Below are 72,089 nucleotides of genomic sequence, written 5' to 3' on the forward strand. Positions count from 1 at the left end.
TCTTTTTTTATTTTATATATATATATATATATATATATATATTAAGGTTATGGTGGGTAAAAAAAGTGACAAAAACCCTCCTCAGTAAAGCATAAAGCAACTGTAAATATTACTGTATGTTCATTTGCATGTCTTAGACAGGTCTGCAACCCTGTCTTTCCCCATTATCGCCCAGCATACAGCGCTTCCACTGCAGCAAAGGATTCTAGTAATTTATATATATATATATATATATATATATATATATGCAAATATAGCTGTATGCTCATCTGCATGTCTTAGGCAGGTCTGCAACCCCGCCTTTCCCCATCATCACCCAGCATACAGCACTTCCACTGCAGCAAGGGATTCTGGGAAATGACATGCAAATGAGCACACAGTGTCACTTTTTGCCTCAATAACCATTTTTAACATGGTTCCCTATAGGCTTAAGCTTGCTGCATGGTCACAGCTTTGAGCACAGCCAGGGTTAAGGTGCATACCCAGAAAACCACCCACAGACAGCTGTTTCGACCTTGATGGGTCTCATCAGTGTGGGGTTGATTTTACTGGGAATGCAAGAGAGGCTATGGGATAGGCTAAACCATAATACTGAGTTAAGTTATGGTGAGTAAAAAAAGTGACAAAAACCCTCCAGGAGGATTTTTGTCACTTTTTTTACTCACCATAACTTAACTCAGTATTATGGTTTAGCCTATCCCATAGCCTCTCTTGCATTCCCAGTAAAATCAACCCCACACTGATGAGACCCATCAAGGTCGAAACAGCTGTCTGTGTTTGGTTTTCTGGGTATGCACCTTAACCCTGGCTGTGCTCAAAGCTGTGACCATGCAGCAAGCTTAAGCCTATAGGGAACCATGTTAAAAATGGTTATTGAGGCAAAAAGTGACACTGTGTGCTCATTTGCATGTCATTTCCCAGAATCCCTTGCTGCAGTGGAAGTGCTGTATGCTGGGTGATGATGGGGAAAGGCGGGGTTGCAGACCTGCCTAAGACATGCAGATGAGCATACAGCTATATTTGCATATTTGCTTTCCTGTGGAGGGTTTTTGTCACTTTTTTTACTCACCATAACATTTTTTTATATATCTTATACTATATTAGTGAAAGCACTGTATGTTTGCCTGCCTGCCTGCATGCATGCCTGCCTGCTGGATGTCCGGTGTCCCTAGCGGCAATCTCATTGGTCCCTTGGCCCGCCCGCCCCCGCACACCTCTCATTGGCCTCACACACTCACACCACCCCCTTGGCCCGCCCCCCACACCTCTCATTGGCCTGAGGCGGAGTGACGGGCCAAAGGTCCAAAAAAATAAATAAAACACACACACACACACACACACACACACACACACACACACCTCTCTCCCCTCTCCAAATCACCTTTTCCCCCTCCCCAGCGGCATCACCTCTTCCCCCTCCCCAGCGGCATCACCTCTTCCCCCTCCCCAGCGGCATCACCTCTTCCCCCTCCCCAGCGGCATCACCTCTTCCCCCTCCCCAGCGGCATCACCTCTTCCCCCTCCCCAGCGGCATCACCTCTTCCCCCTCCCCAGCGGCATCACCTCTTCCCCCTCCCCAGCGGCATCACCTCTTCCCCCTCCCCAGCGGCATCACCTCTTCCCCCTCCCCAGCGGCATCACCTCTTCCCCCTCCCCAGCGGCATCACCTCTTCCCCCTCCCCAGCGGCATCACCTCTTCCCCCTCCCCAGCGGCATCACCTCTTCCCCCTCCCCAGCGGCATCACCTCTTCCCCCTCCCCAGCGGCATCACCTCTTCCCCCTCCCCAGCGGCATCACCTCTTCCCCCTCCCCAGCAGCATCACCTCTCCCCCTCCCCAGCGGCATCACCTCTCCCCCCTCACCGCTCCAAATCACCTCTCCCCGCTCCAAATCACCTCTCCCCGCTCCAAATCACCTCTCCCCGCTCCAAATCACCTCTCCCCCCTCCCCGCTCCAAATCACCTCGCTTCCCGCAGCTGCCACGCGGCGCGTAAGATGGCGGACCCCCTTCCTCCCTCGCGGCGCCGAGTCAGACGGTGGCGGCGCCCGGAAGTACAGGTAGGTGTCGCTCCCCACCTCCGGCGCCAAACGGAACTGAGAAAGGGCGCATCAACTGAGGTGTGTGTGTGTGTGTGTGTGTGTGTGTGTGTGTCACTGTCCACTGCCCCCCCCCTCCTATCCACTGCCCCCCCCTCCTGTCCACTGCCCCCCCCTCCTGTCCACTGCCCCCCCCTCCTGTCCACTGCGTCCCCCCTCCTGTCCACTGCGTCCCCCCTCCTGTCCCCCCTCCTGTCCACTGCCCCCCCCCCTCCTGTCCACTGCCCCCCCCCCTCCTGTCCACTGCCCCCCCCTCCTGTCCACTGCCCCCCCCCTCCTGTCCACTGCCCCCCCTCCTGTCCACTGCCCCCCCTCCTGTCCACTGCCCCCCCCTCCTGTCCACTGCCCCCCCTCCTGTCCACTGCCCCCTCCCTCCTGTCCACTGCCCCCCCCTCCTGTCCACTGCCCCCCCCCTCCTGTCCACTGCCCCCCCCTCCTGTCCACTGCCCCCCCTCCTGTCCACTTCCCCCCCTCCTGTCCACTGCCCCCCCCCCTCCTGTCCACTGCCCCCCCTCCTGTCCACTGCCCCCCCCTCCTGTCCACTGCCCCCCCCCCTCCTGTCCACTGCCCCCCCCCCTCCTGTCCACTGCCCCCCCCCCTCCTGTCCACTGCCCCCCCCCTCCTGTCCACTGCCCCCCCCCTCCTGTCCACTGCCCCCCCCCTCCTGTCCACTGCCCCCCCCCCTCCTGTCCACTGCCCCCCCTCCTGTCCACTGCCCCCTCCCTCCTGTCCACTGCCCCCCCCTCCTGTCCACTGCCCCCCCCCCTCCTGTCCACTGCCCCCCCCCCTCCTGTCCACTGCCCCCCCCCTCCTGTCCACTGCAGGAAATGCAGGGGGAGGAATCCATGCCTTTGAGGCCCCCCCCCTCCCTTTGACGCCCCCCCCCTCCCTTTGACGCCCCCCCCCTCCCTTTGACGCCCCCCCCCTCCCTTTGACGCCCCCCCCTCCCTTTGACGCCCCCCCCTCCCTTTGACGCCCCCCCCCTCCCTTTGACGCCCCCCCCCTCCCTTTGACGCCCCCCCCCTCCCTTTGATGCCCCCCCCTCCCTTTGACGCCCCCCCCCTCCCTTTGACGCCCCCCCCCTCCCTTTGACGCCCCCCCCCTCCCTTTGACGCCCCCCCCTGCCTTTGACGCCCCCCCTGCCTTTGACGCCCCACGCGCACACACTGACTGACTGCCGCACGCACGCACACACTGACTGACGCGCACACAAAGCCTGACTGACGCACGCACACACTGACTGAGGCACACACTGACTGTGTGTGCGTCAGTCAGTCTGTGTGTGTTTGTGTTTCTGCCTCAGACTCACTGACGCGCGAGCAAACACACAGTGACTGACGCACACACGCTACATGAAGCTGTAAAGGAGGGAGGGAGGGGGGGGACTGGATTGATGTGAATGGGGGACAAACAGAGAGAGGGGGGAGGAGAGAGAGGAACGGGAACATTACATCCCGGGCAACGCCGGGTCTCTCAGCTAGTATATATATATACAGTGGTCGACAAATCACCAAAAAAATACTCGCCGAACAAAAAAATCTACTCGCCACCTAGTACCACACGTGTGCTGATTGGGCCAATAGGAGCTCACCACGATGTGAAATCCACTCGCCCCGGGGCGTGCAAATGTATAGGTTTGTCGAACACTGTATATATATATATATATATATATAAACAAACACTTGTTCATGGCTTCTCCATTTTGGCTTTATTTTTGTTAAATAAATCATGACACAGTGTAATATGTCATGTGTTGTTGTTCATCTGAGGTAGTATTTACCTAATTTTAATTCCTGCTAAGGAACATATGATTGTTATTATGTACGGATATGTAAAACCATAGAATTCAAAGAGGGTATTCTTTCTTTTTCACACAACTGTATATATACACATATACATTTACCATGCCTGCATCATACACTGGCGACACACTTTATTCGAGCTCGGCTAGTCCCACGAATTCGGGTATACCCGGGTGTATTGAGGTTTGTGACTGTTTTCTGCCCGAGTGCATTGAGGTATTTTCCAGGCAGGGATTGAAGCATTTTATTCCCGCTGGCTGCAATACTGCACAGTATATATATATATACTGCATTACAATTCATGAATTTATGCCATCTGGTAGACACGCGAAGCATTGCAGCCTATTAAATCCTAATCATTATCATTTAACAGATCAGCCGCCCGTCAGCCAGGCATGAACCCAGGCTGGGAAGGCAAACGCAACGGGGCTTGTCAGAGGTGAGGAGCGGCGCATTCCAGGTATCTGCCAGGTACATACTGGGTATTTGCTCGAATAAAGTGTGTCGGTGCAGTATACTGTATATGTGTGTATCATATACTTATACACTTACGGATACTTACGTACCATTACCAGCGTCACCTGCTGGGCTCTGCAACGCCACCTGCTGGTCATAATCTACAGTGCGCGCACACACATATTTTCTCCTCTCTGTATCGGCCCAAATGTTTCAAATATGATCGGCCCAAGGGCAATTTCCCCCTGCCCCCCTGGCCAGTCCGCTGATGCCAGAATTTCCTTAGAATGTCTCTTCCCTTATTCATTTTAAGTTTACATGTTATCCTGCATGAGTTACATTTATTCAGAGTGATCATTAACCGTCCCTACTGTGTGTTTCCTATAATTATATCTAATAGGTGGGATTGTTTCTTTGAAATGTCAAGTTAAACGCCTGGATGCTACATTATACAAATGTTGTGACATGAGGGAGGCCACAGGGTAGCAGTCATGTGAACTCCAGCCATAGCAATTAGATATAGTTAATGCATATATAATAATTCAAATAAAATAAAAAGGTGGAATGAAATCTCTGGGTATATCTCAAATTTCATGCAGGCAGGGTTATGACATGCAGGGTTATGACAATTGAAATGTGTGTTTTCATTTATCTCAGGGTTATTCTTTATTGTATGATTCATTGATATTATGTATGCCAAATGTGTCCTTTGGGATCAGCATGGGTGTGGAGCAGGGTACCTAAGATCATGTCAACAAGTACTGTACCTGGGAAGTGGCACCCGGTTCCTCCCAAGCAGGACATTTTTAAGGGGTACATTTACAGGTGTGCCAGTGCGCTACCCATTTTTCTCTCCACGGTGCTAAATTGAAATTACAAATACAGAGATTGAAGTTTGCAATGAAAACCATGGGTGCAATCTTAATCTATTTGGTGGTTCCAGGTGGTAAATGGCAACAGAGAGGAGTTTGGTTAATGTGTAGCATTGTATGGCAAGGACTGTGAACATTACGGAAATAGGGTCAGGAGGCAATGGGAAGATAATTGGTGGCGGTAGCAGGAGAATGAGCAGTGCTCAGTAGAGCAGGAAGCATATGGTCATCATGGGTAGGATAGACGGAATTGCTGAATCAGGGAGTTTAATGGGTGTGTGGATGCAAGGGATTTCTAATTACATGGCCTGCATTGATGGTCATTGGTTGGCGACCACAGTGTGGACAATGTATAAGCAAAGAAAAGATGTGCATGTCCCCATAGTGCGATCCATTTAGGATCTTCTTTATTTCACTGCCCACTTGTTTTATTTATTTGAGTTGTATTGGTAGTGCAGATTTCTTTTTACAGTGTGAATTATGTTTGAAGGAAATTGTGTTGTGGTTTATGTGGTTGGAAATTATCATTATAATGTATTAAGGTGTTAAGAACAGTGGTGGTAATTTGCTTTAAAAATAATATATATATATATATATATATATATATATATATATATATATATATATATATATATATATATATATATATATATATATATATATATATATATATATATATATATATATATATACAGTAGAGGCAACTTTTATTCTAACATTTGCCGTAAACTAGCCTGGTTACATTCTGGGTATGTGCTGGGTATGTGCTGGGTATGTTCTGGGCTAGTTTGAGGCACGTTTAAGGTATTTCTGCATTGACTAACGACCCAAAGAATTAACATAGCAGGGATCCCTGGCAGTCCAATTCAGTTTGAATGGGACTGCCAGGGACCCCCGCTGTTAATCTGATAGGCCATTAATCAATGCAGAAATGCAGGGGCTAGTTTAAGGAAAGTTTAAGGCATGTATTCAGAATGTACCTGGGTGTTTCCTGGGTTTTTTGGGGAATTGCCACTGGTTTTTGTTCGAATTAGAGTTGCCTCTACTGTATATATATATATATATATATATATATATATATAGATATAGATATATAGATAGACAGATAGACAGATAGACAGATAGACAGATAGACAGATAGACAGATAGACAGATAGACAGATGTATGTATGTATGTATATATATATATATATATATATATATATATATATATATATATATATATATATATATATATATATATATATATATATATATATATATATATATATATATATATATCATAATACTGAGTTAAGTAATGGTGAGTAAAAAAAAGTGACAAAAACCCTCCACAGGAAAGCAAATATGCTTACAGTTGTATTAGCATATATATATATGTATATATGTATATGTATATGTATATGTATATGTATATGTATATGTATATATATATATATATATATATATATATATATATATATATATATATATATATATATATATATATATATATATATTTTATTTTTTATTTTTAAAGCAAATTACCACCACTGTTCTGAACACCTTAATACATTATAATGATAATATATATATATATATAGATGATTGTAACAGGGGAGTTATCCCTGTTCAGGAAATGTGCCTCTAACCACTGGTAGTCAATTATCCAACCTCACCTGCCTGACAAGCTTCTTAGAAAAGCCTGTTTTTTGAGACAGGAAGAGAGATTGTTCCTGAGCCTCACAACTTGTGAGACTGACCATGGGGACAGATGTCTTGAGCCTGCCAGAAGAAACAGCAGGGCTGCTTGCAAGACACAGGGGAAAACACCTCTAAACCTGAATGCTGACAGAACCTGAGAAAAGGCAGCAACCCAGGAAAGAGAGAAGCCTTCCCCACTACAGCTACCAGAGAGACAGATAAGATTTTATTTTGGAACTGTTATGTATCTGTATATATGTTTATATTTTGGGGCTGGTGAATAGCTTAGCTAACCAACCCAGTCAGCGAGGGCTGAGCTACATGTGTAGATATATACAGGAACACCTCCCACCGGAGGAAGATACGATGCACTGCCGTGGTAAGGAATGAAATGAAGGCTGGTATCGTGACTAAAAAAACTTTATTGCAAAAGTGTAGAGCTAACTTTATAGCAATAAAGTTTTTTTAGTCACGTTACCAGCCTTCATTTCATTCCTTACCACGGCGGTGCATTGTATCTTCCTCCGGTGGGAGGTGTTCCTGTATGTTCCTGGCTGCTTCCGGTGGCACGCCGGGTTGCTGTCTCGGCCGACATTCTCTCCACCGCCGGTCACAGACCACCCATCACGACGGACGAGTCATTCGAGGGTTGGCGGTGCAACAGACTGCAAGAAGAGAACTCAGGCTCGGCGCCACTTGCTTTACAAATGGTGAGTCCCTCTATCTCAATTATTACGGTGCTCTTGGGGAGCCAATTGCTAGAAGAGACTCTTATACTCACTTGTTCTAAGCTTTGCCCAGACCTGCTGCATACATTGATTTATTCTGCAAGATTCAGCAACTATTTGTTACTTCTAGTGCACCTTATAGGTTAAACCAGTGTTTACCTGTTTATACTTACATGTGTAGATAGTCTCCAAAGTGGAGATAGGTTTTTGTTTGGCTTATTTGCATATGTTTTGCTGTGTTAAGGAAACAGGTGCAATAAAAGCCTTATTTAATTTCACCTTATCAAGTCTCTCTTTCATACCTCTATGCACGTCCTCCTACATATGGTGTCAAAATCGGGATTGAGGTGGTACTTGAAGTTAAAAGGGGCCCAGAGATTGCCTGTGAAATTTGTTTTGTGCTTTTTGCCTACAAACAGCCTGAGCAACATAAACAAAGATCTCATGCAGCAGAGTTAAAGGGACACACCCAGGCAGGAAATCTACACTGCATTGAAACTTACAAAACCACAGATGGACTCTTTTCCCCGATTCCAAGAGGAGAGAGAGAGAGACTGTGATGAAGCAGGTAAACCTTATTTGCCTATCACAAATAAAGTGTAATATGGTCATTGAAATAGGGGTTTTTCCTTCCAGCTGTAGTCAGGGTTCAAGAAGTAAGTAAGCCCTTAAAAGGGATAGGCGTTTGTTGTTTTCAAATGTTTTGCTGAAGCAGTGAATACAGATGGTGACACAGGAGCGGTACTGATTCTGCAAGTAAAGGCTGCCACACAGCATAGGACAACCAGTTGTGAATGGAGTATATGTAGAAAAGTGTGAAAATTGATGCAAGACTGTGCTGTAGAAGGAGAATTTTCAATAAACAAGTGCTGAGGCTAAAATTGCCCTACTGGGGAAAAAGGAATTGCTGAGCTGTGTAGAAGATATCCCAAAATGTGAAGAGTGAATGCCATAATACCCAAAGTTGAGACTAAACATTACTGAACTCAAGCAGAAAACCATATTATTTGGCTGAAGCTGAGGGTATTGTACCTAGCAAGTAAATGGTGTAAAGCAAACAGAAGTTTTTACCTAGCAACTGCACATCCAGTATACCTAATGAGAGATTACACCTAGCAAGTAAATGGTGTAAAGCAAATATGAAGGAATAGGAGCCAGCGTTCCTATGCAATGCTCACAGGGAACAGCCATGCAGTACAAACAATGAATTGCTTCCAAATCATACAGCACAATGTAGTTATATCCTTGCCACTAGTAACCCTTAAAGCCACTCTTTGTGGACTCCCACTAACCTCTGTATTAGGTATATTTTGTATGGGTGTCACAGGCCATGGGTAAAGTGCAAATAGGAAAAAGGAAACCCACAAGTCTCTTGATATCCAGGTAATGTAGGGCGTGCTCTGAGGCTTTGAGGCCCTTGGAGTTTGTCTGTTGCTGTTTTTATGTGCTAAATAAACGTTTTGTACCCAGTTTACTTGAAATTTTGGTCCCACGATTTTTCAAAGGCAGCTGCACCACCACCCAAGAAACTTCTGCAGTGTAAAGCAAATAGACGTTTTTTTCCCCTGCACATTCAGTATAACTAAAGAGAGAGAATGCGTGCACAGTACTGCTGATATTGTAAAACTTACCCAAGAGAAAGAAAAAGTCTACAGAGATGCCTGTGAGAGCTACGACCTCTACAAGCAAAATATGCCCACCTGTAGGACTACCACAATTGGGGGTTCTAGCAAATACAGTGGCAACAGCTGCAATAGCGCCTCCTGAGGTCAGGAAGAAAATTTCTCCTGATAGCCCCAAAATGGAGGACAAGATGCAGTGTTCCTGTAATTAACCCTACCCCACGGAAGAGTGGCACTTCCAGTCCGATGAGGAGGAAGACATCTCTTATGGGAAACCCAAACCGAGTCACACCCACAAAATACCCCAAGAATGGTGCTGTTGCCTGAACTCGGTACGAACAGAAAAGACCGCTCCCTATGATGATGAATATGATCAGCAGGAGGAAGAGCGGGAGCAGCAGGTCACCAAATATTTCTGTCAGCTAACGCAACTGCAAGAAAAGCCTGGCGTATACAATGAAGCCGCTTAAGTATCAAATAAAGAAGGAGACCCCAGTATTCCTGATGGGACGGAGTCATCCAAAACTAAAAGGCGGAAAAAGAAACAGAAAAGCGGTTCTTCACTTATGTGGAAAGAACAGACACGTCCGCAGATCCTGTGGAGATAAAGGGGGACCGAGTTGCCCGGCAGCCTAGAGAAAATGGAGAATTCGTCCCGCGGATAACCGAAAATCCAGAGGGCCCAAGACAGAAGTCGTTGACCCCAAAAAAGTGTCTGTCAGGTGCCAACAGTGAGTAACCCTCAACCAACCATCCCAGGGAAGCGGAGCCGGAACCAGTGAGGGTTGATCCCTTGACCAGCCCTGAAGATGCCCTGAAAAATGCCAGGCATGACTGTGATATGCTCCGTGAACAATTGAAACAAAAGAAAGATGATTACACAGAACTACAGAAAAATAACATGAAGCTACAGAAAGATGTGCTCACAGTTTACTCTTTCGCCAGGACAGAATTGGACGATCTCAAGACTGAGCTAGATACTGCAAACGCTACTATTTCCGCCATGGATGAAAAGCAGAGCCAATCTGATAAAATGATGGCTAAGCTGAAGCGGAAGTATGAGGAGGCACTGAAGCAGATGACAGTCTTCCAGGAAGAGGTTCACACTCTTCGCGTAGAGCTGAATGCCTCACAACAGGAGGTCAACAGTGTCCGGACAGAGGTGGACGTATCTCAGAAAGAGGTTCAGACACTCCACAGAGCACTGGATGCCTCACATCATGAGACCAACAGCTGCCGCATAGACCTGGAAGTCTCCAGAAAGGAACAACACAGTCTCACTGCGGAGCTGGACATTTCTAAAGAAACTATTGTCAATCTTAATACAGATCTCAAAGTCTCTCAGAAGGAGCTTCAGACCTTCAACCTAGAGAAGAAAGTCTCACCCCAGAGACTGTCATTCTCAAAGCAGATGTGCGTAAATGGAAGGAGGACTGCAAGGAGGCTCTGAATAGTACAGAGACTGAAAAAGGAGAAAATTTAAGATTAAAAAGAGAAAACTTAAAACTGTAAGAAGAAAATTTTCATTTGACAGACGAGGAAAAGAATGAAAAGCTGCACGAGCTTAAAGAAATAATTAGACTTTTGGAAGGTGAGAAGTTTGAACCAACTGCACCTCCAGAAGGCCGAGGAGAAGCAGCGAACTCTGCAGGGAGACAATCTGCAGGCTATTAAAGAAATACAGGTGCTGCAGGAACGTCTGATTACCCAGTATGTCCCCGCAAAGCAGCATGAGAAACCGAAGGCTACCCTGAGCATCACCAAAGCATCGCTAGAGGCCAAGCTTAGAACCCAGGTGACTCGGCACAAAAGGGAGCACAAGGAGGTCCAGAAACTGAGACAAGTAACTGTGGCCCGAGCAAAGAAATTCATAGTGCTTCACAATGCAGTGAAAATGTGGAAGCAAGCTCAGAGAAAGCAAAGTGTGCAGATAAATTCCCTGAGGAGAGACTTGCAAGGCGCACTCAAAAAACAGGGATCTCTCGCGGATGAGATGACAGTTCTACAAGGACAAGTATTGTCGCTGACTAAGCGTCAGTATCCCACAGCCACAAAAACCCATGAAGATAAGGGTACACTGAGAGCTGGGAATACTGCTCGTCTGAAAGACAAGGTTGCAAAATTTGAACCACCTAAACATCTCTAGCAAAACCTTCAGGCACCCAACAGGCAATAAAAGAAGGTACACGTGCTGAATCAAAACCAGAAGAATCCTTAGCTGATGAAGCTGAAAAGATGGGACATTCTCTGGAAGTGGATGTGGAATTGCAACTTAATCCCAAGGAGGCTGAAGCAAATCCATTGATTGGGAAAAGTGCAGACAGACAGCTTCAAGAGCGGAAAACTCAAAGGGCTGTTCTTAAACGCGCTGCAACTGCTGCCATACAGTCTGCCTACAATAAGACGAGCACCCGACACGAGGGAAATCTCATGACCGCGCATGTAGCAAAAAGACTTTACTTAGAAAAATTCCTCATCGAGCGACTGAGGAGTGCTGATCTCAAGCACCTTCGGGAGGAGACACGAATAAATTGGAGAAAGGGCTCCAATCCCAGCGGGACTGAGGGTTCTCTTCCTCCATCTACACTCATTCAAAGTCACAGAGATATCTAGAATGAGAGTGGAAGGATGGGCTTTGGCCGTAGCAAGCCCGAGCTTCCCACAAACATGGGAGGTATTTAACAGGGGAGTTATCCCTGTTCAGGAAATGTGCCTCTAATGCAGCAATGTGGTGGTTAACTGCTGGTAGTCAATTATCCAACACCACCTGCCTGATTAGCTTCTTAGAAAATCCTGTCTTTTGAGACAGGAAGAGAGATTGTTCCTAAGCCTCACAACTTGTGAGACTGACCATGGGGACAGATGTCTTGAGCCTGCCAGAAGAAACAGCAGGGCTGCTTGCAAGACACAGGGGAAAACACCTCTAAACCTGAATGCTGACAGAACCTGAGAAAAGGCAGCAACCCATGAAAGAGAGAAGCCTTCCCCACTACAGCTACCAGAGAGACAGATAAGACTTTCTTTTGGAACTGTTATGTATCTGTATATATGTTTATATTTTGGGGCTGGTGAATAGCTTAGCTAACCAACCCAGCCAGAGAGGGCTGAGCTACATATGTAGATAGTCTCCAAAGCGGCGATAGGTTTTTGTTTGGCTTATTTGCATATGTTTTGCTGTGTTAAGGAAACAGGCGCAATAAAAGCCTTATTTAATTTCACCTTATCAAGTCTCCCTTGCATACCTCTACGCACGTCCTCCTACAATGATACAGTTCTATGGCTAACAAAATGCTTTTTGTCAGGGTCTCCTAGACCTTGTGCCCAGCCATAGTTCTTCTTTGTCCACTGGGTGTGCTGCTGCCTTCTGTTTCCTCTGGGTTCCTCTGTCTGTCTGTCTGTCCTCTTGTTGCTCCTCTCTCTGCTTATAGCTCTGCTTCCTTTTTGTTTCCTTTCCTTTGTTTCAAGTCAGACTCCTATGCACATGCCTCTGTCTCTGATCCTGATCTGTTCCTGTACCCGTCTGTATTTGATTCTGTTCTCAGTAAAGGCCCTTGCTGGTAATCTGGCTTGTCCCGTTTTGTTTCTTGCTCCCGGTCTCAGTCCCTGCTCCCTGTTCTCAGTCCCTGCTCCTCGTTCTCGGTCCCTGCTCCCGGACCTGTCCTGCCCCGCCTGTCCTGCCCCGCCTGACCTGTTCCAGTCTCCTCATTGCCGACCTCTGCTTGTTACCTGACTGTGCTATCTGCCGCCTGTCCCGGGCCTCTGCTTGTCATCTGACTGCGCTGTCTGCCGCCTGCCTCGGACCCTCTGATTGTGACCCCTTCTACGCTCCTGCTGTTCTGGCCACCGAGATCCTACCCGCCACAGGAGTCTCCCGTGACAGAAAACAAAGGCCACTTCTGGACCTCACTGGAACAGATTCTTCTTCTGCCTGCACCCTTTCCTGCCTGCTGCAGCAGACCACATCCGCATGGTTGACGATAAGTACTTTCATTTCTTTTTTGGAAATCCCAGTTGGGATCTTGAAGTTTTTTTTTTGTTGCTGCCAAGTGTTCTGCAAGAATTATTGCGTTCATAAAGAAAAAACATTTTTTGCTGAGACTAGAACTGTTGCTGCAGAGACTAGTGCACCTTTTTTTGAGGTTTTTCCTTTTGTGCAGTGCCTGGGTTAACCCTTGCAGTACCTGTTGCCACCTTTTTAGACTCTGACTTTTCATTCCCTGGACAAGGCTTGTCTTTGCATCCCTGGTTGGACCACTGCTGTTCACAGGGTTCCCATTTCAAAAGACAAGAGTGCTTCCATTATTTTGTTACTGCATGCTGTGATTTTTCCTGCAATCTGTACTGTAGTTCTTCCTATGATTGATTCTAAGGTTTCAGGTTTACCTGCAAGTTCCCCTAAAGTTTGTTTCTCTGCAACCTGTGATATCCCTACGCCTGATATCAAAAGTTTCAGATTTAACTGAAGGGTTCACTGTCTGATATCCCGACGCCTGATATCAAAAGTTTCAGATTTAACTGCAGGTTTCTCTGTCTGATATTCCTATGTCTGATGTCAAAAGTTTCAGATCTAACTGCAAGTTTTCTCTGTATTAGTTTCCTGCTGTCTATGATATTTCTATGCCTGATTTCTAAAAGTTTCAGATTTAACTGCAGGTTTCTCTGTATGATATCCCTACGCCTGATGTCTAAAGTTTCAGATTTAACTGCAGGTTTTCTTTGTCTATATGATATCCCTACGCCTGATGTCAAAAGATTCAGATTTAACTGCAGGTTTCTCTGTTTTTGTTTTTTTCCTTGCATTTTTGATATCTCTTTGACTGATGCTAAGGTCTCTAAAGGGTCAGCTCTCCTTTCTTGTCTCTCTGTGTCTAATATTTCTGTTGTTCATTCTTATGCTTCTGCTTTAAAGACACATTTCCTCTTTACTGGTTTCTTGGGAAGTGTGGTTTCCCCAAGTCTGAAATTATGGCTCCCACTCAAAAAACAGTCTTGAGCAGTAAATGTGAACACAGTACCACTGATTCTTCAGAACTTCTCAAAGCAAGGAGAAGAAGGAAAAGAAAGAAGTATTTAATCAAGGAAAAGATGCCCTAACTCAGACACTTCAATCTGCACAAAAAGAGATTGATTGTCTTCATGGACGTTTAGATAAAGCGCAAGAAGCCAAGGCTGCACTACAGACTGCCTATCCTCTGCAATTGCTAAGTATGTTCTCCAGGAAAAAGAAAAGCACCAGTTGGAGAGTGACCTGGATGTCATGTCAGGTGAGCTGGAGAGGGCATATGCTGATGCTGCTGAGGATCAGCGCCACGCTTCTAAAAGTAACGAATTCCTGGAAATCTCTATGAAGGAAATTGACAGGCTTAATACAGAGCTTGAAACCTCTCAAAAGGAATTTTGCAAGCTAAGCACAGCATTGGAAGCCTCTAAGGAGAAAAGTTGCCACTTAAACATAGAACTATGCTCATTGAGAGAGATCTTCGAAGGGTTAAATAGCAGTTTTGAAACTGTAACCCAAGAGTGCAAGAAACTCTATGTCCAAGTCAGTGAAGGAGATAAGAAACTCCATGAATTAGGAGAGGAGAAGAAACAGTTAGCCCAGGAAAAGTTAGACGTGCAGACTGCACTTCAGAATGCAGAGAGAGTGCTGCAAGAAGAAAGTGTCTCGCTGGAGCAGCGCACACAAGCAGAAAATATGCTGCAGAGTCAGCTGCAAGAATTGCGTACACATCTGCAGGACACCAAGGAGAGATGGGTGAATGCTGAAGAAAATCAGTGAGTTCTGCAGGAAGAAAGTTTCCAGACTGCCTACAAAGTGAAGATGCTGCAAGAGTATTTGAGTACCCAGTGTGTCCCCAAAGAGCAGCATGAGGAGCTGAAGGCCACACTGAGCATAACCAGAGCCTCGCTGGAGGAGGAGCTTAGAGCCCAGGTAACCCTGTATGAGAAGGAACACAAGGCGGTCCAGAAACTGAAGCAAGACTTAGAGGAGCAGAGACACTGCTCCATCCCTAACAGCCAGTACACCCAAGAGAAAGAGACCTGGAAAAGGCAAGATGCTGAGGCCTTAGCAAAGGAATTTACAGAGCTCCAAGACGTGATGCAGGATGCACTCAACCAGGGGTCTCTAGCTGAGGAGTGGAAATTGCAGCAACGCCTAAAAATGGAAGAGCTAAAGCTAGCAGCTGAACACACATCTCAGCAACTCACAGCACTGCAGGCACAGATCGCTGAGCTCAAGACACAGCTTGCCAAAAAGGAGAGAGAGGAGGTGTCCGTCTGTCAAGTGGCTGGCCTGACACTGCGCTATGAGGTCAAGATGGCCGATGCCTGCAAATTATTGGACCACACAGCCCGTGATAATGTCTGGCTGTAGCTGGAGCTGGACAAGGTCCGGGAGGAGTACTGGCAGCTGCACATCAGAAATGAAGACAATGAAACACATTTAAGCTTTACTCTGAGTCAGCTGGGAGATACGGAGTCACGAATCGACTCCAAAGAAGCTAAACTGACAACTGCATTGAGTGGGAAAAGAAGTGCAGGAGAACAACTTCAAGAGCTGAAAACTCAAATAGCTGGTCTTAATGAGAATTTAGGTGAGACCACAAGATGGCAGTCACAAAAACAGACCACGAAGAGTGAACTTAATGTCCCCATTGACTTGTATGGAGTCTGATGCACCCGTTCCTAAGGCCCATGTTCCTGATGTCCATGCCCCTGTGATTGAGTTGTATGTACCCATTGGGAAGTTCCTGATTCCAAAACTAAGAAAGATATGTTGGTCACAAAAAGAGACCATGGAAAGTGAACTATATGTCCCCACTGATGCATGTGAAGAGCCTGATGTATCTGTTTCCAATGCCCCTGCTATGACTTTAGACGGATCCCTTGTGAAGTTCCTTGCTATGCCTAATGTACCTGATGCTGATGCCTATGCTCCTGTGATAAGGATAAATGCACCTCTCACAGATTTCCCATCAGCACTTGACGTACACACTAAGTTGGCCTTCCATCAAGGTTTCCCTGAAGAGCCTGGAGGATCGTCCAGAGAACGCTCTCGAGAGGGGGGAGTAATGTCAGGGTCTCCTAGACCTCCTGCCTAGCCATAGTTCTTCTTTGTCCACTGGGTGTGCTGCTGCCTTCTGTTTCCTCTGGGTTCCTCTGTCTGTCCTCTTGTTGCTCATCTCTCTGCTTATTTCTATGCTTCCTGTTTGTTTCCTTGCCTTTGTTTCAAGTCAGACTCCTATGCACATGCCTCTGTCTCTGATCCTGATCTGTTCCTGTACCTGTCTGTATTTGATTCTGTTCTTTGTAAAGGCCCTTGCTGGTAATCTGGCTTGTCTCGTTTTGTCCCTGCTCCCCGTTCTTAGTCCCTGCTCCCGGACCTGTCCTTCCCCGCCTGACCTGTTCCAGTCTCCTCGTTGCCGACCTCTGCTTGTTACCTGACTGCGCTATCTGCTGCCTGCCCCGGGCCTCTGCTTGTCATCCAACTGTGCTGTCTGCCGCCTGCCTCAGACCCTCTGATTGTGACCCCTACTACGCTCCTGCTGTTCCGGCCACCGAGATCCTACCCGCCACAGGAGTCTCCCGTGACACTTTTATTTGTGCGAGCTTCGAGATACACTGATCTCTTCTTCCGGAGATGTTACAATGAATGAAGCAAGCAAAGGGTATACTTAAAAACAGTGTCTCTTGGAATGTTATCTGTGCTTGTCCCTCCCCCGTGTGTGGATGTGATTTAGGCTAGAGGTGTTAAATGGTCCCTGAAAGTTAGTGATGTAAGAGTGTGTGTACACTGGCGACACACTTTATTCGAGCTCGGCTTGTCCCACGAATTCGGGTATACCCGGGTGTATTGAGGTTTGTGACTGTTTTCTGCCCAAGTGCATTGGGTTATTTTCCAGGCAGGGATTGAAGCATTTTATTCCCGCTGGCTGCAATACTGCACAGTATATATATATATACTGCATTACAATTCATGAATATATGCCATCTTGTAGACACGCGAAGCATTGCAGCCTATTAAATCCTAATCATTATCATTTAACCGATCAGCCGCCCGTCAGCCAGGCATGAACCCAGGCTGGGAAGGCAAACGCAACGGGGCTTGTCAGAGGTGAGGAGCGGCGTATTCCAGGTATCTGCCAGGTACATACTGGGTATTTGCTTGAATAAAGTGTGTCGGTGCAGTATCTGTGTGAATATAAATGAATGGAGAGCCCACAGTGTATACAGTGCTTTACAAAAGGTGTGTGTGGAGTGGGAGTTAATATAAATAGTGTGGGTAGGTGTGGAAATGTGAGAGATTGTAGCATAACTAAAAGTGTGTGTAGATACTATGTGGTCCCTATTGGTGTATAGGGATGGAAAAACAAGGAGTATTAGAATGTGTAAGTGACAGCTGTGTGTGCATATAGCACAGTATGTACAGACATGGCCTTTAGCGCTCATGGGAAGAGAGTTCCCTTGTGTACATGTATATTTGTGAATGTATATATATATATAGCAACTGTAAATATTCCTGTATATTCATTTGCATGGCTTAGACAGGTCTGCAACCCTGTCTTTCACCATTATCACCCAGCACACAGCACTTCCACTGCAGCAAGGGATTCTGGGAAATGACATGCAAATGAGCACACAGTGCCACCCTTTATCTCATGCTCACATTACATGAGCAACACTTAGCCAATGCATGCAGCTTTAGACACAGCTTTTAAGCAAGGGCTTGGGAGATGCAAAGTCAGTAAACCCACTCACAGACATGAAGCAGGACATGACTAAGACATGCAAATGAGTATACAGGAATATTTACAGTTGCTTTATGCTTTACTGTGGAGGGTTTTAGTCACTTTTTTTACCCACCATAACCTTAATAAATGTGGTGATTAACTTCTCTTTAATCTCATCTGAGCAAATGTCAGCAACCAACCTCACACTGATGATACCCATCAAGGTTGAATTTGAAATTACTGTACTCTACAGTACAGTATGTTATTTCTTTGAACTGCTGCACAACTAATCCTTCATCCCTCCCCCACGCACACACAAACACTTATCGACAGACACCTCCACAGAGTCATTAATTTTCTGAAGTTAGTTAGTCATTGTGTTTTTAATCCATCCCTAGCCGAGCATCAATTGCCTCACTGCACCTGTGTGTGCTCTAATCCTTTTAGAGATGGGAGCTTGCTGTTTACTGCGCATGAGTCACCAACCCCCTCACTCCACAGAGTCGTTAATTTTCTGAATATTGCCATTGTGTTCTTAATCCGTCCATAGCCGAGCTATAAATCCTCAGTGGACCTGCGTGTAATCACCCCCCCCCCCCCAACCCTTTGAGGCTTTGTTTACGGTAACGCTTTGGAAAATCCCTTCTCGATTTTGAAATGTAAATCCGATTTGCACAGCATTGTGAGAATTGAGAGTTAAAAACACCATTAACTGATTCATGTTGTTTTGTCATTCATTATTATTCATTGGTGTACTGTAGGGGTGGGGGGGGGGGTTGTGGTTTTTGTCAATGATTATGATTAGCAGGAATGTGAATAAATATTTATTTTATTTTATCAGGAACCAAAAAATACAAATTTAAAATTATCATGAATAATACATAATGCAGTCTTTATTAAGTTCTTTTGGCAGATTGAAATTGGATAAACATTTGGAAAACATTTGTAAAATATGGGGAAACATGAATAATGCACATTAATAAGAATATTATTTAATAATATATACTGTAATGTATAATATATATACATATATATAGTAATATTTTTTCCGTCTTTATCTTGTTCCTCATTCTGTGTACAGTACAGTAGTTCATTGAGAGAGGAGACGTTTTGTGTACATCATTACTGCTGTTTATATACTGTACATTTTACTGTACAAACAGATTAGACTGGACACAACACCCCACCTCCCCTCAGGCCACCCTTTTTTCCTGAAACGACAAGAAAACAAAAAATTAGTGCAGTTATGTGTGTACTGTATTATGGCATTGTGTGATGTGTAGTACTACTGTACTGTAGATGGCTGGTGCTGCTTTCTCTGGAAAGAAAAAAATTGAGCAGTTAGTAGGCAGTTACTTTAGTACTGTAGTACTAGTCCATACTGGAACTACTGTATACTCTTACTACTGTAAAATACTATGTACTGTAACCTGGTGCTGCTCTCTCTGTAAAGAAAAAACTGTAACTACTGTATACTCTGACTATTGGGAAAGAAAAAATCTGTGCCATACTTACCTGTATAATACTGTACTTACAATACTACAGCACAGTACTACTTTCCTGATGCTTGCCCATTACGCACGATCACAATGGGCAACACAGTGGCAATATGGTCTATATATTTATTGCAGCGTTCCACGGTGAGTACATCGTTCTAAAAACCCATGATGCCTTTCAACAACTTGTCCTTTTTGGAGGGTTTTGCCACTTTCCGGATATGGTCCTTCAGCTGATGCCAGACCATTTCGATCGGATTGAAGTCTGGCGATCTGTCATTGGAAAAAAAGGACAATTAGTTTAAGAGATACAGTACAGTACACAGTAAAAACAGTGGGAAAAAAATGAGACACGGTTACCGCGCTTACTCCGCTGGCATCTTCACCCAGTTGATACCGCGCTCAAGGATATGCGCTGTTGACGCGGTGTGCTTTGGATTGTTGTCCTGGTAGAAGCGGTGACCATTCGGGAACTTGTGTGTGATGTATTGCACTATCTCAGTGACAATGTTGTCTTGGAAGAAAGCTTTATTCATGATTCCTATAGCAAGAAAAGAAAAGTGCTCAAAAAACTGCACAATAGTACAGTACAGTGCATACGGTAAGGCAACACTAGTCAAGTACAGTGCATTAGGCGACATTTTATTTGATACATTTTACCTTCAAAGATGACAATGCATCCCGGTCCACGCCTAGAGATGGCACCCCACACATGCAGCTTCACAGGGTGTTTTGGCCGCTGCTTCAAAGATATGCGGCCTTTTTTGTGGAATGCATAGCTTGCAAATCTCTCCAACGACACAGTAGACTCGTCAGTGAAGATGCAATCCTGGAAAGTTTCCCCACTGTCGATCCATGCCTGGGCCTGGACCACTCTTTTGATTTTGTTTGCGTCCCTTATCATGGGGTACGCTCTGTAATGACAAGGAATAAATAATTTTAGCGGTACAGTACAGTTTCCTAAACAACACTTTTACCTCCTGTACTGTCCAGTACTAACCTCACACGTCCATATTTCCATCCAATGCTGCGTCTCATCTTCTTTATGCAGGTCTCGGATACAGTGAGATTGGTATTTTCCTGCAGAGTGTATTTGACCCTTAATGCACTCTTCTCATCATTCTCCTCACTTATTTTGTCCACCAGAAGAGTTGTCTCCCTACAATGTAAAGAAAAACATTCCGGTAAGTAAAAATATTAGAAACAGTAGATCAACATGATACAATATATTGTTCTATTAATATGCAGCAATATAAAACTGTTGAAATAATATAAATATACAAAATATATATACTGTTGTAATATAAATATAAATATATAAAATATATATACTGTTGTAATATAAATATAAATATACAAACTCTATATACTGTTGTAATATAAATATGAATATACAAAATATATATACTGTTGTAATATAAATATAAATATACAAAATATATATACTGTTGTAATATAAATATAAATATACAAAATATATATACTGTTGTAATATAAATATGAATATACAAAATATATATATACTGTTGTGATATAAATATGAATATACAAAATATATATACTGTTGTAATATAAATATAAATATACAAATGTATACAGTAGCGACATATCTTATTGAACTAAATACCGGCGGCATGCCGGGATCTGCCCCAGCTGCCGCCAGTAATGCACGCGCGCCGCCGCGTTCCCCCACTCACCCCCCCTCCTCCATCGCGCGCAATTTACACACGCTTCCGGACCCCTGTACCCCTTCTGCTCTGCCACTCTGCTTCCCCGAACCCCCGCTTACCTTAATGTCATCTCCAGGGGTGTCGGGGAAGCCTGGGGAAGCCGGGGAAGACGGGGAAGCCGGGCGCGCATGTGACTGTGACGTCACAGTGCGCCGCCACGCGCCGCGGCTACCCGCTTCCCAGCCACATACAGCCAGCGGCTTTTGCTCGAATAAGAGCTGCCGCTGCTGTATACTATTGTAATATAAATATAAATATACAAAATATATATACTGTTGTAATATAAATATGAATATACAAAATATATATACTGTTGTAATATAAATATGAATATACAAAATATATATACTGTTGTAATATAAATATAAATATACAAAATATATATACTGTTGTAATATAAATATGAATATACAAAATATATATACTGTTGTAATATAAATATACAGAAATAACAAAAATATTAGATACAGTACTGTAGATGTACAGTACATTTTTGGATCTAAATTTTTATTTAAAAGTGTTATAAATATTCTTACGCGTTAGTTACCCTTGCGTTCTCTGTTTTTTCTGTGTGCATGATAGCTCACGGTGGTTGCTGGCACAACGAGGCCAGAAGTAGCTAACCAGTGTTGGATAGCAGCAATTCGGTGTCCGCTCGTGTACATCTCCTTAATTCGCATGCTGAGATCCATGGACATCTTTTTAACAACCATTGCTGCGGGTAGAAAGAAATACAGTACAAACACAAGAATGTATATTCGATAATGACTCACATTAGAGTACGCCCACTTTCAACACCTGTACCTCGCCACCATGCATAAAAGGTTACACACTTTGCATAGCCCACCACTCGATGATCTTTATCTGAACTTGCCCTTGTCCAGATACTGCATTGTGCCACCTGCTTCCATGGAGCAACCCCGATTCTATGGACGCAGGAACCCACTCGCCTCTGCCGTGCCTGTCATGCAGAAAAAGCAAAAGGCGGTTGCCGTTTCCACGCCAGGGCAAAAGTGACAGGCTAAGGCCAATAAAGAAAACCTTCTGCTGACCCCAAAGGCTAAGGGTTTTCATAGACGTCAGCCTTATTATGTCAAGAAGATAAACGGTGAGTACTCTCGACGCAAAACGATTGGCAGCCAACCCATCGAATCCGCAGACCACTTCCTCACATACGCTTCGACGACTCTGACGCCGCACTCCCGGAAACCCACAGGCCATCTTCTCCAGTTCTATCCGACGATACTGCCGCCTCTGAAATCAACGGGTCACTTTCTCCTTTGCTCTTAGACAACTCTGCTTATCGCCCGGAAATCCAAAGGTCACTTTCTCCATCCCTCTTCAACGACGCTACCGCTTCTCCTCTACCGGAAATCCACAGGTCACCTCCTCCACCCTTCTTCGACGTCGCTGCTGCTTCTCTTCATGGAACCCCCATCTCATCCTCCATTGCACCCATCCACCCAGATGTCCACATGCCATGCACAAGAAGCAGCTCGTTAGACCGGATGCTGAATGGGATAAGTATGGATCTCCCCGGGAACTCTATTGTGCTAGCAAAGATAGATTTGCTTCTGGAGACCATGTTAAATGTGGAGCAACGGATGCTACATATGGATCAATGGATGATACATATGGATCAACGGATGCTAGATATGGATCAACGGATTCATCGACCCCCTTCCATCACCAAGCGCACCCCCTCCACCAGAAGATGTAGTGTTACTTTTCAAGCACCATTTTCCCTACTCATTGTACTGCGACTGGGCCTTCAGAGTGAACTACGACGGAAATCGTGTAAAAAAGGCGCTTCCTGCAAATTTAAGAAAGAACATTCTGGATGAAATGCGGCGCTTTTATCCAATTACAGATCCTGTAATGAAAGGCGTTCGAGACTGCATTAATGGCGTTTTGCGCCATGCAAGGAATCGGCCATGGATGGACAATGTGGTGGACTTTCTGGTTTAATCACGGGAACTGTAAGACCATACTGTTGTGCTGAACTGTGCTGTACTGTACATGTTTTGACCTGCTGAACTTAAATAAAGGAGATGTTGTTGTGTGTTTTTTAACTTGTATTTATACAGAAATGTTTTAACTTGCTGTACACACACACAGGACCTGCACTATTCCAGTCCCTGAGGGCCGCAAACAGGCACGGTTTTCAAGGTTGTCCTGAAAACCGGGCCTGTCTGCTGCCCTCGAGGACTGTAGTGGTGCAGGCCTGACTGACTGTTTTGCACACCATCCCACTGTACTGTATACTGTATGTTTCTTTAGTAAAGGAGATGTTGCGTTTTGAATACTGTATTTTATGAATAAAGATTATTTTTAATCACAGGTAAGACAATACTGTTGTGCTGAACTGTATTGTACATGTTTTGACCTGCTGTCCTTAAATAAAGGAGATGTTGTTGTGTGTTTTTTAACTTGTATTTATACAGAAATGTTTTAACTTGCTGTACACACACACAGGACCTGCACAATTCCAGTCCCTGAGGACCGCAAACAGGCACGGTTTTCAAGTTTGTCCTGAAAACCGGGCCTGTTTGCTGCCCTCGAGGACTGTACTGGTGCAGACTGTTTTGTACACCATCCCACTGTATATGTTTTGACTTTAATAAAGGAGATGTTGCGTTTTGTATATTTTATGAATAAATAATTTGTTTTTAAAACATGTAACTGTAAACCATACTGACTGACTGTAAATGTTTTTACTTTCTATACATAAATGTTTTCACTACTGTAGCAGTAAACCATACACCTGTTGATGTTTTGAATTGCTGTGCACTTAAAATGTTTCTACATTGTACAGTTTTTGTAATAAATGTTTTTGTACTTACTCCACCAATAAAAGAACATGTTGATTTGTTTTACATTGTTCCATTGGCTCCTTTGCTACTGTAACAAAATACAGTGTTTCTAGAATGTACACTACTGTCCAGGCACACTGTACTGTATACTGTAGGCATGCTCAGTACAAGAGTATTAAAAAAATAGAAGACAAATACAGTACTGTACTGTATGTACTGGCACTGTATAGAAGACACATACTGTACAGTATGTACAGTACTGTAATACATGTAGCATAAATGCATAGTTTTTATTTTTTTGGGTTTATTACACAGTATACTGTTTATAAAAAAGTATTGTATACTGTACCGCCGGAAAACATCAGCATACTGTTTCAGGTACAGTATTCTATCCTAATCAATAACAACGGCCACTAAACTGTAGACTCCAGTACGTGGGTTTTTAAATCCAATTCAGCAATGTGCAGGCATTGTTACACAAAGCGATATTATCCATTGAAATCCGTCCATTAGCTGTTTTCTTTTCTGAGGAAAAACAAAAAGAAAAGTTTTACTGTAATGGTCTAAAGAAGTTCCCAGCTAGTCCCATCAATTATTTTCTCGGGGGGCGTCTCCTGTTCACATGCGCATGCGCCTACCGTCGATGTAATGAAACGCATATGCGTTTAAAGAAGGTTCCAATGCACATGCGCCTAGCGTTCCACCAATTGTTCAGTATCTGCAGTATAGTACTGTAGAAGCCGCTCAGCCAATGATATTGCTTACAGGAGAATCGCTTGACTTTTGAATCGCACCGATATTGATACTGTATTGTCAAAATAAAAAAACACAGAAAATAATACGGCAACAATACTCACCATAGAATTTCCCATTCAGCTGGCGCCGGCGCCGGTCCACTGCCAGTCCAGTGTTCTTGATCATCCACATCAATAGTTTGCAGCGGGACTAGTCCACCTGTAGTCAGCTGATGATGCTGGAAATTGCTTAGGTACATGCAAGCTTGATCGAAACTGCACGCGAAATCCGGCTCAAACTCAGGGTTGTCACTGACGGTGGGAGCGTTATTGGAAGCCGGTGCTGGTGCATTGCTTAGCAGCGACTGTCGTTTCTTAGTTGGTTTTAACACGACCCTTCGCCTTTTGTCGTCTGCATGATCATAGATACAGGAAAAGGCCGGTGATACACACCAATATCCTCCAACAAATTGTGGCTCAATACGATAAAAACAGGGATCGCTACATAATCTTTTCCTTATTGCACGCTTCCACGTATGAGGAGCTGGCGAAAATTTGTAAAAGTTATAGTTTTCGATAAAATACTGATAAATTTGAACAACAACAAGATATCCTTGCGGAAAGAACGGAGCACAGCAAATGCAGTAAGAAGGGGGCTAGATACCGCTGTTAAAAATCCTTTATTCCATGGTAGACATCATGGCATGGGATATGTTAAAAATATGTTTAACATATCCCATGCCATGATGTCTACCATGGAATAAAGGATTTTTAACAGCGGTATCTAGCCCCCTTCTTACTGCATTTGCTGTGCTCCGTTCTTTCCGCAAGGATATCTTGTTGCTGCTTTCTCAAACGTGATGCACGCCGTGGGACTCACTACACAGGATTTCTCTCTACTGTGAGTACATCCATCCGTTTATTACGCCTGGCTATTCATTCACTTGTCTTTTCTCCAGAGGGGATACAACATTCTGTGTTACTGGGAGGTCAGAGATTTTTTACTGACACTTACCAATATAATACAGTTCCCCCATACTTCAGGAGATATAATCAGAGACACATTTATATCCATATATCTGTAGAGAGTGGTGTCTCCCTGTTTCCCTCATATAGAGGCATTATTTCAAATGGACATCTAAAGATTTCCTGCAGTTGAGCACGGTACACTGGGAACGCTGTGTCCTAGTATCTACAAATAAATTTGAACAACTGTTGCCATCTAATCGCGGCCCATATCAAATACGCTTAACTTCTGTTGGGTTTTTGGAAAACGGGCTGCACTTGAACACTTATGGCGGGCGGCGGGTCTCTGGAGAATACTGTAACCGAAACTGGTCTTTGTCTTTCTTTAATATGAAAAGCCTAAATTGATACTTTTTGCAACCTCTTACTTCAGTCTCAAGGCCAAGTTACAATAGCACACTGTGGTATCTTTTTTAAACGAAACACCTGCAAGTCGACACATTACTGAAGCGCATGCGCATTACAATTCATGAATATCTGCCATCTGGCGGACACGCAAAGAATTGCAACCTATTAAATCCGAACCATTCTCAATAAACGCATCAACCGCGCGTCAACCGCGCATGACCCATTGCTGAGAACGCAAAATGAATGTGGCATGCTCCAGGTGAAGTGCGTCGCATTCCAGGAAAAAGCCAGGGAAAAACTGGCGATGTGTTAGACTCAGATGAGCTGCAGAAGTACATTTTTTTAAGGCTTAATTGGGTATATACAACCGCAGCTTAGTCCTCACGGGGCCTTAAAGTTCCCACCAGGATGTTTCCGAAGAAGGAACCTCAACGCTCCGGTAGATGAAAACATTTTTTACTCTTAATTTTTAAAGAAATTATTCACCTTCATCTAGGGCTCTCATGGTGAAGGCCCTTCCATTCTTAATCACCAATAGACCAAATGGGAATGTCCACCTATACCGGGCACCATTATCTATCAGTGCTTTGGTTATAGGGTATAGTTTGCGATGCTTGTCCAGTGTGGTTGGGGATAGGTCTTGGAAGACAGAGAGGTTGATGCCTTCAAATATATTGGTGGGGGAATTCCTAGTAATTTGACAAAAAGCTTCTTTAACCCTGAAATAATGGAAGCGCATTATTACATCCCAAGGAGACTCCTCAGCTTGAGGCCTTGCCTGCAGTGCCCTATGACAGCAATCAAGCTGTAGCGGCCTCAGATTAATCTGGAAGCACCTTGGACAACCACCTCACAAAGAAGTCCTCCACGTCCGTAATTGTTTCTGGAATCCCCCTTATACTAACGTTGCTTCCCTGATCTCTTTTTTCAGCATCCTCCTACTTGTCTGCAATGCCTTCCAGTTGCGACTTAAGGTAGGAGGTTGTTTTCTCATTTTTCCGAACTGGCTTAATTGTGGCATCCATCTCCCTCTCTAGTTCGCCAGTCCGGTCACCTATTAGATTAATGTCCCTTCGCAATTCGTGCAGCTCAAATCCCCAAAAAGTTTCTTTAAATCCTGTTTCAGATCGCTCCTGGTGACCAAGTCATAATCACTACTGTCACTCCTCTCTCTCCTCGACTCCCTCTATGAGTCAGAGCCATGGCTTGAAGTCGGCATCTTGGCCCCTCTCGCTTGCGCCATTTCAGTGGAGGAGAAATAGTTCTTTAAATGCCATGAGGTCTGTTTCTTCTGAAATCTGGTTGGCATCCTCAGACAACCAAGGGCTCGGTCCAGTGTTTTGCTTGTGAATTTTACTGCTGTTAACGCTGATTTAAGGCTTTTCCGTGATGGGCATTGGCAGAGCTTTTCCGTTAAGCTGCAATATCCATTGCTGTCGCACATGTGCCTCCCTTTTTAAAATGTTTTTTTATTTTAGATGCCGTTACGGTACCGCTACCTCATGGAACCTCTTTTCACGCAAATATTTTGGACTGTGCAAAACTCCAACATCTCCAGCTGCCTCCACTGTTCACCCCATCTGTCTTTGCACACGACTGCCGGGGGGGAAGAGAGAGAGGCACTCCCATGTGGTCTGATCTCACCACCGAAGGGCAGAGGAACCAGAAAGCTTCCTGTGATCACTTGCGGCAGGACCGGTATCTCTCTGCACAACAGGCCAACGGCGTCCATCTTTTGGTCGGACCAGGCTAAACCGGAGCTCCGACTGAGCTCTCTCACCTCCTCTCTGCCTGCGGATAACCCTGTCTGAACTCGCATTCCTCAGGCGTGCCACACACCCCTCCTTCCTCCTCCTCGGGATCCCTTGAGTCTCTAGCGGACAGGTAATGCTCCCCACCTCCTCCCTCAGGGTATGTCCCCTCAATCTTCTGCACAATGAGTGTAGATTACTTGTTTTCTGGATACGTTAGTGATTATTTATTTTCGCTCCTAACGACCATTTTTTTACTTTTGGCAGAGCTTGCAGGGGGGGCTAGATTTTAGCCTCTGTGCTTCGGCTCACCTGGATTTCTGCCAAATCGGGTCCCCCAACGCACTCAGAGAGTCTTCCTCCCCTTGATTTTGTGTTTGTAGTGGACTATGTTTAGTTTAGCTTTCTTTCCCCACTCTTTTCTCACTCTCTCGGGACAGAGCTTTTCTGTTGTATGTTCTACCCCCTTGGTCTCTTGGCCACGCCCCCTTTTGTGAAGTGAACATCATAATGTTTTATCACTTGATTAAATGCGATAAAGCTTTACATTTTTCAAGTTTTAAGGTTCCAGAGTTTTGGTTAAGTGTGGCTCATAATGTATGTCGTCTGGGCTCACAAGTGAGCAATGGAGTGACGATATAGGGGAAAGATGAGGACTTCAAGGGAACTGAGCAGGATCTTTGGTTATTTGTAAGTAGGTGTGGTCCTTGTCTCTGCAAGGGGTATTGAAATTGGGCTAGATAACAGGGTTAACCTGAGGGTGTTTGGTTACCAATATTGGGGCCTGAACATGTCCCTGTGTCCTTCTTGTAGTGTGGCATGTAGTGATTTGGGATGTAACATAGTAGTGGGTGCATTGCAGGGCTGGCCTTAGGGCAAGGTGAGCAAGGCGGCGGTCGCCGTGGCTCCCCATGCCTTTGCACTTCCTCCTCTCTCTCCTGTCACTATTGGAATACAACTTTCACCAGACCAGAGGGGGGAGCTGGAGGAGGAAGCACGAGGGCCCTCCCTCTCCAGTCGGAAGTTGGATCCCGGCACAAACAGGAAGAGGGAGAGGAGAAGCTCGGGCCCTTGGACTAGTAGAGAGGTAGGTGTGGGGGGTTTGGTAGTGTGTGTGTGTTCCCTCTTACCACAGCGGCCGCCTCCTGCAGCGTGAAATCATGACACCACAATTCTGCCAGAGGAGGGCTGCTTGTCTGGTTAAGTCTGTCTAAGTAAGGAAAGAAGTTACCATTTATACTCATGAAAACAGGCATAAGGTTTACATTGGAACCAGATGACTTTGGGGATATTGTTGTCTCAGTTGCAAGATCTTCCATTTGAACTGCAATTAGAGCGATTAATATAAAAATGATATACAGATGGTTTCTCTCTCCCTCTAAACAACACTTATTTTGAAGCACTTTCTCTATTGTGTATAAACAATATGTGTGCAAGAGGCACAAGTATCATTGCAAAAAGTGTGTGCTCTGTAGTTATTCCTTTATAATAGTAAGAGCATGTAAGTGTAACGTTTTGCTGACACAGCCTCTTCCTCAGACATGTCCACACATACAGTACAGTGTACAAGCACAAACTGACCCATGTAATACATAGTCAACCACACCATAACATAGCTTCTAGACATGTAGCACATCTCCATGTGGTCCGGACAGAGCACTAAATGATTATGTAATTGGATAAGTGGAAAGACAAATCAGCACATCCTGTATTCAAAATAAAATTCTATTGGCACACTAGATAGGGAGAATGGCATACGTTTTCCATATGTTGTGGGAAAAGAGGTGATTTTAACAAATAGAAAATTTTAAATGGAGATAGAAATAATTATGAACAAAGTTGCTTTAGAAATTGGGAAACAAACTAACAATTATAAGGAACACAAATCAAGGGCAGTAGAAAGAAAATTTAGATATTCTAGGTATAATAGTGTTCATCCAAATTAAAAAGACTATAAGATTAGGAGACCATTGAAACACTCATATCAGGGTCTCAAAAAGGGAATAGAATGAAAAGGACGATTAATTATCGAGACAACATAGAAACATGGTTGGAACATGGTTAGAACCTCCAGTAGAAATTGTAACCAGCAAAAATCATCAGAGATATCTATAGTAGAAAACTCTAATACATAAAAACCTGTTTCTTTCTTCTTTTTTTTTTGAGCGACACATGGATTAGAGAATGATGAGACCATTAATAAGAGAATTGCAGTATAGGATCCCCTTTGAGGAGGAAAAGTGAAGAAGAGCAAAGACAAGGGAAGAAGGAGGAGGTAATACAATTCACAACGATGATAAGGAAATAGAAAATAACGGGATTTCTAATCTCTGTCCATAAAAAAAAAAGAATAGTAAGTAATAAATAAGGGTCTAAATTTTGCCCTTAATAGAGGACAAAATAAATTTGATCTTTAATAGATCTAAATAAATACATCATTTGGTTATGTTATGAGCCTTGAATTAACAGAGCTTTGTGGATCTGGCCCTTTCAGTTCTGCTCATTGAAGTCAAAGTTAGAAACAAACTTTTGAATCCCAGAAACATTCAAGCCAAAACACAAGAAAGGCTCATTTTCAGCCTCAGATTAATTTATTTACCATCATTTTTGGCATACAGTATTTAAAAAAAAAAAAAAAAGGAAATGAGTTCTAGCAAAACCAAAACACATTATTAATTTCAGAACCAAGACATGAGTGAAAGTGACCATCCTAAATACTATGTCATACAAAAGTGTTTACATACAGTAAGGTCCCATGTTTGTGATGGAAGCATAATGATCAAATATTTTTAGAGTTTCAAAGAACAGCCATTTTCAATTGGTCATCATTTTTGAACTTGTTAAGACTTCCTGTTGCATACAGATGTAGCTGGCTGTGTTCTCCAGCACTGAGACAAGCTGTGGTAGCGCGATCGTGGCCGCTTCACTGTCAGAGGATTAACACTGTGTGGTGTCCAATCCAGAAGTATAGACCACCTGCAGCGATGTCGTGGCAGGCACGATCTCTGGAGTCTCCCCCGTTGCCCCTCAGACCAGAAGTATTGCTATATCTTTAAATGTTTCAACTCGACAGCCAAAATAGGTAATTGAAAAATATTAGCCCTGTCATACCTCTGCATTTTTTCTATCAGAATACAGTCTGATCGTAACAAAAATTCCCTGATTAGAGTTTGAAAAACAAGTACAGTAATATCTTTAGCAAATTATAGATGCAATTTTTTGTGTTGTATTAAAGTAGTGTTTTTCAGCTCTCTTCTCAGGAATACCTATCCCTATTACAATGTACTTTAGTTTTTAGGAATAACGAATGCATGTACAAACTTGAGAATGTGCTTGGTTTATGTATGAGGAAAGTGTTGCTTGATAATCCCCAGAACAAATACATTTGTTACATTTCTTATACTACATAAAATAAATTATAGGTATTAAAAAAGGCATGACGAGCACACACTATCAAGAGAAATACTGTAGTGAAAGAATTGCATGTAATGAAATAAAATACAGTTTATATGTTGTTGAAATATGAAAAGTTTAACATTCAATTTGCATTTGCAACAAAGATTTTCTACTGCTATGCAATAGTTCTGATTTTTTTTTATCACTGGTTGTTTTTATTAAACAATATGCAATCCTAAAGGCACATTTTCAATAAATTATTTCTAACAACGTGGCTTCATCCATCTGTTTATAGTACATGTTATTAGGAGTTAATTGCACAGTGGAATTACATTATATAGCATGTCCAAACAGATTAATGTCAAGCAGTAACCAGGTGTGACTCATACAAACCAACAAATTTAACAATTCAGAACTGTAGCACTTTTCCAAATCAAGAGGATGAAGCATCATTGATCCTACTTGACTAGTGAATTAGCGAGACAAACAAGCATAGCTGGAATCATCTGATATCACAGCTGATGACATGACAACGTATTTAAAAGAAACAACTTAAGATTGAGGCTCTTACAGTATATTGTTGAAGGAACAAGTGTTGAAGACAAGAGAACAAGCAGGACTATACACATTATTCTAGGTTGATGGACATACTATAAAGGCAAATATTCTGTTTAAAAAATTATGTTTTCCTGTTCCCCACATGGCAGTGGGTACTAATGGGGATAAGCTCCTCCTACAGCATTGTAGGACAAAATACTATTCTGCAGGGATCTGTATATAAGGCTCTCCCACTACCTAAAGAACAGTCTTTTTCCTGTCCTACAGTGTAGCACTAGGTTGTGTTATTTTGTTAATAGGAATCACCGGGACTGCGTGAGTGCAGTTCAATCTGTAGGGTTCTTAGCCTCTCTCCCCCTGAAGCTCCGGCAGAAAGCACCTTCCAGGATGGCCAGCTGAGGCACGGCAACTGGGCAGAAAGACTGCAGAAGCGTTCAAGGATGCAAGCAGTGGAGAGAACATGGGGGAGGTAAGATGTGCTGGTCTCTGCACATTACTTAAAGCAGTTATGATACTCTGGCCTCACGTGCGACAGCGCTATGCAGACCCCACCAAAGTATTTAAAGCGGCAATACCATCTAATGGCGCTGGATGTTCTAGAAGCATTTCTGAAGCACAGGAGGCTGCTTTTTAGCACAGCAAAGGAGTATGGAAGCTGGAGCAGGCAAGGGGTCACTGCCAAAAACTTTTTGGTGAGTCTCTAGTTAGGAAACAAGTGAGTAATAAAACAAAGGAACATTGAAAGGAGATGAATTTATTTGTGGTATACCGTGTTTTATTTTTTATTGCTGATGCAGTTTTTCTGGGGTTAACCAGAAGAAGGAATGTATAGAAAAAATTAAGTTATGTGAGGAGTGTCGATAGGCTGTAGCCATTGAGTTTAATTTATTTATTTATAAAATATTTTACCAGGAAGTAATACATTGAGAGTTACCTCTCGTTTTCATGTATGTCCTGGGCACAGAGTAAAACAAATAATACATTTAATTCGCCAGATGTCTAATTTATTTTCCCAGATGAAGGATACAGTCTCTCAATCTGTGGTTTCAGCAGTGGTGCAAGCAACCAAACAAGCCTGCATGGGAGAGTGGTGTATTCATTGCAGGAATCCAACATTATACAGCATCACTCTGAAAGGGAGTACTGGGATTCATCTGATCAAGAAATGTTGGATGAAGAATCAGAATTCAATTTGGATCTAGTCAATCAATCAATTAAAGTAATGTTAGAGGTTTTGGAGCTGGATGACCAAGAAGTTAAGTGCCAGAAAAAGGATGAGTATTTCCGCAGTTCTCAGAAAAAAATCGAGAAGTTTTCTATTACATTCTGTCATAAATGAAATGGTGAAGGCTGAATGGAGTCGTATTGATAAGAAATCGATAACCCCAAGAGGTTTTACAGGACATACCCATTAGCTGACAAAGAAGTCAAGAATTGGGAAAATCCCCCTATGGTGGATGTTGCAATCATGCATATTGTAAGAAAGACAACATTACCAGTGGATGATGCAGTGTAATTCTGTGACATAATGGATTGAAGGATATAAAGTGTCCTACAAAATCCTTTTCAGCAGCAGTTCTTGCTTGCAAGCCCATGGTAGCCACAGTGTCACTTTCCAGAGCCATGAGAATATGGTTAGCCAATGTGGAAGAGGCGTTGGAAAGCGGAGTCAAGAGAGCCTCAATTCTGCTGGCGTTATCCAAAATTAAGTTAGCAACTGAGTATATCTCCGAAGCTACCCTGGATGTAGTACGTCTGTCCATAAGAAGCATGGCCCTTTCAGTGCCTAAGGCATTGGTTAGCAGATTCTGCTTCCAAAAACAACCTTTGCTCTTTACCTTTTTGAAGGGGAATTGCTGTTTAGGAAAAAGATTGTTGTTGTTATTATTATTATTATAAAAAAAAACTAGACACCATAATAGTAAAGGTATCAGGAGGAAAGTATGCTTTTCTGCCTGAGGAGAAAATAAATTAAAGATTATTTATACCACAACAAAACAGAATGCCTAATAGAGAAGAAAAATCCTACCTGCCAGGAAGGCCTTTTGCCCTACAGCAAACATGGAGAGGCAGACAAGGGAGCCTTTTTCTTGGCCCCTGAGGAAGAGGATCCTTCGGGAGAGGCATGTTGGCATGAAATAAGATGAGCCCTGCAGTGTGTGGTCCGGGAAAGACTGGTTCAATTCGCTGTATGGATGCAGTCCATAACAGACAACTGGGTTCTGCAGAAAGTCACATCAGGTTACCAACTGGAATTCAAACAAGAATATTGACAAAACCAGTTTTGAATATCACAAAATCCATCTTCCTCCCCCCCCCCCCAAGAAGCGAGAGCCTTGGACAATATCCAGAATCAATTATTTCTAAACAAAGTGATGAAAAAAAGTTACATATTTACAGAGGAAAACAGGCATCTACTCCAGAATCTGTCGTCAAGAAGACATCTGGAAAGTTCTGGGTGGTTCTGCATTTCAGGGAAGAACAGTAAATGCTTTACTTCTACACATCAGAAAATTCAAAATGGTGGCTCTAAACAATGTGATTTAAGAGGTCAAAATGGGAGATTGGTTAGTCTCTACAGATATGAAAGCTGCGTATTTGCACATACTGTACCAATTGCAGAAGAGCAAAATATTTAAGATTCGCGGTATACGGTAAGCATTGCCAGTACACCTCCCTTCCATTCGGACTAGTGACCTCTCCCAGAACTTTCACCAAAGTGCTGGTTGCATCAATAGCAGAACTCCAGAAATAAGTTATTCAAATCTATCCTTACCTAGACGACCTGCTAATAAAATCTCAGCAGAAGAATCTTTTGGTACGGCAAACATAGAGAGTGATTGTCTTCTCAGAGCAGCACAGGTGGATAAAAAACATCCACGAGTCAGTTAATCCATCCCTCAAATTCCAAACAGAAGAAGGAAGGGTTTATCTAACTCAAAGCAGAAAGCAGCAAAAGGCAGCACAAGCCACAAAACTAAGACAGGATCAAGACAGGTCCCTCACTTTAAGATGGTCACAGCCTTTAAAAAAAAAATTGGAAGCTGTCACATGGTACTCCAACTAATCGGAATGGAGGTGTACCATGTGATGCCTTACATCAGGCCTGCACAACATACGGCCCACAGGCCACATGCGGACTGCCTGGCCTCTCTGTGCGGCCTGCAATGAGATTAAAAAAAAAAAAAAAAAACTTTAAAAAAAAATGGCGGCGATTCCCCGCGGTCCCGGCGCGCATGCGCAGGGCCCGCTTCCGCTCCCTGCTCCCTCCACACCCCCTGCTCGCAAAGTGGGACAGGGGGAAGTCATAGCCAGCTGAGCTCTTCTGCGGCCGCTCCCCCCCATGATCCCAACATGGATATGTGCAGGGGGGTGATGTGAGGTGCATTGAGGTGAGGTGCATTGAGGTGAGGTGCAGGGGGGCTGAGGTTCAGGGGAGGTGATGTGCAGGAGGGGTGGTGTGAGGTGCAGGGGGTGAGGTGCAGGGGTGATTGGAGATGCAGGGGGGTGATTGGAGGTGCAGGGGGTTCATTGGAGATCCAGGGGGGGTGATTGAAGGTGCAGGGGGGGTGATTGGAGTGCAGGGGGGGAGGTGCAGGGGGGGTGATTGGAGTTTCAGGGGGGGTCATCGGAGGTGCAGGGGGTGATTGGAGGTGCAGGGGTTGATTGGAGGTGTGGGGGGGGGTCATTGAGGTGCAGGGGGGGTCATTGGATGTGCAGGGGTGGTCATTGAAGGTGCAGGGGGGTCATTGGAGGTGCAGGGGGGTCATTTGAGGGGCAGGGGGGTCGTTGGATGTGCAGGGGAGGGTGGTTGGAGGTGCGGGGGGTGATTGGAGGTGCAAGGGGGGAGAATGATGTGATGTGCAGGGGGGGAGAATTATGTGAGGTGCAGGGGGGGGGAGAATGATGTGAGGTGCAGGGGGGGAGAGTGATGTGAGGTGCAGGGGGGGAGAGTTATGTGAGGTGCAGGGGGGAGAGTGATGTGAGGTGCAGGGGGAGAGAGTGATGTGAGGTGCAGGGGGGGAGAGTGATGTGAGGTGCAGGGGGGGAGAATGATGTGAGGTAAACGGAGGGAGAAGGATGTGAGGTGCAGGGGGGGTGGGATGTGTGTGGTGTGCGGGGGGTATTGTATGTTTGATGAGGAGAGGGAGTATTATGTGTGTGGGTGAGGGGGCGAGATGGGGTATGAGAGATAGATGGGGAGTATCGCAAAGGTTGATAGTGAGGGGTTATGGGGGAGATATAAGGATGATGATGAGGGGTGCTGGGGGAGATATATGAGGATGATGATGATGATGATGATGATGATGATGATGATGATGATGATGATGATGATGATGAGAGGTGCTTGAGGAGAGATGATGATGATGATGATGATGATGATGATGATGATGATGATGATGATGATGATGATGATGATGATGATGATGATGATGATGATGATGATGATGATGATGATGATGATTTTACCCGTGCGGCCCAAATTTTTTTTCCTTGGAGCAGTTCGGCCCTTCTCGCTTTACGAGTTGTGCAGGCCTGCCTTTCATGGTATATCTCCAAATCTGATTGGTTGGAGTACCATGTGAGGCATCTATTATTTTTCTGGTGATGTCATCTAAAAGGGAGGGAAGCATAGCCTTCCTTATTGGCTGGCTTTCCTCCCTGTAAGATGACGTCACATCCTTTAAAAAAAAAAATGGACCCAGTCACATGTTACACCAGCCAATCAGATTGGGGGTATACCATTTGACACTAAAATGTGATGTCACAGGCCTTGTATAAGGCCTGTCCATCTAATTTGATGCCAAGAAGATGACAGGACAACATTCGTTCCCATTGGATTACAAAAAAAGAACAGAAGACTGAAGAAAAAAAAAAGAAGAAAAGAAGGAAGAACTCACCAGAGATGTCTCTTCAATCAACATACAGTACGATCATGAATTTCTTCGCATGGGCTGTTTGAGGTGCATTGCGTCGTGGGTCAAGAGGTTGCTGCTGGAGTAGGATAGGAGTGAAGACAGCAAAAGGTAAGAACACACATGAATTGTATGTTATTTCATTGTGTATTTTTTATTTGTATACCTATTGACTGCTAATGTGCTTTTCTATGCCCCTTTCTGGCTATAAATAAGCACAGTGACAAGCAATGCATTTTTTTGGCAAATACTTGTTTTTATCTTTTTTTTTAGATTGCCCCTTCATTGCCATAGTGGCAAACCATGACCATATTAGGGGCATGGTTTACCACTATGACAAATAATGGGTAGAGGGGGTGGAGGGTGGGGTTAGTTGCCCCAAGGAGGGTGGCTTGGCCTCCAGGGTGGGTAGCAGAGTAGGGGGGTTAACCCCTTAATTACTATAGCCGTTACTAACTTCTGGTACAGCAAACATAGAGAGTGATTGTCTTCTCAGAGCAGCATGGATGGATAATAAACATCCACATGAGTCAGTTAATACCATCTCTCAAATTCCAAACAGAAGAAGGAAGGGTTTATCTAACTCAAAGCTCAAAGCAGCAATAGGCAGCCCAAACCAAAATGGGAGATTGGTTAGTCTCTACAGATATGAAAGCTGCGTATTTGCACATACTGTACCAATTGCAGAAGAGCAAAATATTTAAGATTCGCGGTATACGGTAAGCATTGCCAGTACACCTCCCTTCCATTCGGACTAGTGACCTCTCCCAGAACTTTCACCAAAGTGCTGGTTGCATCAATAGCAGAACTCCAGAAATAAGTTATTCAAATCTATCCTTACCTAGACGACCTGCTAATAAAATCTCAGCAGAAGAATCTTTTGGTACGGCAAACATAGAGAGTGATTGTCTTCTCAGAGCAGCACAGGTGGATAAAAAACATCCACGAGTCAGTTAATCCATCCCTCAAATTCCAAACAGAAGAAGGAAGGGTTTATCTAACTCAAAGCAGAAAGCAGCAAAAGGCAGCACAAGCCACAAAGCTAAGACAGGATCAAGACAGGTCCCTCACTTTAAGATGGTCACAGCCTTTAAAAAAAAAATTGGAAGCTGTCACATGGTACTCCAACTAATCGGAATGGAGGTGTACCATGTGATGCCTTACATCAGGCCTGCACAACATATGGCCCACAGGCCACATGCGGCCTGCCACATGCGGCCTCTGTGCGGCCTGCAATGAGATTAAAAAAAAAAAAAAAACTTAAAAAAAAAATGGCGGCGATTCCCCGCGGTCCCGGCGCGCATGCGCAGGGCCCGCTTCCGCTCCCTGCTCCCTCCACACCCCCTGCTCGCAAAGTGGGACAGGGGGAAGTCATAGCCAGCTGAGCTCTTCTGCGGCCGCTCCCCTCCCTGATCCCAACATGGATATGTGCAGGGGGGTGATGTGAGGTGCATTGAGGTGAGGTGCATTGAGGTGAGGTGCAGGGGGGCTGAGGTTCAGGGGAGGTGATGTGCAGGAAGGGTGGTGTGAGGTGCAGGGGTGATTGGAGATGCAGGGGGGTGATTGGAGGTGCAGGGGGTTCATTGGAGATCCAGGGGGGGTGATTGAAGGTGCAGGGGGGGTGATTGGAGTGCAGGGGGGGAGGTGCAGGGGGGGTGATTGGAGTTTCAGGGGGGGTCATCGGAGGTGCAGGGGGTGATTGGAGGTGCAGGGGTTGATTGGAGGTGTGGGGGGGGGATCATTGAGGTGCAGGGGGGGTCATTGGATGTGCAGGGGTGGTCATTGGAGGTGCAGGGGGGTCATTGGAGGTGCAGGGGGGGTCATTGGAGGTGCAGGGGTGTCATTTGAGGTGCAGGGGGGTCGTTGGATGTGCAGGGGAGGGTGGTTGGAGGTGCGGGGGGTGATTGGAGGTGCAAGGGGGGAGAATGATGTGATGTGCAGGGGGGGAGAATGATGTGAGGTGCAGGGGGGGAGAGTGATGTGAGGTGCAGGGGGGGAGAATGATGTGAGGTGAACGGAGGGAGAAGGATGTGAGGTGCAGAGGGGGTGGGATGTGTGTGGTGTGCGGGGGGTATTGTATGTTTGATGAGGAGAGGGAAAAGAAACAGATACAGACCGGCGCCTTAGAGTCCAATTAAATGGTATATAAAGTCCAATGGATGGCTTGAAATATCCAATAAATGGTGATCTAGTCCAGTGGACAGCAGATTCCTCAGCAGCAAAAGTGATATGCCATGCAGGGAAGACAAGAGAACAAAATCATAGTGTAACACAGTTGGTTAAAACATAACACATATGGACATATACAGACAAACACAAACAACACCTAAACAACACTAAACAATAGGCTGACTAATATTAAAGGTTTTAATGAACACAGTAAAATCCAGCACACTGGTGACGAGCAGGTTCAGGTTCCGGTGTTTTAAAACCGGAATCCTACTTACAGCAATGCCACAGGATATAGGCAAGTGGGTAGTGAATTGATCGTCTGTCGGTAGATGCTTGTGAGCGCGTGCCGCATGTGGAGTCCTGCAGGTCACTCCTCGTGCTGATGCCGAAAATGGCGACTTAGCCTTCTACTCCACTAGACGCCTTCCGTTTGCGCCCGGAACTGCGTCACAGCGGGCGGGAGAGAGATACCGGATCGCACTCCAAATGCCAGCTCCTTATGATCACACCTCCAGGAACTGCTGCAAGACTCTGCTCCTCTATCAGTGATGCTGGTAATAAACTCTCAAAGGCCCAACGCGTTTCGTGCGCATGCGCACTTCTTCAGGGGAATGAGCACAGTTCATGACAGCTTGATATACAGACAAAGCGCTCACCATTGGCTCAAACAAATGTCACTCAAAACAAATTGGTGTTAGCCCTAATTGGTGTCACATTCTGTCAATCATGTCCTGTGTAAAAGACAGCCTTACCACACAAATAAAACTACATAAAAACAACAAACATATATACATAAAAACATATATCATTTCAACCATGTTACTGATTATACCTATTACATCTTATTTTAACAGACTAAATTACACACCCTAGATTAATGATGTAATCTTATTCCATATTGATATAGCACACCCTGCACACAAATGGCTTTAGGAATTGCAGCAGCTAATGTAAATTCTAATTTAAATTTAAATACCCATTATGTTAGAATATTTTAAAATCTATAATGTTAAAAATCAATTGAAAAACTATCAATTAATTTATCTAAAAATGTATATTCATAATTTATTTAAAAATGGTTTAAAAGAGTCTTTTAAGAATCATTTAAGAAAGACACCTAGATCAAAGTCAATGTTGAGACCGTTAGGTGAGGTGAGATGAGGAGAGGGAGTATTATGTGTGTGGGTGAGGGGGCGAGATGGGGTATGAGAGATAGATGGGGAGTATCGCAAAGGTTGATAGTGAGGGGTTATGGGGGAGATATAAGGATGATGATGAGGGGTGCTGGGGGAGATATATGAGGATGATGATGATGATGATGATGATGATGATGATGATGATGATGATGATGATGATGATGATGATGATGATGATGATGATGATGAGAGGTGCTTGAGGAGAGATGATGATGATGATGATGATGATGATGATGATGATGATGATGATGATGATGATGATGATGATGATGATGATGATGATGATGATGATGATGATTTTACCCGTGCGGCCCAAAATTTTTTTCCTTGGAACAGTTCGGCCCTTCTCGCTTTACGAGTTGTGCAGGCCTGCCTTTCATGGTATATCTCCAAATCTGATTGGTTGGAGTACCATGTGAGGCATCTATTATTTTTCTGGTGATGTCATCTAAAAGGGAGGGAAGCATAGCCTTCCTTATTGGCTGGCTTTCCTCCCTGTAAGATGACGTCACATCCTTTAAAAAAAAAAAAATGGACCCAGTCACATGTTACACCAGCCAATCAGATTGGGGGTATACCATTTGACACTAAAATGTGATGTCACAGGCCTTGTATAAGGCCTGTCCATCTAATTTGATGCCAAGAAGATGACAGGACAACATTCGTTCCCATTGGATTACAAAAAAAGAACAGAAGACTGAAGAAAAAAAAAAGAAGAAAAGAAGGAAGAACTCACCAGAGATGTCTCTTCAATCAACATACAGTACGATCATGAATTTCTTCGCATGGGCTGTTTGAGGTGCATTGCGTCGTGGGTCAAGAGGTTGCTGCTGGAGTAGGATAGGAGTGAAGACAGCAAAAGGTAAGAACACACATGAATTGTATGTTATTTCATTGTGTATTTTTTATTTGTATACCTATTGACTGCTAATGTGCTTTTCTATGCCCCTTTCTGGCTATAAATAAGCACAGTGACAAGCAATGCATTTTTTTGGCAAATACTTGTTTTTATCTTTTTTTTTAGATTGCCCCTTCATTGCCATAGTGGCAAACCATGACCATATTAGGGGCATGGTTTACCACTATGACAAATAATGGGTAGAGTGGGTGGAGGGTGGGGTTAGTTGCCCCAAGGAGGGTGGCTTGGCCTCCAGGGTGGGTAGCAGAGTAGGGGGGTTAACCCCTTAATTACTATAGCCGTTACTAACTTCTGGTACAGCAAATATAGAGAGTGATTGTCTTCTCAGAGCAGCATGGATGGATAATAAACATCCACATGAGTCAGTTAATACCATCTCTCAAATTCCAAACAGAAGAAGGAAGGGTTTATCTAACTCAAAGCTCAAAGCAGCAATAGGCAGCCCAAACCACAAATCAAAGACAGACTCAAGACATCGGAGAGACCCTGCCAGAAGGCCGCCAACAAGGCCTCATCGTTCCAACCCGTCTCTGCGGTGATGGTTCGAAATTCCAGAGAGTATCTTGCAACTGATCTGCGACCCTGGGAGATGTGAAACAAGGAAGAAGCAGGGGTGTGAAAAACCTGTTTGAACTCCTTTTTCAAACTTGGGAAGTCTTCGGTAAGTTCAGGTCTCAGCTCCTAGATGGGAGAAGCCCACGCCAATGCGTCACCGGTCAGTAATGCGATAATGTACGCCACCTTAGTTCTGTCAGAAGAGAAGCGAGAAGGGGTTCATTCGAACTGAATTTCGCATTGGTTGAGGAAACCTCTGTAGCCATGGGGATCACCCGCAAAGCGGTTGGGAGTGGGAAGACGCGGTTCCAGAGGTTGGTTGGCCTCCATGGAGGAAGAGGACAAGGTAGTGGGTCTAAGGGTTCTTGACTGGGATTGCTGAAGCGAGACTGTAGCTATCTTTTGAGTCGGGACGCAACTTCGTTGTCCAAATAATGAAAGTGTTCAGAGATAGAAGACAGGGCTTGACCCACCTCAGGGGGGTCTGTTTGTTGGGCTCAGCATACTGTAACGCTTGCGCTACCCAGAAACAAGACAAGACCCCGGTACTGAGGTGGGAAGGTATGAAACCACGCACCGACAGCAGTGGAGGCGTGCCTGGAAGGCGGATTGTCAGCTTAGCCGGGTCTGGGTAGGAGAAAGTGGGTTTGAGTGGGTTTGTCCGTATACTCACTGGGGTCTTAGGTTATGGAGAGCAGTGTAGTTGAAGTCTGTTAAGCTGTGGTCTGGGATAGGAGAGTTGAGAAGTCCATGTAGTCGTGATCTTGGGTTGGAGAGGTAAACATAGTCGAGGGTAAGCCGAGGTCGATATCCAGAGGGGGTTCACTAACAAAACACAAAAAGAATTGGGGAGCACAGAATGACCAGTATATACACAACTCCTATATAAAAGTAGACACAATTGGGTCTGGAGCAAGGTGGTGGTCAACAAATGATGGATGATGAGCGTGGTGCTCAAGGGGTTAATAACCCCAGTCAAAGCATCACCGCTCGTATCAACGAGGGGGGGGTGAAGGATGATAAATGAGATAAATAAAATCAATGTCACTCACACGACCCTGTGTGAGCGCTGGTTCGTTAAAGTATCTTTGTCCTTCTGTGGTGTGTTGTACATCAAAACCCGGGGGCTTCCTTCCCCATCTGCGTCTTTGTAGATGGTTACTGGTGGACAGTCTTCCCCTCAGTATAGATGCACACACAAATACAACCAAATCAGTGTAATGTTGGTGCGTTGACCAGGGGGATTGGGTGACCCCAAACTTAGTGCCCGCAGCTGTATCGGACAGTGAAATGGATGTCAGATGGGATATACAATAAAAGTAAATATATTTAGTGTCACTCACATGGCCCTGTGTGAGTGCTGGTCCTACAAAGTATCTTGCTGTCCTGGCTGGATGAGGTAAATGCAGTCTGGGTCTAGGCAATATCTCTCTCGGTAAAAGCACACACACGAGAACATAGAGATTTCAGTGTGACATACACATGAAAAACTGGTATCAGGTGCTGGAATCAAGGGGGAAACCATGTTCATGAGCCAGCACCTGTACCACGGTGAGGTGGGTGAAGGTGGGGGGGGGGGAGAGGAAAATAAAAGAAATCACTCACACGACCATGTGTCAGTGCTGACACTCAGAGAACTCCGTGGGTCCTGTTAGAATGGAGTCTGTTCCCTCCATAGTGCTTTCAGCTACTTAGCAGTCCTCCCCTCAGTAAAGAATATAAGTGTAGATATGGCAGAGTTGAATAAAACTGCTTTGATCACACAAAAAATAAAGATGAGAATGAATCTCTCACTAACCAAGCCGGGTCGGTACTCGAGGAGACCAACTGCAAGACAAGACTGGAACAGGAGCAAGGCACAACAGAACTGTGAGGCACACAAGGCTACAAGAGATTATGCTGAGCAATGCTAGAGAGTGCGAGCAAGGTATAAATGAGGCACAGCAGCCAATAGGACAGGGGACGGAGCAGAGGCGCGGCCCCAGCGGGAGCCGCAATAAGCATAAGAGACAAGTGGCAAACTGATTACTTGCCGCGCAGCTGGGGACGGTGACGCTGAGTGACAGCTTAGCCGGGTCTGGGTAGGAGAAAGTGGGTTTGAGTGGGTTTGTCCGTATACTCACTGGGGTCTTGGGTTATGGAGAGCAGTGTAGTTGAAGTCTGTTAAGCTGTGGTCTGGGATAGAAGAGTTGAGAAGTCCATGTAGTCGTGATCTTGGGTTGGAGAGGTAAACATAGTCGAGGGTAAGCCGAGGTCGATATCCAGAGGGGGTTCACTAACAAAACACAAAAAGAATTGGGGAGCACAGAATGACCAGTATATACACAACTCCTATATAAAAGTAGACACAATTGGGTCTGGAGCAAGGTGGTGGTCAACAAAAGATGGATGATGAGCGTGGTGCTCAAGGGGTTAATAACCCCAGTCAAAGCATCACCGCTCGTATCAACGAGGGGGGGGTGAAGGATGATAAATGAGATAAATAAAATCAATGTCACTCACACGACCCTGTGTGAGCGCTGGTTCGTTAAAGTATCTTTGTCCTTCTGTGGTGTGTTGTACATCAAAACCCGGGGGCTTCCTTCCCCATCTGCGTCTTTGTAGATGGTTACTGGTGGACAGTCTTCCCCTCAGTATAGATGCACACACAAATACAACCAAATCAGTGTAATGTTGGTGCGTTGACCAGGGGGATTGGGTGACCCCAAACTTAGTGCCCGCAGCTGTTTCGGACAGTGAAATGGATGTCAGATGGGATATACAATAAAAGTAAATATATTTAGTGTCACTCACATGGCCCTGTGTGAGTGCTAGTCCTACAAAGTATCTTGCTGTCCTGGCTGGATGAGGTAAATGCAGTCTGGGTCTAGGCAATATCTCTCTCGGTAAAAGCACACACACGAGAACATAGAGATTTCAGTGTGACATACACATGAAAAACTGGTATCAGGTGCTGGAATCAAGGGGGAAACCATGTTCATGAGCCAGCACCTGTACCACGGTGAGGTGGGTGAAGGTGGGGGGGGGGAGAGGAAAATAAAAGAAATCACTCACACGACCATGTGTCAGTGCTGACACTCAGAGAACTCCGTGGGTCCTGTTAGAATGGAGTCTGTTCCCTCCATAGTGCTTTCAGCTACTTAGCAGTCCTCCCCTCAGTAAAGAATATAAGTGTAGATATGGCAGAGTTGAATAAAACTGCTTTGATCACACAAAAAATAAAGATGAGAATGAATCTCTCACTAACCAAGCCGGGTCGGTACTCGAGGAGACCAACTGCAAGACAAGACTGGAACAGGAGCAAGGCACAACAGAACTGTGAGGCACACAAGGCTACAAGAGATTATGCTGAGCAATGCTAGAGAGTGCGAGCAAGGTATAAATGAGGCACAGCAGCCAATAGGACAGGGGACGGAGCAGAGGCGCGGCCCCAGCGGGAGCCGCAATAAGCATAAGAGACAAGTGGCAAACTGATTACTTGCCGCGCAGCTGGGGACGGTGATGCTGAGTGACAGCAGGTAAGGAAGGAACACATTGCAAAGGACGTGCTCCCCGATTCCTTACACCCCTCACCTCTCTCTCCCCACTCACCTCTCTATCTCTCTTCTCCTCCCACCCCTAATCTCCCCCCTCACCTCTCTCCCCTCACTATCTCTCCCTTCACCTCTCTATCACCTCTCTCTCTCTCTCTTCCCCCTCACCTCTCTCCCCCTCAACTCTCTTCCCCCTCATCTCTCTCCCCCCTCACCTCTCTCTTCCCTCACCTCTCTCTCTCCTTTTCCATCACCTCTCTCTCTTCTTCCCTCTCGCCTCTCTGTTACCCCCCCTAAACTCTCTCCTCATCATCTTTCTCCCCCCTCTCTCTATCCCCTACCTCTCTATCTCCTCATCCTCTTCTCCTCTTCCCTCACACTCTTCTCCCCTCACCTCTCTCTCTTTCCCTCACCTCTCTTTCTCCCTTCACTTCTCTCCCCTCCCACTCTCTCCCCTCCCCCTCCTCCCCCTACCTCTATCACCCTAACCTCTCTTCTCCCTCTCACTTCTCTCTTCCCCCCCCCACAAACCGTCACTCTTTTCCCCCTCACCTCTCTCTCTTACCCCCCCTCACCTCTCTCTGTTATCCCCCCTCACCTCTCTCTCTTATCCCCTCTCAAGTCTCCCCCCTCACCTCTCTCTCTTCTCCCCCTAAATTCCCCCCTCACCACTCTCTATTTATGAAAAAAGCCTACATTTAGCCTATAATAGTAATAATCTGCTCAGAACAGGGCATTATTGACCAGTAATGGCCTGTTCTTTGGGGATTATTACTTAATTATCACATACTGCTCCGACACAGCTAATTCGAACAAAATCCTCATGGCAGGATGCTGGCAGCGTGGAGAAGCGTGGAGAAGCGTGGAGAAGCGGCCCGTGTGCGCGTCACGGTGACGTCACAGTCACGTGCGCGCCCGGCTTCCCCGGCTTCCCCGACTCCCCTGAAGGTTTGAAGTGAGGTAAGCGGGGGAGCGGGGAAGCAGAGGGGCACAGCAGGAGCAGCTATGGGGTCGGGAAGGGACATAAAAAGGCGCGCGGATTGGAGGGGGGGCACGGAGAGGATGCGGCTGGCGCGCTGTCTATTCTCAGCACCAGCCGGAGTAAGTCCCGGTCAACCGGCGGCCTTTGTTAGAATAAGCTTTGTCAGAGCAGTAGTCCAGGCTGGCATTAGCCCTGTCTTTCCTATGTATATAATGGTCACAAAATAAGCTATGATACACATAGTCAAGATAAGCTAAAACAACCTGAAATAGATGATAAAATAGTAATTAAAATATATTACAGTACATATTAACCCCTTAGTAGCCCACGGGGCACCAAGTCTTAGGGACTTAGATTGCAGTAAGTCAGATCCACATTGACTGCTTAGTTTTAATTTGAGGAGTGCTTGTGTAATCTCCTCTTCATATACTGGGACAAATTGAAAATTGTGAGCAGTGTTGGGAGAGGGTGGGGCTATAGGGGTATTCCCAGAATGAGGTTCATGTTTGTGGTTTGGGTTGCGTTTCGCTAATAAGTTAGTAGCACACCCCACACAGGAGGCCTGAGCCTCCGCTGATGGGAACCCGGGGTGCTTCTCTGGAACGTTCTCTCATCGGTCAGCGCCTCCACCTATGTAGGATTCTAGGAGTGTAGAATGTACCCCACCCAGGAACCCACCCAGAAACCACATACACCACGGTGATGGCTAAAAGGTTTACTGAACGGGCAACACAACACAGAGTATCATACTATAACAGTGCAACAGCATCAGTATACACAACAATATATATGCCACCCTCTGCCACTAGCTGGCAGCAATAACCTTGCCCCTAACTGGGCTATACCTTCTTAGCTCCTACTGGGCTATACCCTTACACCCCCTTCCCAACCCTGTGTCCAGAGAGTCCAAGCTCACCCAAGTGTGTGAACAGGCCTGTCACATGTGAGGAGCAAGGTAAAGTTGGTGCACGTGTGGAAGGCTGTAAATACCTGGGTGTCATCGCAAAGTGTCTAACGGATCTGCTTGGTCCAGCACTGATCTGTACCTTCGCGGTGGATGGGGTCCAGCCGGATGTCCCACCGTGAGGACAGTCTCTGGATCAGCAACTAAGCATACAGGAACATGCTATCACTGAGTCCCTGCACTAAGGAACTGCAGCAGGGCCTCTCTCTCCTTCCCTGCACTAAGGAACTGCAGCAGGGCCTCTCTCCCCTTTACTGCACTAAAGAACTGCACAGGGTCTCTCTCTCTCCCTGCATTAAGGAACTACAGCAGGCACTGTAACTCGGTCGCTGCCTAGCACACAGCTGAAGGCACAGGGTCCTTACCTAAGGGCCTGTCCCTATGACCACCCACCCTCACTAGTGGGGAGTCAGGGCCTCAACTTTAGCCCGCTCGCAGCTCTCTGCCCCCCTTCCTTCCCCCACTGTCTCCTCAGTCTCACTGACTCATAGCACATTGCCCATACAATGTATCTACTCTCTGCAGGGAAAACTGCAAACATTATTTGCTGCCTGTAATCATCTGACTCACCTGCCTCTAAGCCTGGTGAGAGTTCTAGTCCCCTCTGGGGCTATTCCCCATGAGGACTGCACGGCGCCTCTCTAATAGCCACCTACCTCTCTCTATCTGTGCCTGCACTAGAGTAATGGCCGCCGCGCCACTTTCCTGCACCTGCGCAACATCTAGGGGGCCTTCCTGCCTCCCTACACTTTCCTGCGCTACGTGTAATGGCCGCCGCGACTGCAAACGCGCACCGCGTATGCACGAACGCTCAAAAGATGGTAGCACCCTGCCACTGATGTTGGCGGGAGCCCCCAGGAACGCGCTCGCCCCCGCAGCAACACACACGCAAGGGGGAAAGGAACCGGGAGACAGGCGGACCGGAGGGACCCTGGCTACACTAAAAAAGGCTTGCTTTGATATCCATGTTTCAACATGTATCAGGTTGCTGTAGGGCCCATTCTCTATGTGAAAGGTTTCAATGGCAAAGACAGGTGGCCTTAGGAAAAAAAAATGTTGTGTATCAAAACAATTCTTTATCACTACTAACAGGGACACTGATAGGGTAGATCTATTGGTGCTATAGAACCTGGCCCTGCTAATCAATTTTATTGCTGGTACATTTTTTCAGGACATCTCAATCTGTGGAACATGAGAGAACATATTGTTCCTAGGTGTTGTCCCTCCCCTGGCCTTACATGCAAATGACAGTTATTGCACCACCTTTCTGGGGTTTGTTCAAGCACAATTCCATGAGGTCCACACAAACAGAATTGGTTATTGTGTGAGAAACAAAACCTCTTCTATTTGTATGAGCTCCTTAGGTGCTACAGAGTAAGGAGAGCAAACTTGTTTCCATGTGGAAAAATCAATCCATAATGATGATGCAGAGCTACCTTTAAGCCAAACTGCAGCATTTCTGCAAACTACTCCTTACAACTTAGGAGGGTTACGGTGATTTTAAGTCTATAGTCACTTTGTATAAGAAAAAAGGGTTATTAAGATAACAGTAAAGTAATTGGCATTGTTCTACGTACAGTATATACACCTTTATGAAAGGTATATATACGTACACAGCCTTTAAGGTGTTCTACATACAGTATATACACCTTACTGAAGGTATATATGTACAGTACACAGCCTTTAAGGTGTTCTACAGTATGTACAGTATATACACCTTAATGAAGGTGTATATATATGTACACAGCTTTTAAGGTGTTCTACGTACAGTATATAGCCTTTAATGAATCAAGATAGGTTTTTAGATACTGTATTTGGTAATTTCTGACAGAATAGACCTGTGAGGTATTGATATATCGGTACAAACTACAGTATGACACCAACAAAAACTATTGTTGGCCCATTAAAAACTAAAACAACCTACAATTACAATTGATTTTGTTTGTATTGCATAAGAAATAACAGTTTTTAAAAAAAAAAATGTTAACTAAATTAACCTTGTCCTTATAAATTCACTAATATTTTAAAATACCTTTGCAAGAGAAAAGTATTTGCAATTGTGATTATAATGATGTATAAGCAGCTATCAGAAGTTAATAGAGTAAGTGTATACATGCATTTAAGCATTTGTTTGATCCTAATCTTCTAGGATTGCACATTGTAGAGTATGGCCATAGAAAATAAATATGAAAATGACCTTGCAGTAAGGATACTGGTACACAGCAGTTCAGGAGTGGTAAAAACTAATAGCATTGGCTGAGGTGGCCATCAAATCCAAGTGGAAGTAATTAACTGAAGCAATTCAGAAAGGATATAGCAGACTGGGAAAGAGGCCAAGTAAAAGTGAAGAATTCAGACAGACATCAAAAGGAAAAGTGCAGCATACTGTTTAAGAAAGGATAAAGGATGATAGAAGTGTCTTCAACTGGCAGGGAAAAAAATCTTTTTTTTTTGTAACTTTGCCAAGTAAAATAAATGTATCGGTTAAATCACATTCTCATCTAAAGAACTCATATTTTGCTCCAGCGTTCAAAGTTTGCCTAAAAAGCATAAATACATATTTTGTTGATAAAATACCTCTTCTTAATTTGATTTTTAGAGTTACATTCCAGAAACAAATGTTATATGTAATAAATGTAATATGATTTGACCCTGTTAGATTTGGTAATGTGTGGGTCTGCTTATGATGAAACTTGAGATGGGGAACAAAATGAAACATAAACATGTCTTCAGGCTTAGATATATATAAATGAAGGCAAAAACAATAGGGATGGATTCTCTAAAGGTTGTTACATTAACAATAACATTTGGAATTCTGAAAATAAATTAATCTGAAATATTTTTGTAACAATAAAGTGTATGGGGATTTTCAACCGAAATGTCTTAAACCTTTGTTTTGGAGTATATATAATAAGGCCTTTAATGTCTTATTCACGAAAAACTATACATGCACAATAATCATGATACTGACCTAATTTGCTTGGATGTTTGGATTTAGGGGTAGTCACTATTTCTTAAATTATTGCCAAAAACCTAAATGCAAAATATAAATCTTAGCTACAATAGGGTCATGTATTAAAAAAAATATTACCATGAGTACCATGAAAATGATTGAACCCATTTGATACCGAAAGGGCAACCAAAGCATTGCAAAAGTATGCCTTCAACCCCTCTGCAACAAGAAAAGGGCTACCATAAAACACAACTACCCCAACAGTAAACATTAATAAACATATACAAACTAGTAAATCTACATATTTACAATTGTTACTCCTTTGTAGACCAAGTGGCCAACTAGGCACAGCAAATCCATGCCTATCTGATCCTTAAGGTCTACTAAGAATTTAACAATGTCTCTGCTCTAACATCCCTAACTCTACCTAATATGATCCCCATAGGGGCCTATAAACCACAGTGCCTCCATTCTTAACAGGTCCTTAAAGGTTAAACACACAGTTATACCAATTACAGTAACATGATTATACATAAGAATTAAGATCAATAAATATCTATTAATTTGTAAACCATGCAGTACCACTACATACTATTATACCCTGACATTGATGGCCTTTCTGTCCCCAGTGGTGCAAATAGGGCTTAAAACGGAAAAAGAACAAGAAATCTACTTCTGTCCATATTCAGCATTTGGAAGCATCCCCCAGAAGTAATGAAAAAAAAATCTATGGGCCCCAGATAGCCCTATAGCCCACCTTGAAAAGATCAAATTCAAATCTAGCCTTCGGACATCCTTTTAGTGCCCTTGGATTTGTTTCCCCTGCTAAACGTACTTACAGTTGCTCAAGCAACTGCTGTTACCCCCACTTGTGCTTTCTAAATACATACAAGTGCTTTCCTCCTTTGGAAAATCACTTGCCTGGACCCTACTATCACAGCAGGTGTTTTGGGTTCTTTAGTTGGTGGCAGATGTAGTCCACCTAATGGCTTCTTATATCAGACAGATGGGATCTATGTTTTAGTTGCGCAGTTCCTCCATGTGGAGAGACTGTGTACAGCAACTATAACATCCAAGAAATTTTCAAAACTACCCAGTAGTTAAATGGAGTAAGGGATGGACTTTTTTTATTTACTAGAAATAAAAAAAATTGTATTTACCATGATTGTTTATGCACTAGGTGAAGTACTGAGATGCCAATCAGTAGATGGATCCACAACAGCTTCATGAAATGTGCAAACAGTAACTTTATTTGCATATATAATATAGACTCAATGCGATCTTGTGACAACAGTTTAAATCATTAAATGCAGATTCTAAATGCAAAAACACAATATCAACCCCTATCACAAGACTGTAGCTGGTATATACCTGCAGTAAGTAGTAGCAGTAAGTAAGTAATAATAAGTTACTGATGAGAAACCAGTGTTATACAGGTGGGCCCCGCTCGTACGACGGGTTCCTTACCTGGCGGCGCCGCAAAGCGAAAATGGCTGGAAATCCGAACCGGCGATTTTCGTTTTTGCGCATGCGCAGACTTGCAGTCCCCGTTCTGCGCATGTGTGACCTTGGCTGTCCCCATTCTGCACATGCGCAGATATGGCGGCCCCTTTATCGGTACCACTGGAAATCGCAAGAAAATTGAACAACCGCTGAATGTAATGAACACAGAACAAATGGGAACAATTGTGAAACGCTGTATGAGCGGAATGCTGAAAATCAGGGCGCCGAAAAGTGGGCCCCTAATCTAACTGTAAATAGTTCTCTTTTAAGTCAGGGTATTTTACTATAAATATCTTAGAATGAACGCCTCCAGTGCCCTATGGATGTACAAAGTACTGTAGATCATAAGAGCCTCCAGGGATCCGGGTCTTATGATGTACTGTATGTTGTACAGTACATCCCGCATTCCACCCTCCTTAAGATGGTGGGTCCTTAAATCAACCACTGCTGCACTTGAAATTAAATAACTCAGATCATGATAACTGGAACCCATCGTGATCAGAGCTGAAGAGCAAGACAGCATGTAGGCAGCCTTCCCACATACACAGCAGTGCAGGACTATTCGATGCACATTTGAAGCCGGTAATGCCCCTTTCCGGTCCCCCACTCACCCTCCAAACCATAGGTTGGATATCAGAGTTCAAAGGGGGACAGTGGAAGGACCATATTCATATATTTATTATTATTTGTTAATTTATATTATTCACTATTTTGTCTATTTAACTCATATTACCTCCAAAGAGCACAAGAAGTACAGTACAAGGAGCTTTCAAAAGAACTATTCATCCCAAGGGCAGTACAAAGGACTCAGGGTCATCCCTTAATGCCAGAGCCATGGTAAAAAATACTGCGCTGAGCCATGCCGACGCTCATGCTCTCCTGCTCAAGCAGGAGCTTTTTTGTGACCTGGCATGAGCATCAGCGAGCGCACTTGTGAGGCGGGTGGGAGGCGGGACGGAGAGCGAGAGGCAGGAGGTGGGGCTAGCGCACCACATCACGGCGCTGACATCACGGAGAGCCATTTGGCTTTTGCTGGTCACGTGACCTGCCCTCCGCTTCCCACAGCACGAAAAATGTAATAATCTGTCGGCTGCAATTCCACACACCTCCGCACGCGTGCGGAAGCATGCGGAAGCATCTACCAAAGTCCCACACATGCTGGATGCAGGAGGTAAGTTTCCTGGCTCTGCGCGGCTCAGCGCGGCTCAGCGCTGTATTTTTTTATTATGGCCCCAGCCTAAGGTTGGAAGAAAAAAGATTTCTCCAGCAACAAAGGAAAGGGTTCTTTACAGTAAGGACAGTTAAAATGTGGAATTCATTACCCATGGAGACTGTGATGGCAGATACAATAAATATGTTAAAAAAAAAGTAAATATGGGAAGGATGTTGATCCAGGAAGCATTCTGATTGCCAATATTTGTAGGCAGGAAGGAATTTATTTTTCCCCTATGAAATATCATTGGATGATATCTCAATGTTTTTTTTTTGCCTTCCTCTGGAACAATATACTGTAAGTACGGATATAGGATAAGGTATCTCTTGTCTAAATTTAGCATAGGTTGAACTTGATGGACGCATGTGTTTTTTCAACCTCATCAGTATGACTATGCATCTGAACTTTTTAAATCTTTATCATCTTCCTTATTATCACAGTGACGGGATGTGGCTGGTGGATGAGATCAGCCATGAAAATGATGAGCGCTCTGCGGCAGAGGTTTGGGAAAATCGGCAGAAGAAATATGATTTTACAGTGTGTGCGACTTGCATCTGACAAATTAGATGCAATTTGGGCTGGACCTATGGACGTGTCAGGTAAAGTACTTTACTGTACAAATATACAGTGGATCTTAAAAGTTTAATGTTTCTGTTTACCTACAGATGCAGCCACCTATATTAGACCACTTGACTTGGAAAATCTGAGACTATCTCACAGTAGCGCTGCGAGATTGCCTGCAGAAATCTTGCAGAAGACTAATGGCCCATCGGATTAACACAATGAGGATACCTGCATTTGAATGGGACTCACGCTGTGTGAATCCTACCGGGCTGCCAGTCCCATTCAAATGCAGGTTACCCCCACTGTGTTAACCCGATATGCCATTTCATTGTAATATTGATGCTGTCTTGTGCTCCAGCAAGTTGCTTATACACAATGTTGTTTTAATGTGTAACGCAGAATGTCATCTCTTGGAGAAGAGAAGGGAATATGCCGTCAAGCTCGATGATCAGGACCCAGAGGTATATTCAGGTAAACCTTACCTCTGTAGCTAGTCCTCTGATCCTATTCTGGCTTCAAGCAGGGGCAGAGCCTAGGTCTGGTGCCGGCAGGAGTACACTGGCGCTTGCGCACAGTGCACGCATGAGTGGCATCACCCAATGCATCACAGGATGTGTCACGGGGGCGGGACCGAGGTCCAATCCTCACAAAGTTGACATGCTGGGACCTCCCTTAGGACCTTGTGCAGTTAATGTCTCTACGTATGGGTCAATCTCAGAATGCAGGAATGCCTGTCCGAGAAGTGCCGTGCTGTTAGGAACCCAACTACTCAGTTGGCTGCAAAAAAAATTTCTCCGCCCCTTCCGGATGATGAGTGTATGCAGCTAGGTAAAACCAGACTGTCAGAACAGGAGAGAAGCAGGAGGCGTTCCTTGGGCTTGTGTCCGTATTGTGGGTCCCAGGGCCAACGGATGCATGACTGCCCGATTGTTGCGGCATTGGGAAAACGCCCATGCCCAGTGAAGTTGGAGGAGCATTCACTAGACATCCCTCCTCCCTCTGGGTCTTCCTAGATTATTCTTCCGGACTCCCTCTCATGGGGTACGGACTCAGTCTCTACTCAGGCCTTTGTGGATTCCAGAGTAGCCAGTATTTCCTCTATCTTTTGTTCGCCATGATGCACATAATTCACCTTCGCTATTTGGAGATTCTCTTAGAGATTTTGGCGATCAACTGAAGACCCCTAGTATCCAGGACTGTCACCCAAGAGTCTATCTCCCTTGTAGTGAACATTGGAGTTCTACAAAAAGAGCTACTCCCTTTCATGGTAATCCACTCACCTCAGCACCTGTAGTATTAGGTCTTCCTTGGTTATGAACCTAGAATCGACTGGGCAATGGGACAAGTGGTCGCTTGGTGCCACAGATGTCATGGGACTTGCTTGTCTATATCTCATCCCAGCTCTGACTCACTGCTGTCGTCTGTGTCTCTCCCTACTGGTCTTCCCCTCATCTACCAGGACTTTGGGGATGTCTTCAACGATAATCAAGCCCAGGAGTTACCACCACATCAGGCATTCGATTGTACAATTGACTTGCTCCCAGGAACCATTACACCTTGTGGGTGCACGTACTTGTTTCGGAGCCGGAGACAAAGGCTACATCCCCTCCTGGATCTGTTTTTTTCTTTGTGGGAAAAAGGACAGGTCTCTGCGCCCTTGCATAGATTATCGGGGATTGAACAAAAGCACAGTCAAAAATTGCTTTCCTCATTCCGGAGCTATTCGACTGACTCCATGGGGCCTCTATTTTCACTAAGTTGGATCTCCGCGGGGCCTACAATTTGGTCCAAATTAAGGAGGGTGAAGAATGGAAGACGGCATTCAATAACCAAGATGGACAATATGAATACAGATGCAGCGGCCGTTATTCGAACACTTCACGAGCTGTATACCTCGGAATACCCATGTCATGGCGCGTGATTTCTTGCAACCGTATCACCTTAAGACGCAATTGCAGGCGAGTGCAGAAAATTGCATTTTAGGGTAGTGAAATAATTGTTATTTGATATTGCACTTTATTATTGTTGGGAAAACCAGAAAATGTATGCTGAGTAAACCTGTATAATGGTCAGAATATGCTCAGAATTGGGGGTGTGGGTAACACATAGAAAAGGGATATCAAGGGAACCTGAGTGAACTAGGGACCCTGACCCCTATCTAAATAATAACTCCAACAACCCTTAGAGCTAGACCATAACAATAAAATACAGTGTCTATGACAAATTACTCACGACCCTTAGGCATGCAGTCCTTCTTGTTATTGAGTGCTCTCAGCCCGATAAGTGCAAGGTAGAAGATAGAAGTGACAAAGTGCAGTGGATGCACGAAACGCGTCAGAGTCCTTTCTTAAGATGATTTTTTCTTTTTAACTATTTGTCTTTGCTGTTCACTGCTGTGTATTAAACTTTTTTGCATGGAAATTGACAACCAGCTTCCGCTATTCTTCCTGCTTCCGGAACGCATGAGGCATCTGTTGGCACGCTGTGCACCGCCATTTTTTTCCCCATCTAGGGTGATCTTCTACCTCTCAAAAGTGAGCTAAGACAGATGTGAAAAAGAATTTAAAGTGCGCAACAAAATAACTACTAGTGATAGTGACAATAATATAAAAGCAAGTGAATACTGCATGTAACCCTTAGATTTAAACTAAATAGTTAAAACCACTTAGTACCACAATGTGATAATAAAAAAATTATACATAACCGTAACGAGTGGTTAATTATAACGTCTGCAGCCGTAAATTAAGGGGTGGCTCGGCACCCCCCTAAACACTAAAGAAATGGAAACAAAAAAACAGCGCAAAACGCAAATGGTGAAATAAATCAAAATATTAATGTTTAGAAAGTAGGGATAAATATTCTGCGTACATCAAACAGCTTGGTCATAAGCTGTTACACTGGTGCTGCCCGCAGACCAGACCCGTCCCCTGTGCTGAGGTGGGACGTAGGGATACACGCACCCGCAGCAAAGGGAGCGCGTCCGGAGTGTGGTGTTAGTGTTGCCAGGCCAGGTATAGTAAGGAAGACAATACTTGCCGGTACCGGTAGTAGAGGAGGAGTAGTTATTGCCGTTGCCAAGATCAGGGATTGGAGAGTTGCGGATGGTCGAAGGTATAAGCCGTGTTACAGGGATGCCAGAAGTCACGAAGTCCAAGTAGAGCCGAAGTCGAGAGCCAGAGGAGGTAGTCGTCCAATCCGCGTCAATACCTGAGAAGTCACTGAGAGAGTAGTCAAATGCTTCCATACAGAACTATGTCGAGCGACGAGTGATGGGAAGCACAGACATAATAAAGCTGGGCAGGCCAATGGGAAAAGGGGGCAGGCCTGGAGGACTACAAGGATCCCACAGGGGGTGTATGTTGTTTATTGCAATGTTTATTGGGGGCAAATGTCCCCAATAAACATACTATTATGCCTTAACCCCTTCATTGCCTTAGCGGCTATACGCTATGGTATTGAAGCAGCATTTATGTATTTTTAATAATAATGTGCGGAAGCTGGGGGTCCCCTGAGCTGAACCGCATTGATTTGTGGTTCAGAGACCCCCTGCTTCCCGAGTTACAGGCCCCGGTTTGGGGCACTGGTGCCAGTGTCGCCGCCATATTTATAGCGGACACGGTGCGAATGGGTTTCAATAAAGATGGCAGCGACACTGCCACCCGATGGCACATTCCGGGGCCTGTAACTCGGGAAGCAGGGGGTCCCTGGTCCACAAAGCAACTCGGTTCAGCTCAGGGGACCCCCTGCTCACAGTACACTATTATTAAAAATACATTCATGCTGCTTCGTTACCGTAGCACATAGCTGCAAAGGTAAGGAACGAGTCTTTATTGTGTGTTTTATTGATAGTGTAGATGTGCAGAGGGTCTCCGGAGCTGAACTGCTTTGGTTTTAGGTCCGGGGACCCCCTGCTTCCCGAGATACAGGCCCCTTTAGGTGGTGCCCTCTCCTTTTTTTCCCCTTTTCCCATTTATCCACTACAACCGTCAAAATCTTTCGATTACAACTTTCACAAGAGATAGAGAGACACAACACCAGGAATGACTAGTCAAACGCCATTGAAGTTCATGTCTTTGAATGTTAAGGGTCTGAATAGTAATGGCAAACGCAGACTGGCCCTAAAAGAATTTAGGAATCTGAAAGCAGATATTGTTTTTCTACAAGAGTCGCATTTCGACACGCAGGAGCCACCAAACACTTTTAGCGGGTTATATCCTGTAGCATTCTATTCATCTTTTACCAGCAAAAAAGGGGGTTCAATTTTGATAAAACATGATATCCCATTCCAGACATTGGAAGTTAAGAGAGACCAAGGAGGGAGGTCTTGTGTGGTTAATTGTCTTCTCTCAGGCCTACATATCACACTAGAGAATGTATATGCACCTAACGAGGAATTTTTTTAATTTATGAGGGAAACATTGGAGTCTATGTGAGACAGCAGAGAGCACTCAATGATTCTGGGAGGCGACTTTAATATGGTACTGGACCCAGATATGGATAAATCCACACATCCTGGGCAGTCATATTACGCGATGACATATAGGTTAGCGAAGAAATTTTGATCACTAACCAAAGAATTTGGCCTGCTCGATGCCTGCCATCGCTCACATAAAGGACTGCAGCGATGCCCCTTCTGATGGTGCTGTGGGGGACGCAGGGCACTCAACCCCCCGCCCCCCCCGTTACCGGAGCAGGAGCCATTCCATGCCTCGCTATGAAGTGACAAAGCCCGTCTTATTTTGCGTGACGTCACAGCCGAGCCGGAGTTCCATTGGCTGTCCCCATGATGATGAGCGCTTCCCCCGGGTACCAGGTGAGGACGCTTCTGAGGGCGTTATTCATTGCGGGGACTCACTGCGGGAACTCACCGCGAGTGAGAGTGCAGCCTGGGGAGGGAGGTTATGTGCTGCTGGGTGAAAGGATGCATTAGCGCATGAGGGACCCGGTGGTCACATCTGCGCATGCGCATCCATCTGTGCGAGCGTGTGGGTGGAACGGCGGCCGTTAGGAGCGGCGCCAGCGCTAGCATGTGATTTGCCAGAACACAGCCCGGCCTCAACTGCCAGCACTTTGACGTCAGCACTTTGACGCCACATCCGTTTCATTTTCTGTCCCCACAATCCATTTTTGTCCCATTACGAATGAAGTGCCACTAAAGAAGTTTCACTTCAAAAACGCACCTCATTTGTAAATCACACTACATGAATGTATGATAGTGTCTGCGATCCCTAGGATGCTGGATAGGGGAAGGATCCCGGAAGGAGATGATTTCAGAGTGTTGGGTGCAGAATGTGCTGTTTATAAAATGTTTTATGATATGTAATGTAACAGTTGATGCTTGTAAGAAGTCTGATATAAAATGGTTATAAACACACTCCCTTTTCTTTTTTGTACCCTCCCCCCTTCCCCATTTGTGTTTCAAAACTTTAATAAAAATATAAGTTCATAAAAAATATTCTCGAGGGGGACTTCCGGTGACGTCACCCAGTATGGCTGCGTGAGGAGAGAGCTCCACGGACCCTCTCATATAAAACATATAATTAGCGCTCTTCCCCTGGGCTGCTTTCCCCCCCAAAGCCTGCTTAGGGCAGCCAAACGACCAGCAATGGCCAACAGAGCAAAAGACAGCAACAAACCCAAGGGGTCACGAAATATTTCACTCTGTCCCAGAGAAACATGGAGACAGCTGAAGAAAGCCAAGATGGCGTCAGCCCACGCGGTCCTGCAGCTTCAGGAACCAAAAGTGGCCGATCAAAGGAGAGCCCGGAGCCAGAAAGAGGACTCACCCGTGAATATATGGAAGAGCTGTTCGCTTCCATGCACGACAAGCTCCATACCTCCCTACAGGCGGACCTCAGAAATGCGGTTGCAGAGCTGAAGCAGGAGATTACGGGCCTCACAGAGAGAACCTCCAAACTGGAAACTAGGCTGGGAGAGACCTTACACCGCCAATTAGAGGCAGAGGAAGAAATTATCCAGCTGGGAGAAGAAGTCTCCTACCTGAAAGACGGGCTGGAGGATCCGGAAAACAGGGACCAATGACAGAACCTGAGAATCCGAAACATCCCTGAGTCAGTCCTCCCTGACCTCCTATGCCCATACCTCAAGAAACTCTTTAACTCAATCTGTGGAGACCTAGATGAAAGAGACACAGAGATCGATCGGGCTCACCGTGCCCTAGGACCTAAGTCTGATGACCCCTGTCGCAGGCGGAATGTAATAATCCACCTGCACAGCTACTCCATGAAGGAGAAAATCATAGGAGCCTGCCGCGAGAAGGACTAAATACAGTTTGAGAACGAGCCCCTGCAGATATTTAATGATCTGTTCAAGATCACAATGGCCCGCCGCCGTGAGCTCCGACCCCTGACCTCCCTCCTCTGTGAGGAGGGGGTCAAGTACCGCTGGGGATTCCCTTTTAAGTTAATAGCCAATAAAAATGGTAAATTTCTCACCTTAAGACGTCCTGTGGAAATGTATCAATTCACCCGGGCACTTGGCCTGTCCCCTCCGCCCTCCTGGAACGAAGAAAGCACAGACCCCAGGGGCCGTACCGCTGAAGAAACCCCTAACCAAGCCACGGTGAGCCGCAAGTGACCACCACACCCAGGAACTAAGTAAATCCCCAAAGCGTTCTACCCTTCTCCCCAATTCCCGCGAGAAGTTCAGGAACGAGCCGAGGATCAGCACAGCTACAACGCTGAGAGGTGGACCCCCGACCGGACCACCATGGAGAAGCCTCACTGATCACGGCACCCACGGAGCCAACCCGAATGAACCCACACAGGAGCAGAAGAGAGAGGAACAGCCGCAGACACCGCAGAAGCAGGCACTTCATGGCCCTTCAACTCACCCGGTCCCGACAGTGAGAAAGGTCCGTGCAGCGGGCCTGCTCTCTCACTAGCTCCCAGGATACTGCCTGCAGCCATGGAGATCTGCGGCGAACGGTCTGTGTGGGGGGGGGGAGAGATGCCTGGACCGGGAGCGAGGAGATATGAGCTCCATGACTCCCCTGCTCCCCACTGACTGTCTGAACATGATCTGCGGGTGAAGGCTCCAGCCTGCCACTTCAGAGCGCTGATCCCGGTGCACCTGCTGGTTATTAGCTTAGTCTAACATCTGCTGAGGAATACCCTATGTCATACCCTAGATTCAGCTTTCCCCCCGCACCCCCCCCGAGCCCCCTGTGCTCCCCCCCATGCCCCCCCATGCTCCCCCCCATGCCCCCCATGCCCCCCGCGCTCCCCCCATGCCCCCCCCCATGCTCCCCCCCCTCGATGTCAAACACAATTCAAAAACGTGAATATATATATGTCTGATTAAAGTAGCTGAGGAATCACCAGTAAACCGGCTAAACAGTTAAATAGTCAACATCCTGCTGTTTGCCCTCCATTCCCCCCCTACATCCCCACTACGTCCCCCTGCTTCCCCCCCTACACCCTTGTAGCATCCCTCTCCCTATACCCCCCCCCAGGTTAAATGACCAATAAATGGATTGCACAACATAAGATGTTAGGAAATAACAGCGATGTCAAACACAATCCAAAAACATGTATGTATATAAGTTTGTTAAAAGTAGCCTAGGAATCACCAGTTAACCAGTTAAACAGTCAACATTCTGCTGTTTGCCCTCCCCCTCCTCCCTCCCCCTTCCCTTGTCCCCTTGTCCCCCCTCCCCCTGTCCCCCCTCCCCTTGTCCCCCCCTCCCCTTGTCCCCATGTCCCCCCTCCCCTTGTCCCCCCTCCCCTTGTCCCCCCTCCCCTTGTCCCCCCTCCCCTTGTCCCCCCTCCCCTTGTCCCCCCCTACCCTGTACCCCCTCCACCCCTCCCCTTGTCCTCCCCTCCCCTTGTCCCCCCTCCCCTTGTCCCCCACTGCCCTTGTCCCCCACTCCAAGAAGCACAATCCTGTGTAGGGCTGTTACTGCTTCTGCCATTCTAAATGTACAAAATGTAAGATATTGCTTCAGACTGTTAATTGTAATGTGAACCCGCAGTATGCACAAAAGATTACAGAACAATGTATACCTCTTTCTTATGCCCTCCAAGTCCAAATATAAACCCCCCATCCCCCTCCCCCTCCTCCCCCTCCCCCTCCTCACCCTCCCCTCCTCACCTTCCCCCTTCCCCTCCTCACCCTCCCCCTCCCCTTCCTCACCCTCCACCTTCCCTTCCCCTCCTCCCCCTCCCCTTCCTCCCCCTCCCCCTCCCCTTCCTCGCCCTCCCCTTCCTCACCCTCCCCCTCCCCTTCCTCCCCTTCCTCCCCTTCCTCCCCCTCCCCTTCCTCACCCTCCCCCCTTACCCCCTCTTTCCCCCCCTTCCCCCTCTCTCTCCCCCCCCTTCCCCCCTCTTTCCCCCCTTCCCCCCTCTTTCCTCCCTTTCTTCCCCCCCCTCTCCCCCTCCTTCCTCCCCTCCTTCCTCCCTCCCTCCCTCCCCCTTCCTTCCTCCCCCTCCTCCTCCCCCACACCGACACTGAAGGAACTTGTAAACTGTTGATACGCCTTTCCATGTACTACAAATACCCGATACCGTTGACCTCGAGGTTATTCACTATAAGGGTCAGGGCCTGCATGAGACCGGGGCACAGGTCTTAAACAAGTGTAGACGAGTAAAGGTATAAACTACAGTGATTGATGATTGTTAATATGATGACACATATCAGGAGAAATACTGCTTAAGGTGAACCGTAGTTAGAGTAAACATGTATGCTCTCTTTCCTGCTCCCCACCCCCTTCCTCACCTCACCTGATCCAAGGCCTATGAAGAAGACCAAATGACATACAATGACATCAATACTCACCAATGCTCCTGACAATAACATTGCCAAATGTTGCTTTGTGGTCCTCTGTCTACTAAAATGAATCCTCCCCTTTCTCCCACACCCTCCCCTCCTCCCCCCCCTCCTCCCCCCCCGTCCTCCCTCCTCTCCCCTCCCCCCCCAACCCCCCTTCCACCCTCCGGTCCTTCCCCCCCTTCCCACTACCTCCCACCCCTCGCCCAGGAAGAGCTATATTAAGCCACTACCTGGGTCCGAGTCTTTCCTGCACAGCCATACCTAGACCGCCGGATCCCCCCTCTCATTGGGCCATACGCCCAAATGCCGGTACTTATGCCGGTACTTAATCCCGGCAATATCCACTGGAGGTCCATAGTGGATCTCATCCTACAATACTTTACATCTTGCTGCTGATTCTGTCCCAGAAGACTCTTCCCCCCCTTCCCTTCCCTCCCCTCACCCCTTCCCACTCTCACCACCCTAACCCCTCGCCGGGCCAACCTGAACCTCTCATACAGAAAACGACCCCCAGACGATATAAAAAGATCTTTGTTCTGCGATATAAGGATCCACCCGGTGGGAAGGGCGCGATCCCAATAGTGAAAACACTTCAGTACCCAAATGGCTAGTCAGTCAGCAATCAAACTGGTTTTACTGAATGTGAAAGGTTTGAATAATAACAGAAAAAGAAGACTAGCGCTTCAGGAGCTGAAAAGGTCTAAGGGAGATATTATCTTCCTCCAGGTGACGCACTTTGCATCTCAAGAGCTGCCCAAATTAATTAGCAATGTATTTCCGACGGGTTTCTTCTCATCATTTTATAGTAAAAAGCGCGGAGTAGCTATTCTACTCAGACAAGGAACCCCATTCAATATTATTAAAACGACCTCAGATCCACAGGGTAGATTTCTAATGGTATATGGCTCGCTCGTGGGTACGTCGATCGCCCTGGTCAACATCTATGTGCCAAATGAAAATCAAACAGAATTTCTAAAAACAGTATTAGAGAAGATTGATCCTAACCACCTACCTAATATGGTGATAAACTCCACTGAGGACAGAGTCTCTACTATGAATTGCTCACAAAGAGCATCCTCCCAGAAAATGGAGAGACAATTCAAAGCGATTATTAGGGAATACTCCTTAATGGACATTTGGAGAACCCGACACCAGAGAGACTACACCTTTTACTCGGCGCCACATCAATCATACTCTCAATCATACTCTCATATAGACTACTTTTTTGCTACCAAAAATGTTCTCGAAGCCTCCACCAATTCGGAAGTAGGCCCCATTACTTGGTCAGATCATGCCCCTATCACACTAACTCTGTCAACTCCATTTCAAAAATTGACCTCCTACACTTGAAAGCTGAACGACTCCCTATTGAATCACCCGGCAGTAGAAAAAGAAATTATAGCAGCTCTTAGGGAGTACTTCGCTCTCAATGCAGGCACAGTCGACTCACCGGCGGTTCTGTGGGAAGCCCATAAAGCAGCAATCAGGGGAACTTTTATATCAATTGCATCCCACAGAAAGAAGGCCAAGGTAAAACTAATAACGGATCTGACAAATAAAATTATAAAGCTGGAACAGCAGCACAAATCCAACCCCTCGAAAAAAATCTATAAAACCTTGACCGCAGCCAGAAATGAGTTAAAACAGTCCCAAATGGAAGATGTGGAAAAAGCCCTCACATGGACTAACCAGAAATATTATGACAAGGGCAACAAGGCCGACAGACTTTTAGCTAGCAAACTTAGAGGTATACAGACGCGTTCCCAGATCACTGCGATAAAGAATGGATCGGGGAAGTAATCTATAATGAGCAGAAAATAGCGGAAGAATTTACTGCATTCTATACCAAATTATACAACCTAAGGGCTAAGGGAGGGAAGGCGGGGATATCCACCTCTGAACCCATTAGTAATTACCTATCGGATTGTCTCCTGCCCACATTGACAGAGGAGGAAAATCTGATACTCAATGCAAAGATTACCCAAGAAGAGTTGGCGGCCGCAATAAAAACATCAAAAATCTCGAAAGCCCCTGGCCCCGATGGCTTCTCCAACGTCTATTATAAAAGGTTCTCCCCGGTCTTGTCTAAAAACCTTCTTTGCTTATTTAACTCATTCATGGAGGGCAACCCAATCCCCCCATCAATGACGCAGGCCAACCTAGCCATAATCCACAAAGAGGGTAGGGACCCATTACTTTGTGGGAGTTACCGACCAATCTCTCTACTAAACAACGATCTCAAGCTTTATAGCAAAATCCTGGCAAATAGACTGAATCCAATATTACCGAGATTAATTCACAACGACAGGTGGGGTTTGTCTCAGGCAGACAAGCCTCAGATAACACCCGCAAAATAATTAATATCGTTGATCATGCCCACCTCACAGCTACCAAAGCGGTTTTGTTAAGCTTGACGCAGAGAGGCGTTGGACAGAATTGATTGGCTATTTCTTGACAAGACAATGCAGAAATTTGGCTTCAAAGAGGAATACCTAGAAGGGGTCCGAGCACTATATCGCAGCCCAACTGCGGTGGTAAAACTCCCGGGCGGACCCGCTAAGAAATTCAATATAACAAATGGAACAAGACAGGGTTGCCCCTTTTCTCCCCTCCTGTTCGCCTTAACAATTGAACCTTTGGCGTCTAGAATACAAGACAACATACAGTGGCGACCGCCTTTAGTCTAAATCGGCTAGATCCGCGATTTTCAGATTATCCCGGTTATGTGTGGTTTTGTGTCGTTTTTGCCCGGAATGAACAGCGTTATTTTCGCGCTCGTGATATTAGCGTTTTATTCTTGCTGTCTGCAATACTGCAATGCCATGTAAATAATCAGGGGGGCATTTGCGAGCTGTTGTCTTGGAAGTCTAATACCTTCGCGGTTCAACCTACGTCAGTACACAGTCTGTGTGTGCGCGCGCAGTAATTGTAAATTTGCATATTTAAAGTATACATGCTTTTGCAGTGCTGTGCTGCTGTGCTGCTGTGCGGTATATCTCATTTGAAAATTGTTGAAACGCAAAGGCGTGTACAGTACTGTAACAGTGTAACATTTCGGCATACAGTATACAGCGCTCTCCCCTCGCTCAGGATAATTAACTGCACTGCAGGGTATTTCAACTTCTTATCTTCTGTGCAATGCAGTACATCTCTCCTACACCATTCCTTTGAACGTGTGTCTGGTTTGAATCACATTCCTGCTTGACAGCAGGAATTTACTGCGCATGCGCCTGTAACTTCGCCCACCACTGCTTGCTAGCCTGAGTGACCAAAAAAAAATTAAAAATGAAAAAAAAAATGTTATTGTTATTTTTTTATTTTTATTTTCTCCACAAGCCTGCAAAAACCATCTTACTGTATTACGATATTAAATCTGTGCTGTACAGTAGCTTTTGACTGCGACCCTGTGCGTTTGACTGCACATGGTTGATTTGTGTGCTTTTTATGTACTGTATTTGGGGGTGTATTATTATGATGAACTGCCTTTTGAAATTAAATTATGTCTTTAGCTTTGAACTTTATGCGCCTGTCTTTAATTTTTGGAAACTTGCCATTGTGTTGCCTGCGTTTACTCTAAGCCTCTTTGAGATGGGAGCTAGCTGCTTACTGCGCATGAGTCACCCAACCCCCCCCTCTCCACAGAGTCATTCGATAGAAACCTCCACAGAGTCATTCATTTTCTGAAGTTAGTCATTGTGTTTTTAATCTGTCCCTAGCCGAGCGTCAATCGCCTCACTGCGCCTGCGTGTACTCTAAGCCTCTTCGAGATGGGAGCTAGCTGATTACTGCACATGACTCACCCAACCCCCCAAACTCTTTGAGGCTTTGTTTATGGTAAGGCTTTGGAAAATCCCTTCTCGAATTTGAAATGTAAATCTGATGTGCACAGCATTGTGAGAATTGAGAGTAAAAAAACATTAACTGATTTATGTTGTTTGGTCATTCATTCTTATACTGTAGGGATGGGGGGGAGGAGGTTTGGTTGTTGTCAATGATTATGATTACCAGGAATGTGAATAAATATTTATTTTATTTCATCAGGAACAAAAAAATACAAATACAAAAATAATCATGAATAATACATAATGCAGTCTTTATTAAGTTCTTCTGGCAGATTGAAATTGGAGAAACATTTACAAAACATGGAGAAACATGAAGTATGCACATTTCTAAGAATATTATTTAATAATATATATACTGTAATGTATAATATATATATATACTGCAGTGGAAGTGCTGTATGCTGGGTGATAATGGGGAAAGGCAGGGTTGCAGACCTGCCTAAGACATGCAGATGATCATACAGTTATATTTGCATATTTGCTTTCCTGTGGAGGGTTTTTGTCACTTTTTTTACTCACCATAACTTAACTTAGTATTATGGTTTAGCCTATCCCATAGCCTCTCTTGCATTCCCAGTAAAATCAACCCCACACTGATGAGACCCATCAAGGTCGAAACAGCTGTCTGTGGGTGGTTTTCTGGGTATGCACCTTAACCCTGGCTGTGCTCAAAGCTGTGACCATGCAGCAAGCTTAAGCCTATAGGGAACCATGTTAAAAATGGTTATTGAGGCAAAAAGTGACACTGTGTGTTCATTTGCATGTCATTTCCCAGAATCCCTTGCTGCAGTGGAAGTGCTGTATGCTGGGTGATAATGGGGAAAGGCGGGGTTGCAGACCTGCCTAAGACATGCAGATGAGCATACAGTTATATTTGCATATATATATATATATATATATATATATATACAGTATACATAGTAATATTATTTTTTCCGCCTTTATCTTGTTCCTTATTCCGTGTACAGTACAGTAGTTCATTGAGAGAGGAGAGGTTTTGTGTACATCAATACTGCTGTTTATATACTGTACATTTTACTGTACAAAACAGATTAGACTGGACACAAAACCCCACCTCCCCCAGGCCACCCTTTTTTCCTTTTCTCTGGAAAGAAAAAAATTGAGCAGTTAGTAGGCAGTTACTGTAGTACTGTCAAACTAGTCTATACTGGAACTACTGTATACTGAGAGTGCAGTGAGCCACGTGAAAACCGCGTTATAACCGATTTCGCGTTATAACGGGTTGCGATATAACGGGGTGTACCAGTATATATACTGTTGTAATATAAATATACAAAATATATATACTGTTGTAATATAAATATACAAAATATATATACTGTTGTAAAATAAATATAAATATACAAAATATATATACTGTTGTAATATAAATATAAATATACAAAATATATATACTGTTGTAATATAAATATACAATATATATATATATACTGTACTGATATAAATATAAATATACAAAATATATATACTGTTGTAATATAAGTCAACAGAAATAACAAAAATATTAGATTTAAATTAAAATAATTTTTTTTAAAGTTGTATAAATATACTTACGCGTTAGTTACCCTTGGTGCCCTTTTGCGGTCTCTGTTTTTTCCGTGTGCATCATATCTCACGGTTGTTGCTGGCACATCGATGCCAGAAGTAGCTAACCAGCGTTGGATAGCAGCAATTCGGTGTCCGCTCGTGTACATGTCCTTAATTCGCATGCTGAGCTCCTTGGAAATCTTTTTAACAGGCATTGCTGCGAGTAGAAAGAAATACAAACACAAGAATGTATATTCGATGTTTAGTCGATGTGTATTCAATGGGCAGTGAATCCACAAAATGGATGGTGTATTAATACGTTAATGACTCACATTAGAGTACGTCCACTTTTAACACCTGTACCTGGTCGCCATGCATAAAAGGTTACACACTTTGCATAACCCACCACTCGATGATCTGTCTGAACTTGCCCTTGTCCAGATACTGCATTGTGCCACCGGCTTCCATGGATCAACCCCGATTCTACAGATGCAGGAACCCACTCGCCTCTGCCTTGCCTGTCAAGCAGAAAAAGCGAAAGGCGGTTACCGTTTCCACGCCAAGGCCAAAGCAACAGGCTAAGGCCAATAAAGCAAACCTTCAGCTGACCCCAAAGGCTAAGGGTTTTCATAGACGTCAGCCTTATTATGTCAAGAAGATATACGGTGATGTACTCTCGACGCAAAACGATTGGCAGCCAACCCATCGAACCCGCAGACCACTTCCTCACATACGCTTCGACGACTCTGCCGCCGCTGTCCCGGAAATCTTCAGCCCGTGTTCTCCACACTGTTCCTTGACGCTGCCGCCGCCCTAACGGAGACCCAAAGGCCATCTTCGCCAGTTCTATCCGGCGACGCTGCCTTTGAAATCCACGGGTCATTTTCTCCTTTGCTCTTAGACGACTTTGCTTCTCGCCCGGAAATCCAAAGGTCACTTTCTCCATCCCTCTACGAAGACGCTTCTGCTTCTCCTCTACCGGATATCCACAGGTCACCTCCTCCACTCTTCTTCGATGTCGCTGCCGCTTCTCTCCATGGAACCCCCATGTCATCCTCCATTGCACCCATCCCCCCAGATGTCCACACGCCATGCACCAGGAGCAGCTCGTTAGACCGGATGCTGAATGGGATAACTGTGGATCTCCCCGGGAATTCTAATGTTCTAGCAAAGATAGATCTGCTTCTGGAGACAATGCTAAATGTGGATCTACGGATGATACATATGGATCAACGGATGGATCGATGGGTGGAGAAGATAGAGGCTGACATAGCGGGCATCCATTATTTGCTCGGTGTTAATGCCCCTGTTTCCCCGACGCTGGAGCAGGGGGGTGACATGGATGTGATGAATGGGACCTTCGACCCCCTTCCATCACCAAGCGCACCCCGTCCACCAGAAGATGCAGTGTACATGTATGCCATTGAGGAGGACATGACAACCCCGTCAAGACCACGCCAGGAGACAACACCGCGACCAAGACCGGAGGAATGCTTCCTCCCAGACAACCTACCATCGCCCTTCGCCTCAAGCACACCTGCTCCCAAAAGGCCTACAGTCGCTCGCATCGATACGGTGCCCGACATCACCCTGTGCGATCTGCCACCGACGCTCAGGGAGAAGTATAAGGTGAAGAGTGCTTGTGCACCCCACAAGTATGCCTTATTACTTTTTAAGCACCATGTTCCCTACTCGTTGCACTGCGACTGGGCCTTCAAAGTGAACTACGATGGAAATCGCGTAAAAAAGGCGCTTCCTGACAATTTAAGAAGAAACATCTGGGATGAAATGCAGCGCTTTTATCCAATTACAGATCCTGTAATGAAAGGCGTTCGAGACTGCATTAATGGCGTTTTGTGCCATGCAAGGAATCAGCCATGGACGGACAATGCGGAGGACTTTCTGTAAGACCATACTGTTGTGCTGAACTGTATTGTAAACAACAGAACAGGTAGCGCTAACCGCAATGGATGTAATGTAGTATCTAGTACCTTATACAAATTGTTAAACCATATATAAGGGGCTGCCTGGGACACAAAACCTACCCCCTGGTCAGGATAACAGTATGGACAAGAGATAGTTCCGTGGGCGCCTATATAATCAACTACTATCAAAGGATATATGAAAGCCAAGCCTGTTGGCTGTGAAGAAATGTAGATCTTCACGATGGGCTTGAAAAAAAAGAAAAAGCACAACACATAGCGTAATACTGTTAAAATGTTAGACGAACAACATTTAGGACAACATGTAACAGCGAAAACTGAATGGATGATTTAGGACAATAAAAACATTTAATAACAATTAATAAATATAATGCACAATACACATGGACATATATTAATGAACAAATACAATTAATGAATTAATGAATAGATGATTCCAACACTCCGTAGCACCAATGATGATGATAGCAATGCTTACTCACCAGATGGAATAGGTTTGCAGGCAGTGGATAATTTAGAGAGTATCCCCTCTCGTTTGTATGCTGCTCTCTGCTAGCTGGCTTCTCCGTCTGCTCGTGGATGTAGCTCATCAAGCAGGAACTCCTGCAGCATGCCGGGGAGATGGAAAGCAGCAACAGCTGATTTGGCACGCAGTCAACTGCGGGCCGCCATCGGCTCGTTTGTAAGCTGTTCTCTGCTAGCTATTTTGGACACTATCTGTAAGCCGCCTGCCTAGCGCTGTATTCCTCCCCGCTGCTGAACAGTACTGGACTGACACGCACGCTGTGCGTTCTACGAGAGGCATTGCGGAAGCGGAGGAGCGACTCGTGACGTCATCGCCGAGCACATAACGAGGAGTGGCGGCAAACGGTGCAGTGATCCACGAACGCTGATTCCTGCGGCTTCTTTACAACCCTGCGAGCTGTGTGCTGTGGGGCTTTCCATACAAGGGACTTATCCACCTACCACCCCTAAACAGAGGACGCTGTAAGGGACAGATGAGACGACTCCAGACCCATTGCATGCTGAGATCCATCCGAGGGTGTCGCACAGTGTTATCTCCTGGTGTGGTAAACCTATATACCAACTGCTTGTTTATTCTCACTTGATGTACGCAGAACTATTTACTTTTAACCATAAAGTCACATTTTATACTTTAATACACTATGTGCGTTGTGCGCCTTGTTCTTTTGTTTTTTGTTTAGTTCCTGGGGTGTCGAGCCACCCCCAAGAAAGGCTGCAGACCCACGATTAGTGCCAGATCCACACTTAAGGTCCACAATATTGTTTGTTTAATCACGGTGCACTGTTCACTTGATATTTGTTGTCACTAGTTATTAGCTGCGCACTATCACTCTTTTCTACAGGGGGGGACAAAGCTTCTATTCACTTGGGAGTATTTCTAGTGAAATCCTATGTAATTAATTCAAATCTCTGTTAGTTAAGCATTTCTCCCAGCCCCAAACACATAGCATGAAATAAGCAGATATAAGCCGTCTTTTAAGAATGAAAGTCTTATCTGTTAGCTGCTGTAGAGTAAGCTTCTCTGCTCTCCTGGAACCGCACCCATGCGTGCACAGAAAATCAGCCTCCAGGTTCAGAAGTCTTATTTGGTGTCTTGCAATCAGCTATGCTGGGCAGACCTCAAGACCGGTCAGCTCCAGAGATGTGTGTTCTCTTGGTCAGTCTCTCCTGGGAGACTCAAGAACACTGCTCTGTCTCCAAAATTCAGCTCTCAGTCAGAGCTAAGGAGTTACTTCCTGTCTCAACAGACAGGCTTTTGTAAGCAATCGGGCAGGTGGTGTTTATTAATTGACTACCAGCAGTTAACCACCACACTGCTAGATTAAAGGCACATTACTTGAACAGGGATTACTCCCCTGTTACAATCTCCTTTATTAAAGAAACATATACAGTACAGTGGGATGGTGCGCAAAACTGTCAGTCAGACCTGCACCACTACAGTCCTCGATGGCAGCAAACAGGACAGTTTTCTGGACAACCTTTAAAACCGTGCCTGTTTGTGGCCTCCAGGGACTGGAATTGTGCATGTCCTGTGTGTGTGGACAGCAAATTAAAATATTTCTGTATAAATACAAGTAAAAAAACACACAACAACATTTCCTTTATTTAAGTACAGCAGGTCAAATCATGTACAGTACAATACAGTTCAGGAGATAGTGTCCAAAAACACCTTGAGAAAGTCCTTTACGGACGAAACGCGTAGGTGCGTCCCTACCATTGCTGTCTATATACTGACCATTAAAGTATCCTTTTAATACTATTCCCTGTCTGGAGTTACCCTGATTTTGGCGGTCCACTAGCTGGTATGCTGCCAGGAAACGTTGCTGTGCTCCTCTACACCCTTGCTGCTTGTATGTACCCTGAGAGGATTGCACGCTGGATCGGAACCACCCTTCAAGGACACCACCAAGGAAGGTAAAGGGCTTATGCCCCTCATACTATTACCTCCCAGTGCTGGACTGACTGATATATTTCCCCCAGGGTGGTATATACCATTATAGGAGACCTATTTTGGGGTACCCGCGTGGGCACCACCAGGCCTCTGGTTTTTCACCCTGGAATGTTATGGATGGATTATTCTACATGTCCTTGAACTTGGATCCAATATGATATATATCATTTATGAGC

This window comes from Ascaphus truei, chromosome 3, assembly GCF_040206685.1.
Source record: "Ascaphus truei isolate aAscTru1 chromosome 3, aAscTru1.hap1, whole genome shotgun sequence".
Lineage (NCBI taxonomy): Eukaryota > Metazoa > Chordata > Amphibia > Anura > Ascaphidae > Ascaphus > Ascaphus truei.